At 36.3% G+C, this 71331-nt stretch overlaps 5 protein-coding genes and 1 non-coding gene across 13 annotated transcripts; 4 read left to right on the top strand and 2 right to left on the bottom strand.

Moving 5' to 3' along the window:
- Nucleotides 1–3024: 3024 nt before the first annotated feature.
- LOC114307345 (cytoplasmic tRNA 2-thiolation protein 1) lies at nt 3025–8750 on the top strand. The gene is made up of 10 exons (XM_028252734.2): nt 3025–3454; nt 3565–3679; nt 5010–5152; nt 5438–5557; nt 5961–6073; nt 6151–6243; nt 6351–6391; nt 6776–6842; nt 6938–7049; nt 8376–8750. Exons 1-10 carry the CDS (start codon nt 3350–3352, stop codon nt 8538–8540), a joined length of 1074 nt encoding a protein of 357 aa, XP_028108535.2. The 5' UTR covers nt 3025–3349; the 3' UTR covers nt 8541–8750.
- On the top strand, nt 8540–10643 carry LOC145822255 (T-complex protein 1 subunit beta-like). The gene is made up of 4 exons (XM_082918875.1): nt 8540–8598; nt 8736–8787; nt 9395–9471; nt 10241–10643. Exons 1-4 carry the CDS (start codon nt 8540–8542, stop codon nt 10641–10643), a joined length of 591 nt encoding a protein of 196 aa, XP_082775001.1.
- LOC114307346 (T-complex protein 1 subunit beta) lies at nt 8755–12398 on the top strand. 7 transcript variants are annotated; one of them, XM_082922323.1, is made up of 7 exons: nt 8755–8787; nt 9395–9471; nt 10041–10166; nt 10279–10448; nt 10537–10719; nt 11163–11417; nt 12003–12398. In XM_082922323.1, the coding sequence occupies exons 6-7, from the start codon at nt 11208–11210 to the stop codon at nt 12039–12041; spliced, it is 249 nt and encodes an 82-aa protein (XP_082778449.1). In that variant the 5' UTR covers nt 8755–8787; nt 9395–9471; nt 10041–10166; nt 10279–10448; nt 10537–10719; nt 11163–11207; the 3' UTR covers nt 12042–12398. The 7 variants fall into 7 exon arrangements, with proteins under 7 accessions (XP_082778449.1, XP_082778448.1, XP_082778446.1 ...); XM_082922322.1 differs by having other exon boundaries at nt 10027–10166; XM_082922320.1 differs by having other exon boundaries at nt 10279–10719.
- Nucleotides 12399–25174: 12776 nt separating this feature from the next.
- LOC114307347 (enoyl-CoA hydratase 2, peroxisomal) lies at nt 25175–40938 on the top strand. 2 transcript variants are annotated; one of them, XM_082922317.1, is made up of 13 exons: nt 25175–25653; nt 25759–25849; nt 26821–26843; nt 27183–27288; nt 27692–27762; nt 27974–28046; nt 35187–35226; nt 35686–35758; nt 35832–35982; nt 37307–37377; nt 38353–38526; nt 38643–38739; nt 40666–40938. In XM_082922317.1, exons 2-12 carry the CDS (start codon nt 25790–25792, stop codon nt 38728–38730), a joined length of 930 nt encoding a protein of 309 aa, XP_082778443.1. In that variant the 5' UTR covers nt 25175–25653; nt 25759–25789; the 3' UTR covers nt 38731–38739; nt 40666–40938. The 2 variants fall into 2 exon arrangements, with proteins under 2 accessions (XP_082778443.1, XP_028108538.1); XM_028252737.2 differs by lacking the exon at nt 40666–40938 and having other exon boundaries at nt 38643–38967.
- A 918-nt stretch (nt 40939–41856) lies between these two features.
- Nucleotides 41857–51829, bottom strand: LOC114307349 (uncharacterized). The gene is made up of 12 exons (XM_028252738.2): nt 51378–51829; nt 51030–51249; nt 49606–49806; nt 49389–49459; nt 48537–48699; nt 46783–47376; nt 45732–46112; nt 45556–45631; nt 45422–45485; nt 43410–43545; nt 42275–42388; nt 41857–42137 (listed from the first exon to the last, which is right to left on the bottom strand). Exons 1-12 carry the CDS (start codon nt 51485–51487, stop codon nt 42072–42074), a joined length of 2196 nt encoding a protein of 731 aa, XP_028108539.2. The 5' UTR covers nt 51488–51829; the 3' UTR covers nt 41857–42071.
- Nucleotides 51830–54935: 3106 nt separating this feature from the next.
- Nucleotides 54936–55091, bottom strand: LOC114307384 (5.8S ribosomal RNA). The gene has a single exon (XR_003645077.2). It is a non-coding gene; the product is annotated as a 5.8S ribosomal RNA (ribosomal RNA).
- Between the last annotated feature and the right edge of the window lie 16240 nt (nt 55092–71331).

Genomic DNA, 71331 nt, shown 5'->3' with positions numbered 1-71331 from the left:
CACGGCCTGTGGACGGGCCCGGCTCGGCCTGTTGACAATGTGAATGTTCACATTGACATGTTAACATTCACATTGATAAGAGTATAAAACTAGACAGCAGCCCAGGGCGGGCCCGACTCGGCCCGTTGACAATGTGAATATTCACATTGACATGTTAACATTCACATTAATAGGAGTGTAAAATTGGCCCTCGTCCCGTGGCAGAGCGAAACCCACCCGCGGCCCATGGCGCGGCCCGGGGCGGGCCCGGTTCGGCCCGTTGACAATGTGAATATTCACATTGACATGTTAACATTCACATTGATAAGAGTATAAAATTGGCCCGCAGCCCATGGACGGCCAAAAGCCCGCCCGTTGCCTGAGGCAGGCCCGGCCCGGCCTGTTGACAATGTGAATATTCACATTGACATGTTAACATTCACATTGATAAGAGTGTAAAATTGGCCCGCAGGCCGTGGGCGGCCCGAAGCCCGACCGCAACCCCAGGCTGGTTTGGCCCGACCCGTGACAATGCGAATATTCACATTGACATGTTAACATGCACATTGATAGGAGTGTAAAATTAGCCCGTGCCCCGTGGTTGCCCGAAACCCGTCCACGGCCCGTAGGCGGCCCGGGGCGGCCCCGGCCCGGCCTGTTGACAATGTGAATATTCACATTGACATGTTAACATTCACATTGATAAGAGTGTACAATTGGCCCGTGACCCGTGGGCAGCCCAAAGCCCGACCTCGGGCCAGGGCAGGCTCGGCCCGTTGGCAATATGAATATTCACATTGACATGTTAACATTCACATTGATAGGAGTGTAAAATTGGCCCCCAACCCGTGGGCGGCCCGAAGCCCGATCGCAGCCCGAAGCGGGCTTGGCCCGACCCGTGACAATGTGAATATTCACATTGACATGTTAACATTAACATTGATAGGAGTGTAAAACTTGTCTGCTGCCCGAAGCTCGCCCGCGGCCCAGGGTAGGCCCGGACCCAAACCCGGCCATCCCGGGCCGCCCCACGGGTTTTGGGCCGCCCATGGGATGCGAGTCAATTTTACACTCTTATCAATGTGAATGTTAACATGTCAATGTGAATATTCACATTGTTAACAGGCCGGGCAGGGCCCGCCTCGGGCCGCCCACGGGCCGTGGGCTTATTTTGGGCAGCCACGAGGCACGGGCTAATGTTACACTCTTATCAATGTGAATGTTAACATGTCAATGTGAATATTCACGTTGTCAACGGGCCGGGCCCGCGTCGGCCCGGGGCCGGGCTTCGGGCTGCCCACGGGTCACGGGCTAATTTTACACTCTTATCAATGTTAATGTTAATATGTCAATGTGAATATTTACATTGTCAACGAGTTGGGCCGGGCCCGTCCTGGGCAGCGGGTGGGTTTCGGGCCGCCCACGGGCCACGGGTCAATTTTACACTCCTATCAATGTGAATGTTAATATGTCAATGTGAATATTCATATTGTCAACGGGCCGGACCGGGCTCGCCCCGGGCCGCCCATGGGACGCGAGTCAATTTTACACTCTTATCAATGTGAATGTTAATATGTCAATGTGAATATTCACATTGTCAACAGGCCGGGTCAGGCCCGCCCCAGGTCGCCCACAGGCCGTGGGCTAGTTTCGGGCAGCCACGGGGCGCAGACTAATTTTATACTCTTATCAATGTGAATGTTAACATGTCAATGTGAATATTTGCATTATCAACGGGTTGGGCCGTACCTGCCCAAGGCAGCCCACGAGCCGTAGGCGGGTTTCGGGCCGACCACAGGCTGGGGGCTAATTTTACACTCCTATCAATGTGAATGTTAACATGTCAATGTGAATAGTCACATTGTTAACGGGCCGGGCCGAGACCGCCCCGACCCGGGCCCGGGTTTCGGGCTGCCCACGGGTCATGGGCCAATTTTACACTCTTGTCAATGTTAATGTTAATATTAATATGTCAATGTGAATATTCATATTGTGAACGGGCCGGCCCGGACCCGCCCCGGGCGACGGGCTGGTTTCGGGCCACCCACGGGCCGCAGGCCAATTTTACACTCCTATCAATGTGAATATTAACTTGTCAATGTGAATATTCATATTATCAATGGGCCGAGTCGGGCCTATTTTTTGGGCTTGTGGGCCGGCCCGGCCCGACTCGAATTTTTTCGGGCACCCACAAGGATCGACATGAGCCGGGCCCCTACACATTAACGATATAAACATTTATATTGACGGTGTGAACATTTACATTAAGGGTATTTTGGTAATTATGTCACCCATAGGACTTATTGAAACATAAGAAAATAATGTGAACTAAATGGAACATAAGTAGATGAAAATGGTATTTTGGTCTTCTTATCTCAAATTGGACCTAATGGAATAGTAAAAAAGAATATGAGTTCGATGGAATAAAGCTCTTAGAAAATGGATTTATCAAAAAAGCTCCCATCTCGTTATAAGTGAAAATTATACAAAATATTGTTACATAAAGTCTTAAAATTTTAAAAATAAATTATAAGTAACTCCAATAAGAATAACGCAAAACAGAGCCAGCCACATTCAAATAAGTTTTTAAATCAATTATTTTTTTTTTGTTATTTTGTTTCTTTAATAAATTTCTAATTTTTTTAAAGTTCTTCTAAATTAGAAGACTAAAAATTTGTAAGATCTTTAGTTTAAAAAAAAATAGTCAATCAATTTATTTTTTTATTTTTGTTTCAGTAACAGAATGTAAATTATAAATAAATTTCTTCAGATTTTCTTCAAATACATATTATCCTCTATAATTTAAAAAATTATAAATATCCCTTATAGAATGTTTTATTTTACAAAATTAACAGAAAAAGTAAAATTTCTAACTATTCTCTTTAATGACATTAAAATTATATGAATTGTTAATTGAAATATATTTAGAAAATTATTAAAAATAATTAATTAATTTAATAATTTATTAATAAAAATAATTATTTAGTATGTAATTACAAATTAAAGGATAGAATTACATAATAATTCTGTATGGTAAGCAAACATAAAACGTGTATTTATAGTTCATTTTAACGGGAAAAAAAACAAAAAGAGAGTTGTGCAGGGTTGATATATGCAGTGTGGAGTCGTATCCAGCGAAATTCAAAACAGTTTACAGGCGGAGGAGGCGCGATCAAGAAGAGAGTTGTGGAGGGTTGACATATACAGTGTGGAGTCGTATCCAGCGAAATTCAAAACAGTTTACAGGCGGAGGAGGCGCGATCAAGAAGAGAGTTGTGGAGGGTTTATACAGTGTGGTTTCGTGGTTATTGATTCCTGGTAGTCTCTTTTCTTGAATTGGTGTTTCGATTTAAATAATAAAAAACAAAAAATGGACGAAGCCGAGGTGGTGGTTAAGCCGAAGAAGAACGGTCAACTCTGCTCCCTCTGCAACCAAAGTAAGCCCGCCCTCAAAAGACCCAAAACCCTAGAACAGGTACACTCACTTCTCTTCCTTTCCTCAAAGTTTTACTCTTTAATATATATATATATATATATATGCATATTTGTATCTGTTGTGTAGGGTTAAAATTTGTGTCCTTAAAGATTTGTAGGGAATGTTTCTACACTGTGTTTGAGGATGAGATCCACAGTGTAATTGTGGAAAATCAGCTATTCAAGCCTGGGGAACGCATTGCTATTGGCGCTTCTGGTGGCAAAGGTTGGTTATTGCTTCTTCTTCCGAGTCGTTCCCTCTTTGATCTTTTATTATTCCAATACTTTTTGTTACTGATTCTAGATTTCCAAGTATTTCATGTATTTTTGAATTGCAATTTCTTATATATTTCTGCATCATGTTGACTAGAGAACTTATAGTCTTGTAGATTTGAAAAACTGAACTAGACATAGAAAATGACTAGAAGACTGTGCAATTGAAACTGTCAATACGGAGATCATGGACAATTGATTTTAATTTGTAGTGCAGCTATAATCATAACTGCTAGGCGAAGATAAATATTTGGGGAAAATAGTGGGGGTGTTTGGGAAGAAAAAAAATAGCCAAATTTAGGCTAAAAATCACAAAAAGACAAAATAGGCTAAAATAGCTAATAAGACAAAATATCACATCAAACCCATAATCATTTCACTTTTTCTCTCACAAACATCACATCTAACCACAAAAAAATCCAATCATCTTCCCAAACACAAAAATTTTAGCCTACTTAAAATAGCCAAAAACTAAAATAGTCTACTAAAATAGCCACTTCCCAAACGAGGCCAGTGTTGCTGTGTGGGTTTTTGGGAATCAAAATCGTGTGACAAAGTTGACACCGCCAAAGTTAGTTGTCTACTTAATATAATAGAATAGATATAATTATATAGATGTTTCTAGTTGAGAAAAAAACACTGCAGTTTCGATGTCGATGTAATTGAATAACAAACAGAGAGAAGCAAGTGTAGTTTCATTTGTTTCCTCACCCATTTCATGCATGAGAGATTAAAAAAATTATTTTAAGGGTAAACTACTAATAAGTCCTAATAGTTGGACTTAATTCCCATCAAGTCCTATTGAAAATAAGTTTTGGTAAAATTGTTGCTAAAAATAATTTTTTTGTGACAATTTTTTGTTTATGTCGTTAAAAATTGACAATTAGTGACTTTTTTTTGTCATGATTTTTATAAATTGTCGTTAAAACTTACAATTAGTGACTTTTTTTATGAAATTTTTTTTCCATAGATTAGACAATAAGTCCACTTATTGGGACCTACACGTAAGTACCCCTAAATTTAAATGCTATGTTGCCATCTTTCTGATGTGTGATTTTTGGAGAGAGAGTTTGTAGAAAGAGGTACCTTCCTGTGGGTTCTCACTGCAGGATCTGAGGTTATGCACTATTTTTTTTTTTTTTGGTTTTGTTTTTCGGTGTGTGCATGTGTTAGGTCATGCTGTTGCATTTTTAGTCACATCTCTATCTGACTGATTGCAGGCAAAAGCCATGAACACGATTGTTTCCCCCTCTCATTTCATATTGTTCTTCCCCTCTGTGCAGATTCCACAGTGCTTGCTTATGTGTTGTCAGAGCTGAATCGTCGGCATAATTATGGCGTAGATCTATTTCTCTTGTCAGTTGATGAAGGCATCACAGGGTATAGGGATGATTCACTTGAAACTGTCAAAAGAAATGAAGTCCAGGTGAGCAAATCTCCTGATTTTTTAGTTCAGCACAAGTTGGGTTGTTTTTGCTTATTCTGCTATTGGTTCATTAATTTATTTTCTTGAAGCACAGCATTTTGATTTTTCTTTTTGTCCTGCAATCTTTTCTTTACTGTTGTTGCTGACTCGTTAATTTCTGTTCTTGCTGTTCTAAGCACTTCTATTTTATTTTAGCTAATAAAATGGTTTTTAATCTTTTGCATCTTTTATTCTACGAGTCCTGTGTGCTTATGTGTGTCCTTTTTTCCTTTTTTCCTTTTTCAGTATGGACTACCACTAAAAGTGGTGTCTTACAAGGAACTGTACGGATGGACCATGGACGAAATAGTGAAGATTATTGGGTTAAAGAACAATTGCACATTTTGTGGTGTTTTCCGTCGCCAGGTAGAGCAGTTATGCATTTTCAAATTGATGAACTTAATTTCTCTTTTTTCCTGCCCTTGTTTCTGGATGCAGTAATCTGCACCTGGACTTAAGTGTTAAGGGATTGAAAATGGGTATTTGATCAAGCACTCCCATTTTTTTTATCCTTATTTCTAAATGTTTCATATTCTACCACTTCAAGCATTTAGGTGTTATCAGCAGTGAATCCAACTCAGGCTTCTTAAAAAAAAAAAAAATTAGCTTGCTTGATTTTTCAGTTTGCTATTTTCTTCATCTGATTTTTGTTGCAAGTGGACACTTCTTCTACCCCCGACCACATCTGGTGGCAACTTTCTCACCTTGATTTTTTGTAATGAAAAATGCATTGAGTTTGATTGTAATGATGGAATGCTTTCTCTGCAAGGCCCTTGATCGTGGTGCCGCATTGCTGAAAGTAGACAAGCTAGCTACTGGGCATAATGCAGATGATATTGCTGAAACAGTTCTTTTAAACATATTACGAGGTGATATTGCTAGGTAATATCTCATCTAAGGTTTCTTTTTCTTTAAGTTTTGTTTATTTGGTGAGCTGAGATTATGCTGTTCTGTTGTAGGTTGAGTCGATGCACATCTATAACCACTGGAGAAGATGGACCAATTCCAAGATGCAAGCCATTTAAGTATACCTATGAAAAGGAGATTGTTATATATCCTTTCCATTGGGTTGATGATTTGTGCCTAAAGTTGGCATTTTTATATTAATCTGATTTTTTATTGATTCCTTTTAGTTGCCAAACCTTAACCAGCTGTTCACGTATGCATATTTTAAGAGGCTGGACTACTTCTCCACTGAATGTAATTTTCAACCCCTTCTCATTTTTATTTTCTAGGAGGCCACATTTACTCACAGTTTCCTTCCCAAGCTCTCCCCAGGAAATGGAATTATCACGTCTAACACTACATGCTATATTTCTCTTTTCAAGTGTTGCTGTACATATTTTCCTTCATATGCCTTCTTCTGTGACTCCTCATACTGGCATTTGAGATATTTTATTTATTTTGGATGGTGATTTTTCCTTTATAATTTTCTTTGTTTTCCGTAATTGGTTCTTTGATGGGATGATGATTTTTTTTTTTGCTTCAATATTTTGTCATTATGTACCATGGCTGTACATTTTTTAATAATGTCCCTTGTTTGTATTGCTATATTTAAAATTTTGTCTGCTGCTGAAATTACAGGCATTTATTCCCCAAATGCTTATCGTGGCTTTGCACGTGAGTTCATCAAAGATTTAGAAAGGATCAGGTTATTATTTTGTAATTTTTTCAGCAGCCTGCTAAGATAAAAATATTGTTCTACTTTTATTTTTGGTTTAACATCTTGATGGTCCATTACTGCAGACCTAGAGCCATACTTGACATCATTAAATCAGGTGAGGATTTCAGGATCTCCACGTCTACAAAAATGCCAGAGCAGGGAATCTGTGAACGCTGTGGTTATATTTCTAGCCAGGCAAGTTTGTTTTGACTTGAACCTAGAACAGTCACGGATTTTGGTGAATAGATGGTTATTGTAGAATTCAACCAGCTCACAGGCTTATTATATACAATAATGAAACTGCATTTCAAACTTACACTTGATGGTTGGGCGATATTTGGTGGGACCTTATACTATTCAAGACCAAAATAATAACAATAATAATATGACTGATACCTTTATAGTTGTATCCATTTTTGACAAATATTTTCACTTTCTTTCGTAGCAAATAATAAAGTTTGAACCTTTTAACTTCCTGGTTTTGGGGAGGAAATGTATTAGTAATACTATATATTCATGACAAAGAAATGTTTGCTTGAAGATTTGCTTCTCTTTTTTATTTTTTATTTTTTACCAAATACCCTTCAATTTAATTGTCCAACTTGAGGTACCTTTTTTTCTTCAGTTCAGTGAGATTTAGAATGGATACTGTAGGTTGTACCCTTCACTTTATATTTGGGCATGTTTTCCCCATTTCATACTTTTCTTTTCTATTGACAAACTTCATGATTATTGAGTAATTCCCTTGAGACTGATTTATTGAGCAATTAGGATGGTTGAATGCTTTTGATATATAGCATTTCTTTATCCTATTTATGATTGCACTGGAAAGATTCTCCTTGTTCATAGTAGAGTATTCAGCCTTGATGAAATGAATCAATTGATGTCATTATGGTCAAGTGGAATCTGCTTTGCCAACATTATGGACATCCATTTAAATATTTTCAGGGCTCTTTCGTATGCCTAATTGTGCTAGAAAACCAGCAAGCTTGGTTCATCTCAGAAACATGTATGGTCCCCAGTGGCTTCCATGCTCGTAATTTTCTTTGTTGTGGAATAGCTCATGTTTAAAAGAGGATGTGGCAGTCTTATGATGTAGAGACTTGTCAGGAGATGAAGCCTATGGCTGATCATCCTTGCCTGTGACCTATTTATTCAGAGGCAATAATAATTGATGTCATTGTTATCATTGCAATTTTACTTACCTTGATATTTGATAAGATGGGATATTAAGATATGAGTGATAATCAGGCCTGAAAATGATTCAGAGCTTTTGATCCTCTCATTGTATTTATACTTGCTTGACTGCTGGTAAGTTAGAATTGTTTCTCATGAATTTATGTTTTACAAATGTTTTGCTTTCGTCAATTATTTTGATGGGAATGAAAGATTAGTTTGGACATCCATGGACTCTAGACACTCTGTAAAGGGCAATCTGAGTTGAGTTAGCGATGCATTTACCTGTATGCATGTCGACTGGATCATCAGAATACCCATTTTATATGTTGTTTTGTTGTGCAGAAATGGTGTAAAGCTTGTGTCTTGCTCGAGGGATTGAATCGTGGTTTGCCGAAGCTGGGCATTGGCCGAAGTAGAGGTCTCAACAATGATCGTAAAAAGGATATGAAACAAAGTAACGGAACTGAAAATATTGGGAGCAAACAATGTGGAACATTAGACTTCTGATGGATGTTGTTATGGATGACTTCTGCTTGGTGAACTTTAAGATGGTGGAGTACTCTCTGTACTTTGTAATTGTAGGCTCTTATGGTCCGAATCACAAATACATTAATTGGGTGTGAAAACTGAAAAGTGTAACTGTTTAATGTGCCTAGTTATCACTTGAAACATGTATTCTTCTATATTAATAACAAATTTCAGTTTCAATTTTTGTTCTATTAACCTGGCTGTGGATGCTGTTATGAGGCTACAGGTGAGTAATTCATACACATTTAGTTGTTTTAGTTGGAGGATGTAAGTTGCATTGTATGACAATGTTGGATAGTTTCTGTCCTAGTTTGTAACCTGTAATTGATCATTAATTAAAAAAATCCATTCATTGCATTGTTTATTTTTGTTGACAAGCCTCATGAAGAGGATCTAAATCCGAAGTATGACCCATGGCTCCACTTCCCAACTTTCACCAATAGAAGATTCTGGCTCTGCCTATGGTTGGCTTTCAAATCTTTTTATTTCTTACTGCATATGCCCATATGGTTAGGGCTTTATGTGGAATTTGTGTCCCTCATTTGCAGATGCACTGAACTCCTTAGTCTTAATTTCTTTGAAAGAGCAATTTGTGTCCCTCTTCTCCTTTTCTTGATGTTTTGTGTGTCCTTCATGTATTTCAAAAAGGATCTCATTTGTATCAAGCGATGTGTAGTTTGTTTCTCTACTATTCTTCTTTCTTTTTCACTTTGATTAGTAATTTACAATCTCCTTTGTACATTCAGACAGCTTCTGTTGTTGTACACTGCTGGTCATACGAAATATTATTTTATCCTTTGTTGTTGTGCTGATCATTTTCATGGAAATGGCAGGGCAGCACAAACTTGGAGGCCATTAAGATTATTAAGAATCCTGGAGGATCACTAAAGGATTCATTTTTAGATGAGGGGTGGGTATCTTAACTTGTGAAATTCATTTGATGTGATTTAGCTAGCATTGCTTTCATACCTAATATAGAGGGGGCCTTGCTTTTACCAACTTTTGGCTGATGAGTTCCTTCCTGTATGTTTATGCTTTCTTTGACATTTCTCAAACTCTGAGTCCTTGTATCATTCTTTTGACATGTCTACAACTACATAGACAGCTTTGCCCAAATCTCTTTTGGTTTCTGAGAAAAGCTAGTGATTATTTTGAATGTTAAAATTTGCATATTTTGAGGTTTCGGCACATAGAAACGTCTGCTCAACTCAGTCTCACTTTGGTTTTGTTGAGTTGGTTATCTTCTGCTGCGGCTACTAGTTAGTATGACTTTTATACCTCAAAAAGAAAATAAAAAAATCCAGATAGTATAATTTTCATCTAGAAAAATGTGAATATTAAGCATGCTCCCATTCCGAGGGCAGAAGGCTGAAACCCTGTGTGTATGTGCGCGTGTGTGTGTGGTGTCATGCACCAAAAATGAGTTTTATTTCAACATGACTGACAGGGTTCTGTGTTTGTGGAGGAATTGCCAAGTAGGTCCAGTATCCTCTCAAGCTTTGTGCCACCAAGTTCACTTTTTGTGAATACACAAGGGAAAAAAACAATTCCAGAGTTCAAATTACATTTGCCTTTCCTTCTCTTTTTGTTAGCAACCAAAAGAAGGTTCAGTTATCCTTTACTTCATCTTATTTTCTTCTATATGATATTTTGAGCTTGTTCTGCTTAATGTTTTCTAGTGTAATTGGTATTTTGTTCTCTGGCAAATTCATTCTAGACAAGAGAATAGGTATTGGACCGAAACACATTGAAAATGCGAAGATCTTGGTGGCAAATACTGCAATGGACGCAGATAAAGTAAAAATTTATGGTGCCTGTGTTCGCGTTGATTCAATGTCTAGGGTTGCTGAGATTGAAGGGGCTGAGAAGGAACAGATGAGGGAGAAGGTGCAAAAGATTATAGCTCTTGGGATAAACTGCTTTGTTAACCGACAGTTAATCTACAATTTTCTAGAGGAACTCTTTGCCGATGCAGGAATACTTGCAATTGAACATGCTGATTTCGATGGGATTGAGCACCTGGCACTAGTTACTGGTGGTGAGATTGCATCAACCTTTGCAAGCTCATTGAGGAAATTATGATTGGTGAGGACAAATTGATCCACTTTTCTGGCGTGGAAATGGGTCAGGCATGCACAATAGTATTGCGAGGTGCAAGGTAGGTACATTATTTGGCAGCTTTATGTAATTCTCTTTGGTTTTTCTTGTACTGTTGTGATCGTTTCACACTCTTGCCATCTCTTAACTTAAATCATAATATGAGAGAGTGCAATTTTGTGATCCTACTTGTGTTGTTAGTTACTTCGGTTTAAAGATTGAACTTCACAAACATATTTAAATGTTAACCAAACTAATTTCTCAGCTGACTGTCATTTCACTTTAACGATTGGGCATGTGGGAGCACTAGACTTGGGCTAAGATAACATGGGTTTTCTTGACAATGTATCTTTTGTTGCTTTTGGGGAATTTAGAATACCGGTGATTTATCACTGATGTCGGTGTTAGATTTTGATGTTTGTGTTTTTCACTAATTTTGGCTGTAATCACGTCCTTGATGAAGCTGAAAGGTCTCTGCATGATGCCTTGTGTGTGTTGTCTCAGACGGTAAATGACAGCAGGGTTTTGCTTGGTGGTGGATAGCCTGAGATGGTCATGGCAAAGGCAGTAGACGAACTGGCCCGGAAGACTCCTGGGAAGAAATCTCATGCTATGGAAGCTTTCTCACGGGCACTCGTAGCCATTCCAACAATCATTGCTGACAATGCTGGTTTGGACAGTGCTGAGTTGGTTGCCCAGTTCCGAGAAGAGCACCACAAGGAAGGAAGCAATGCAGGGCTTGATGTTATTTCTGGATCTGTAAGTAATACAGTTTAAATTATAGAATAGATGAATGCATTATGCATGTGTAATCTCTCATGCTTTAGCTTCTTGGCTAAGAAGCGCGAACAGTTCTGGAGAGGACTACTTATTCATTATGTCTTAATTAAAAAATCAAATTTATAATGTCGGTCACTTCATTGACACTTTTGAATACGTCTTATATGATAAACAACACTGATTCAGTACTCTAATTTGGTAGCACTAATGTTAGCTCTAATAAGTTGGCAGTGCAAAAAAAACAAAAAAACGAAGGCCAAACTATCACCAAAAATGTTTGATAGCTCTAAACCGAGAGCTCTAAAGGAGCTCTAATGAGTGGGGTCCACCATTGATGTGATGTTTTGATCGCTTTTTTTTTTTTTTTTTTCATTGTCACATAAGTAGAGCTCAATGTAGAGCACTCTATCATCATTCAATTATCACATCAATAGTGAGATTCACGGAATACCATGTCATTAGTGGTCAATTAATGGGTCTGAAACATTTTTCATATGATAAATTCCTTCATATCTTTGACGGGTGGGGGTGTCTGTCTGTTTGAGCTACATTTATCTTTTCCAGGCAGCTGTCATAAATTTCTGGCCATTTGGTGGCATGTGACATCGGGGGGTTAATTATTTTTGGAGGTAGGAGATATGGAGGAACTTGGGATATGCGAAGCATTCAAAGTGAAGCAGGCAGTGTTGTTGTCAGCCACGGACTGCTGAGATGATTCTGAGAGTGGATGACTTCATAACATGTGCCCCTCGGAGGAGAGAAGGTAGAATGTAAAGTCAATACGCACATCAGTAGGCCCCACTTTTTTGTTATTGGTTTTTATTTGGAATAAGACTAATGATGATGTAAAAGGATTTTATTTGATTCGTGGGAGATTTTTTGGATTTTTGTTTTTAATGGTGACAAAAATTAGGAATGCAACAATCTTTTTAATAGTTACGTGCAAAACATTATTGATAACTGTGGAGAATAGGTTTTTTGGGGTAAGAACTGTGAAAAATAGTTTGATAAACACGAGGTTTGGATGGAGGGAGGGATGGGAGAGGGACAATTTTGATGCATAGTATTATTAATAGGTCAGGAGAGAGAAGAGGAGGGGAAGAGTAACAGAGAGAGAGAAGGGGTGAGGATGATAATATTTTTAATAATTTTTTGTTTGTTTTTTGACTTTACATAATGAAAAATGCCTGAGGTCTTGAATTTGCCTTGAATTTTTTTTTTTTCTTTTCTTTTTGCAAGGGTAGTTTATGTATAGGGATGTGCTAAAGAACTAGACATTCTGCAAGTGAGTTAGGTTGAACTGATTGGATGATAAAATTGACTGATCAATTTTTTTAATTTTATTTTATTTTATTTTATCTGTTGGGCTGTGTTAGTTTGGTTTTTTTATTTTTATTTTTATTTTTTTTAAAGGTAGTCATGTGTAAAAGTGTACCAAAAAATTAGACATTCCGCACCAACTTATCGTACAAAATTATATGGAATTAACAAATTTTAACCAGCAGTCTAACTAATCAATCAATTAAGTAGGACTGGTTGAGTGATAAAATTGACTGATCAGTTATTAATTTCATATAATTTTATACGATGAGTTGGTACGGAATGTTTAATTTTTTGGGTATATCCCTACACATAACCATCCTAAATAAAACAAAATAAAACAAAAAAAGTAACCCACAAAACCCCCCCCTCCCAAAAAAAAAAAAAAAAATCGCATTCGAGGCAAATTCGAGGCCTCTAGCACTACTGTTACGTAATATACATATACATTGTAATATACATATATATTATATTATTAGCACACTTATTAACTCTCTAAATTTTATTTTTAATATAAAATTATATCTTATTTTTATCTTTTTGTTTTTAGCTAAAAATATTTAATATAAATTTAACTACAATGTTAAAAGTGTTTATTTTTATCACCTTTTCGTACCCTCTCTAAAGTTGGGTACGGAAGCCATGTACTACTGAACTGACCTGAGGGAAGGTGCCGACAAGAAAGCAGCAAGCCACTGATGAAAGGAAGATCCCGGTGTACCTTCGATAGAAATGAGAAAATTAGATAGTGCTAACAAAGCCATCACCTTTAGAAGAGAGAAGGTAGCAACCGATCCGGGTGAAAGGGCAAAGGATATAGATAGAGTGGAAGCCTTCACTAACCAGAAAGCATCTTTTTGCTTTTCTTTTTTCAAAATAGACCTTACATTAATATGCTCACCGTGCTACTAGCATATTTCTAAGGTGGTGCAGCTGGTACGTTAAGTAAAATCATACAAAAAGAAAAGACGGGATAGGCAGATGCATCGGATGGACGTTAAGGGGTTGATATTAGCTCTCAAGGACCAGAAGTTCTTGTTTCAGAAGGTGAATTCATCAAATTTGATCAACCATTAACGAGTAATCCTAATGTGGACAGATTTGGTTGGGGAGATGCAGAAATAGGTGGTAGACCCTGTAATAGGTATCACGTGGGTGCGCTAGAAGCTTCTATGCTACTGTTAGCAGATTTGGGCCTTTTTGGCGACTAGGTTAAAAGTCGGCTTTTTAATTTTTTTTGAGTCGCATTAGCTCCTTATTTTTTTTACACGTTTTTTTAGGGTAAATTACAAACATATCCCTTGAGATTTACTTAAATTAAAAATTATTCTATGTGGTTTTAGAAATTACATTATGCCTAGAAATTACATTATGTCCCTTAAGGTTTTTGATTTCATAACAAATAGATCATTTTATTAATAAATCATCAAGTTAATTAACAGTTTTTAATAATGTTAAAATTTTATTTCAATTAATGATTCAGATAATTTTATTATTGCATAGGTGAACAGTTAGAAATTTCACGCTTTCAATTAATTATGTTAAATAAAAAATTATGACAGGGAGGTATTTGTAATTTTTCAAACCATAGGGAGCAATTTGTATTTTAAGCAAACCTTAGGGGGTGTATTTGTAATTTATCTTTTTTTTAAAAAATAAAAAATTTAAAAATTAATTTTTAACTTACTTTTCAAAATAGGCCTAATTTGTATATTAACTCGAAACAAACTACCAATTGATTATAAATATTAATTATTATACCCCTATATTATAACTAAATAGTACAATAATGAAGGGAGATTGACCAATAAGTCATGTATTTTGGACTTGTAATCTATATAGTCCTATATTTTTTCTTGTGATTCATTTAGTCCTTTTAGATATGTAATGAATCATTTGCCCACCACATGGGAGTATTATATTTGGAAAAAGTACACTAAAGACTTTTTAATGTTTTTGGAGTGTCACATCATATCCGTCACGTTGGAGTGTTACATGTCACGTTTGAGTGTCACATGTCACGTTTAAGAAAAGTACACTAAAGAGTTTTTAATTTTTTTTACAGTGTTACTTCATACCTGTCGCGTTGTCACGTTTGAGAAAAGTACACTGAGTAGTTTTTGTTACAACCCAAACCCGCCTCTAAGAGTTTAGCATCGTAATCGGCTAATAATCTGTGATTACCAAAGGTCTGCTTAACAATAATAACAATTATACAATAGCAGAAGCCGACAGAAGCTTGTAAATATTAAACCATAATGTCCAAAGAACTGTGAGGACTTAAATGAACAAACAACTTCTATATATACATGTCGATACACACATAAGTCCAAGTCCATATCCAAACACATATATAAATACTTAAGTCCAAAACAAATCTAAGTACAAAATAAAAGACATGTTAGGGAATTAAATCCCAGAGCCAAAACAAATTGTAAAGAACACACTTGACTTCATAACATGTAAAAATGGTGAAATTAGTTCACCCAAAAAGCCTTAACAATAATGGTTCGGAACCTCGCAATGAGGCACAATAGTTGGCTTGACAATACAAGGGTTCGGGTCATCGCCACTAGCTTGATCCGGTGCTCGATCACCTGCATATATATATAGTAAACAGTGAGTTAGAGCCCAGTGAATAACAGTTGTGTAAAGAGGTTAAGAATGATATCCTTACAGTATTTGAAACAATTAATTATTAATAAAACATGTTCAATCAATATCTTTTACTCAATCAATCGTTCAACCGTTCAATTTAATCAATCGTATTCGTACAGGTCATACGTGATACATCCAATAGCAACAATACAATAGGTCTTAAAGACCGAACAATCAATTGATGGCCATTAAACAATAGACAATAGTTTCAATAATTAGAACTGACAGAAATCTCTGTAACAATAGCAATAATAATATCAATAACAATAGCAATATGCTAAGGATATTACGAATATAGTTTAGAAAATAGGATTATCATTCAATCGATAAAAAGTATCATTTCAGAAAACAATATAATTCATCAATCAGAAAATAAATACGATTGAACATATCTTTATAACAGTGTTACTCACATGGGCTCCTGAAAAATGCATGCTAATTGTTCGACGTCCGACTTAAACAAATAAGTCAAGCACAACACGATTACAATTACACTCTTACAATCTATTTAATTCGGTTACTTGTTTGTTTTTCGGTTTCTCTCATTTGATTCTAATTTTTATTCAATTATTCCTATATTTTCTTCTTTCCATTCATCTTAAATATGGATGACTAGTATTAGGAATTAATTAGATTATTAATCTCCAATTAAAATATGTTTAGCTATGTATTACCCAAACTAATTAAATATAAATAATCGAATCATATACAAACCCTTATGACGGTCACTAATTACACAATTAAACTTAAATTAGGATCATATATATTAATTACAATTGTTCAGTCATGTTTAAATTACTGAATCAAAAACTCATAAATTTGTAAATTTTGCAATTTCAACTCCATTTTCAAGCAAATCAAGGCTCAAATAATTAATCTTCACAGTTATTTTCATAATCTTTAAGCCTAACTCAATTTCAATTGAATTTAATTAATTCTCAATTAAGGCTTAATTTGACTATATCTAATTTTACGAACCTAAATCAGATTTTTAATTGAATTCTTGTAACGCCCTCAAAATAACAACATTAAACCCATCCGTATAGAGACATGCATTGATACATAAAAGTCAACATTCATCTATCCATCCGAGTATTTTATTACAAAAGTATTACATGGTTACAACAGAAGCAAATGCCTTACGGGCTTACAGTTTTCCAAGTTAACACTTGGTTACAAAAAAGGGTGCTAACTTAAATACACAATAAGTCCTAGGCTCAAATCTATATGTAATACCATCAAAAAAAAAATAAGGCAACAAAAGTATGTCTGCCTCTAGCCTCCCAAGCTATGTCCTCAGAAGTGGCATGCTACCTGTACCTGAAAATGATGTTCCCATATAGGGTGAGCCACAACCCAGTAGAAATATACTAAACCAACTATGAACAATGCCTAAACGATTAGCAACTGATAGATGGTCAATACTTACACTTCCGTTTTCATCTTATTACAATTCCATGACAGTCGAGTCTATGTTACAATTCACTTTCCATTTCTTATTCAACTTTGAGTTTGAAAACAAGGCTAGTACTCTGGCCAAAACATTTGATGGGATTATAGTTCATCACTAGAACACTTTCAAAATTCAAGGTGGATACACATTATGGTGTTGTATCAATAACACATAAATTGCTTCCATACTGCGCAAATAGTGATGATATACATTTTAGTGCTATATCAACTCAAACAAACTTTTCAATAGACAAGCATATGAGCTATATCACTACCACAACAGATAAGCATATGAGCTATATTAATACTTCAACAAATAAGCATATGAGCTATATTCAATACTACAACAGATAAGCATATGAGCTGTATCAACATTCCAATAGATAAGCATATGAGCTGTATCAACACTTCAATAGATAAGCATATGAGCTGTATCCCTTACTACAATGGGTGAGCATATGAGCTGCATCCCTGGGTCCATCCCCCATCTTCCCTTAACCATTAACCGGTTTAGAGGTACATCCCTCATCTTCCCCTAAACCGTGGAGTACATCCCTCATCTCCTCCCATACACAAGTAATGCATATAAACACAGAATCACATATGCAATCAATCAATACATAAAATTAATGTATTCTATCAACCGTCTATACATAATGCATATAAACACATTGGTCACATGCACAATCCACAGATACATAAAGTTAATGTATTCTATCAACCGTCATACTCTATGACACATCCAATTGATTAGTTTTAGTTTGCCTAATCATCATGCATTGTCTGCAACAATCAACACTACCCTCCACCGGTAGCCCAAAGCAATTATTTCTAAGCAGGAAATAAATGCACTAATAGATAATATATCAACATTCTCAAATCAACTTCTCGTTTTCTTCAATTAATTATATGCATTAATTAATTAAACCAATAAGGGCAAATTACCATGATTCACAAAACAACCCTAAGGTTTTATTTCCATCAATGTCCCAACATTAATCTCACTTCTCTATGCCTAACATACATATATGTTTATATATCTAAAACCCCAACTTTTGTAAAATTACACAAAGGCCCAAACTTTCTCAAAATTTACCCAACAACCCCCAACATATCAAAATGCAAAAATTCAAAGACAAAGCTCATAAGATGGAGTAGGTTATCCCTACCTCGAATGATGGGACACAACGAAAGAGATGAAGAAACGGAAATGCTCCAAATCCCGAAATTTTCAGATTAAAAGGTAGCCCTCGACGATCAACACAACTTTTGTAAAGGCCCAAGGTGAGAAAACAACTCCTACTAGATCAATCCTAAGAGAGAAGTTAGGGTTTTAGTGAGAGGAACTCTCAAAATAGCTTTTTGGAAAAGTAGGAGAGAGAAAGGATGTTGAAAAGTGAACAAAAAAGTCGGATCTCGGCTTTATATAAAAGTCGCCCCACTCGAGCGCCAAACTCCCCGCTCGAGCGTCACTTACAGATCCCCGCTCGAGCGCTCAATTCCCCGCTCGAGCGGAAGATGCACGTTCCCAGAACTTTTACAGACATGGTTCCCGCTCGAACGTCAAACTCCCCGCTCGAGCGTCAGACACAAGCTCCCGCTCGAGCGGCCAATCCCCCGCTCGAGCGTCTACCACTGCAGACGAAATACTGGATGGCTGATTTCCCCGCTCGAGCGCCAACACCTCCGCTCGAGCGGACAAGCAACAACAGAGTCCCGCTCGAGCGTCAAAAACGCTACTCGAGCGGAGAGACAAAAAAAACTGAGTAAAGATTTTACGTTTTAAACACAACCAACTTATTCCCAACTTGCCCAACACAACCCAAAGCTCGAACACAAGGAGTAAGGGATAGAAAGAGGATAAGACAATAGCATCCTTACGAAACCGAATCCGGATTACAGTTAAGCACAAAAAGGAAAACCGGGATCGCTATAATTCTTATAAGGTTCTAAATATCAAATTAAACTCATTCTTTCATGCAAAATAAATCAAACTCTTGAATTCAAATATAATCCCATAACTTTACATTCTTGAGTTCAAATCCTTTATTTAAACTTTAGTTACATGAAATCTCCATTTTCATGAACCCAAGCTTAATTCATGTTTAATCACTTCTCAAACTCCATGAATCATGTTTGAAAATAAGTTTAGAATCACTATTCTCTTGAAAATATGTCATGCATGTAAGGATTATGAGTTAAATTGATCAATTCTTCAATTTTTTAACATGCATGCCCTAAGTTCTCAATTACATGAGCAAATCTCCCATTTAAGGACAAATTCAATTCATTTAAACTTATATCTTGGAAGATTTTGGAATGATTTCTTACCTTAATTGATGCTTCAAGACCAAACTTTCAGTTTTTCATAAGGTTCCTCTTCTTCTTCTAATCTTTGTTGAACTCTCAAATGTTTACTCTCGTTTTCTCTATCTACGTGTATTGCACAAGAAGCCCTACAAGTTCTCTACTTTAGTCCATTGATGAGTGGGATTTATTTATTGTTCATTTCCTTCTTCTTCTTTTTTTGATATATATATATATATATATATATCATCTTATTCTTCAAAGTTAACTTAAGCTAATAAATCACATTAATTAATGTAAATCAAATTCAGTCACTTAAATTAATTCTCATCATCTTATGATATGAATTACACTAAATTAAGATATACTAAGGTGAATTAAACTCTAATTCCTATCCAATGTCCTAATTCTTACTTGTTAAATTTAACGAATCAGACATGTTTAATTTCTATTCTCACTTATTTGTTCAATCAAGCAAGTCAATAAATTTTCAAGACAATCAATAGCACTTAATCATATAAACACTTAATTAACAATAAACATATATTCAATTTAAATTAATTTTAACTAAGGAGGTGGTTATCACATTTTTTTTTTTTTTGAAATGTTACATCATACTTGTCACGTTGCTACATTTGAAAAAAGCACACTAATGAGTTTTATTTTTTTTTTGAGTAAAAGTTTTGGAGTGCCACATCATACCTACCACGTTGTCACATTTACGAAAAGTGCACTAAAGAGTTTTTAATTTTTTTGCAGTTTCACATCGTTAGAGTGTCATATTAATACCTGCAACATTGAAATATCACATCATATCTGTCACATTAATAAAGGGTATAGCTGTTCACCAAAACACTACCAAAATAAAAAAAAAAAGGACCGCATGGAAAGAAACTCTCCACTAATAGGACTTAACAAATCAATAAAAAAAAACTTGGAACTAATTGAATTACGTGTTTGTGAGATAAGATTTATTGATAAATATCCTAATAATGAAATGCTAACAAGTGCCGTGAAATACTTGTTAGCATTAAAAATTTGAGAAAATTATAATTTAATATATTATTTAAAAAATAATTACATATTTATTAAAAAAATTATGGTTGTCATATTAATTAAATTAACTGTATTTAATAGCTTTTATTTTTAATATATTGTTTATAATTTAACAATTTTAAAATTCATTAAATAAAAAAATTATTTATTTATTAAAGCATGACCCTTTTATGGCATTTTATTGTGCTATAAGAACATCTCCATCAACCTACTTAAGAGCATCTCCAACGGTTCACCAAAAATTTCATTAAATTTAAGTAAAAAAAAAGACCAATTCCTCAATTTGATATTAGTCGCTCCAACAGTTTTCATCAAAACACACTGGACGTCTAGGGGGACGACCGGCTGGTCGACCGGAAAAAGGCAAACGAATTTTGTTTTTCCCACACTCAGAAGTTGATGTGAACACCTAGACTGCGATGAGAGGCCGAACAATCGATGCACAAGAAGATCTCGTACGTAACAGAAGCCCATGTTGGATTCTTAACATTGCAATCAAAACACATCTAATTACCCCAACCCTCTAAAAAAAACAAATTCAGAATCTCAATTTAGACTTGGAAATACCAGATCTGAATTAAATCTCGCAATTACAACCAAATTCACCTAAAAAAATAATGGAAGCCCAGAGACACACACAGAGAAAGAGACCTTGTCGTCGGACTTGGCTTTGAGCTTTCTGAAAAAAACGTTCTTGTCGGTGAAGCGCTCAATGGATGCCATGATAGAGAGAGAGAGAGAGAGAGCAACGGGCTTCTAAGGGAAATGTAAAACCCCAAAGTAATAATAATTCCTTTACAAAGAGGACTTGCCTTCGGAGTGTAACACTGAGTCAAGATCTCGCATTTTCACTCATTTGCGTCCAAGTTCTGAACTTTCTCCAAAATCATCACTACTTTGCTTTTCTCCCATTATTAACAACTATCAAAACCAAAGCTCCGAAAACATTTATTTAAAATAATCAAGAAAAGAAACCAATGATTCAAACCTTCAATTCAGATCTATATTGAATAAAAAAAAAAAAGGTTGATTATTTTCAGATTTGTAGTTGAATGCATTAGCAAAACAATCCACTCTTAGTACTTTTTCCTCACATTTTCAAGCTTGGGGGGTCATTCGGGAGGTCGACCTCCGCAAAATCTTCACAAAATTTTGCTTGAGGTGGTCATCTGAAAGGACATCCGGGGGACATACGGGGGGTCATTCAGTGGTGAAAATACAACGGTAATGAACAGTATTTTGCTGAATGGCACACATCCTCAATTTGGTGAAAAATTTGGGCCATTCTCAATTTGATATCGTTTTGGTATAACCGTTGGAGACAAAAAAAGCTTTCCTTTTTCACCAAATTCAAATTTGGTGATGAATTTGATAAACCGTTGGATATGGTCTAAACTATCAATTTCACCAAAATTGCTAGCCAAACTATTCAAAATCTCTCCAACAGACTAGTAAAAAACTAGTCAAAATCGGGAGCTCGTTCGAGAATTAGTAATTTTTTGAATTTTTATTAAAAGACATGTAATGAATAATAACTAACTGCTTCAATTGAGAGCTCGTTTGAGAATAAACTACTTAAAGCACTATTTGGCATAAAATTAAATAGGTGTACTTATTTAGATCACATTACTTATCTATTTTTCTGTACATCTTTTTATAAAAAGTCAGAAAGTATATTAATTTATATCATCCCAAACAACCTCTTAGTAAATTTTTGAATTTTTACTAAAACACATACGTAGAGAGTTTTTGCTAACTATATTGGCTTCGTTTGGGAAGCAGAGTTGGGATTATTTTAGTTACAAAAAGACAATAAGATTTTTAGCCTAATAAGACAAAATATCACATTCAACCCATAATTATTATATTCTTTCTATCATAAAAAAGTAAAAAGTCATTCCCAAATGAGATTTTTTAACTCCAAGCTAAAATAATAAAAAAGTCAAAAAGTCAATACACTTTCCAAAAGAACCCATTGCCTTTTTAGGATTGTTTTGGGTATAAACATATAATTTGACTTTTTTACTTATTATAGAAAGACGTACGGAAAAAATAAAAAGATAATATAATAAACTAATAAATTGAGTTTTTTAGTTTATCTAAATAGACCTTAATGTTGCCAAATAGCACATGAGTCACCATTTTACTTCCTTTTTCTTTCATTTTATCTCACAACTACATTAAATGAATATATTTTTTTAAATATAATTAAACTAAACAAAGTTGTTAGTGTATATTAAAAAAAAAAAAATTGATTAGATATTAGTAATAGAGATGCTTTGAAAATATTGGCTAGCAAGAGCGAAAATTTTACGACAAATTATTAATGAATGATCAAAAAGTTATTACAGATTCATGAAAAAATCATAATTTATAATTGTTAATATTTATAAAATGGATAAGGACACACGTTAAAAATGTAATTAATGAGTTTAAACTACCTCCATTTATATGAAAAATGTAAAATACAAATAAAAATAAATATGATAATTTTTAAAAACTAGATATATTTCAACATGGACAAAAATGCCCTCACTTTTAGAATATTGAAATTCACCTATTTATAAAAATATAAAAAATAAATTAGTATTATCCTCTTGAATAAAAAATAAAAAAAATTAAAACATTATAAATAAAAAATGGATTTATAAATCACATAAAATAATAGTACTTTTTTTTATTTAGAAGCTCATTTAAGGTGAAACAATTTCTTCAAATGAATTAATGAATTTCATTTACAATTAGATATTCATCCATTAATGCTATATTAGAAACCCCCCCTCCCCCCCCTCCCAAAAGAAAAAAACAATTCATTGATGTTATAATATTACAACAAAAAATAAAAATAAAATGTATTTCAATTTATTTCAAATAATAATAAACTAAATAAATAAAAATGTTTTATTTAGAATTGTATAATCATTGTATATGTTACAAATTTATATATATATATATATATATATATATAACTATATAAAATAAAATAATAGAAAGAAAATTAGTGGGTGAAATTGAATAAAATACAAATAGGGTATTTTGGTCTTTATATAATAAAGAAAAATTCTTTAGTAATAAGTGTTGCTATTAACACTTTATCAATTATTTTGGACTCCCAATTTTTTAGCTTTTTTATTTTATTTTTTATTATAATAATAATCTCAAATGAAATTACTAAAATGGATATCCCATCTCATAATTGAGTCTACACACCTATTACATCATGAGTTAAGGTTTATGAAAGCACCCACCTCCATTATTACCCATACATCTTTTTCAAATCTGACCTTTAAAACTTACCTACGCTCAAAATCTGGAAAATTCTTTGGCGGCAATATTTCAGTGGTAATGGTGATAACCATTTAATTGCCTACACTTTTCTAACAATGACAATAAGTGGAAATTTTTTCGGCAACCACAACTTCATAAGACGAGAGTAGTATAACAATAAAAGTTCAGAGAAAGTTCATAACTTTGATGGTGTTCTTGGCTCAAATGAGGTTGACTTTGTAAGGATAAGTTTCTTGAAAAAAATGATAAAAATAATAAAATATGTTCGTCATTTTTTCAGGACTAAATTTTGAAACATCTGACTGAAATTCGGGAACACAAAACCGAACATTGTTTATTTGTTCAGGAAGAGGTAACTGAACATTTTTTATTTGTTCAGGAACAGATAACTGAACATTATTAATGAACATTTTTCAAACTTTAAAATCACAAAACTCAAGTAAGATAATGAACAAGAATTGAAATTGTCAGAGAATTCAAAGAAATCCACCTAGAGATTACAAATCTAAACTCGTGGAGATCACATAACCTACAAAAAGAGAATTTTGAATCAATAACAAAAAAAATCTTACATTTAGCTTCTCAGGTCATGAACAAGTATATGGAGATAAATTAGTATTCACCTTCATGGGTTTTGTTAAGATTTTTGAGAGAGAGACTTTTTGAGGTGTGGACGTGTATATTCAATTGAATGGGTAAAATATTTTTACAATGATAATTTTGACATTATTTGAGAAAATGAATCTTTTTTCTAAAGCTTTAAAATTTATAAGTAAGGATTCAAAAAAAATAAAAGATCCAAAATAATTAATAGAGTGCTACACTCTTAATAATTGCTTTAACAACCTTTATTACTTTCTATACAAATAGAAATAATTACACTTATTTAATACATTTCTTAAAGAGTAGTGCTATTTACACCTACCTTTTTATTTAGGACCCCTATCTTTCATATTTTTTTAAATTTCAATTTTATCCAAACATGAAATTCCAAATTTACCCTCATTCCTTCCAACCCTAATTTTCAAACCCTAGATCACCACTGATTGCAACATTCTTCCTTCGGCTACCTTCAACCCCTCTGATGAACCACCGCTGTCGCTATTCCTCTACCGTCGCCATTGTTACCTTTCTAATCGGTATCAACCATAACCACCAATACCAAAAAAAAAAAAAAAAAATAGAAAGAAGAGAAACAGCGCCGTCACTACCTTTTTGGGAAAAAAATTCAACTTTACTGCAATTCAATCTTTTCCACAAATTGGGTTTTGAAGAAAATCACCACAAGGGTTTTGAAGAAAACCACCACAATGTTTTGCCTCAGCCTCTAATTGATGATGCCAAAGAGAATAATGTGGCGGTGGACGGTGGTGGAGATCAGATTGTTGGGAAGAAGAAGAAGACGAATGAGGAAGAGAAAGAAGACGGAGGGAGGGAGGGAGAGAGGGAGGGCGCGGGGCTCGCCGGAGTAACAGTGCCAGAGGTAGAAGGGAGAAGAAGAGTTGGGGTTTAAAGAAGGGAATATATTTGGTATTAAGGTGGGTGGTCAAAGAGAAAATAATAGGATTTTAATTATGTAAGTAGGGTCCAAAGAAGTAGGGGTCGAATGTAAATAAGCAGGGACATTTAGCAACTTTCTTTTTAAATGGTCTCAGTTAATTAATATATTAATTAGTGTATTAATATTAATTATAATAATATTATTAATTTTATTCATTAAATAAATTATAAATATTAATTTTTTTCAAAATTATGTTATATTATCAATTAATACACTAATTAATACAAATAACATTATTTATTATTAAAAACTTGTAAAATTTATCGCTTATTTATAAATTTTATAAAAAAATTATACTGAATTAAAAAAATTTTAACATTTTTTTGGATACACTAGTCGGTGAACTACTAATTTTTTTAAAAAATGAATAATTTATTAGACTTTTTTATCCCAACCAAACGTAGCGTAATTCTCTGTGTGTAGGGTGGGGCCCGCTAGGCGGCGGAGCGGATAGAGCTGGTGATGATTATAAAAACACCTCGATGATGGGAGTTGAACACAAATTTCTGGGATTTCGAAACGATCCGATTGGCGACGAAGAACCATCATCGATATTCTTCTTCTTATTATTAGGTACGTATAATCATCATATCATATTCTCTTACTAGGATTTTACGGTTGCAATAATCAATCTATTCTCAAATTTCAATACTATCAATTGCTTGTTATTCTTCCCAGAACTCGAGAAAAGGATTTCTGTAATCTATCAATGGCCGACTCTTCTTCATTGATTGATCCTGAGCTTGTAATTTCTCACAAGTTCCCTGAGGTATTCACTTGAATTTTGAAATTTGGGATCATATAGTGCGGTACAGTTAAAATTATGTATTCATGTATGAAATCGATCAAAATGAACTTCATATTACCGAATCTAGATCTAAACAACAACGAAAATCAGTTCAATTCAACTTCTAAGTCAATACAATTGAGTTCATTAGAGACACTAAATATATATAGAAATTCGATCAATCATAATTTGGATCTTTTCCTTGTATATGTTTTGATATAATTTGGGTTTCAAAATTGTAGACAGAGAACAAGGAGAGATGACTCTTCATCTTGGTAATCTGGTTCCAATAGAGAGTGAGAGAGTGATTGTTATCTTTACAAACAAATTCACACACACACACATATTTACATATAAAGACAAAACTTGGAATGGGAATACTCCAAGTGTGTTCATATGGTAAAAAACTGTAAGGATTGAAATGTTGACGGAATATAGTATAGATGTGGTTCACACCAAATTAGGGTGTTCACATTATATAATATAGTATAGATGTCTGGAATCTTGTCTCTGCACATTTTTTTTGGAGTTTTGAAAAGAGTGATTTATTTCATAATTGTACCTCATTGAATATGGGCAAATTATGGTATGGCCTCCAGATCTTTGTAAGGAATGAAGGTTTTGTGCATAATGCATATTTAAAATAAAAAAAAATAAAATTATGCTCTTTGTTAATAGACTGTTTGTGAAACAAACTCTGGTAATCTGTCATTTCTTGGTTTTACATGCTTATAAGGTTGACTATGTATTGCACCATTTCTGTGGTTTTGTGCATAATGCAAATTAAAAATAAAAAATAAAAAAATGAAAGCACTGTGCTCTATGTCAATAGACCTGCTTGTGAAACACACATTGGTTATCTGTGTCCTTCCTTGGTTATGTATTGCACATTTTCTGAGACTGGTTGTAATTTATTTCCTTCTATGGTGCTGGATATTTGGGATGGATCGCAGACGACGTACACTTATACTGAAAGGTAAGAGCCCTAAACATATTGGCCTTTTGCAATATATATTCCTGCATTGAACTACTTATAAAAACACAATTGTATTCTCTTCCGTTTATTATAGTTGTTATTTGTTAGTATTTAGTAGTACTTGGTTTTTTTGTTGGTAAAAAGCCAGTTTTTTGGCTTTTTGGCTTTTTTGGGTCACACAATTTCTTTACTTTTTTTACACAAAAAAGCCAAAAAGTCACAAAAAAGTCAAAAAGCCAGCTTTTTACCAACCTCCAAAACACCACATAGTTATCATTATATTTATTAGTTTATCTTTTGCTCCAGGCAAGTAAAATGATGTTTCTGTTTTATTAATAGAGATGCAGCACTCTATGCTCTTGGTGTTGGAGCATGTGGAAGGGATGCCTTGGATAAATATGAGCTCAAATATGTTTACCATGAAGATGGCCAGCAATCCATCCAGGTACTAGAAAATGGAAGTATTTCAGTTTACATGTACCGTATTTTTTAAAGACAAATATAATATTTATTATTTGAGCTACTTTGTCTTTCTCTTTTCTGCTTTTTTCAGCATTCTCAAAATTTAAATAGAATCCGCTCAAGTCAGCTCCATGGCTTGGACATTTTTAGTAATCTAGTTTATCCCAAATGTTTGTGATTCACTTTCTTTTTGGTAATGCCTGTGGATTTTATGTAAACTTCTTAAGTTGTTTTCCTTTTGATGGTCTGCATATTCTTATGGCTTGCCATGCTACTTGAATCTGGAACAGGGTAATGCCGTTGTGAATCTTGTTTTGATGGAATTGACTGCAATAGTGAAAACTCTCTCTCTCTCTCTCTCTCATGTCAAAATTTGCACTTTGTAGGTCCTGCCAACTTTTGGTGTTTTATTTGCTGTTGGATTTCTTTCACATCTTTCTCATGTACCAGGGTTGCAGTAAGTGTTTAATATTTATGAATCTGAAAATTGAGAGAAATTTTCTTTTTCACCTTTTTATACATGAAAGCTAGCTTCTAGACCTTTTTATACGCTATATGCTTTAAGTAGCAAATGCTGGGTCTTAGATTATGCTCTCCATGTCTTTATGCTATATGTTTGCCTTGTCAAATTGAACACTAATTGAAATTCTGTTTGTTACTGTCTCCAGACACGACCCGCGTCTTTTATTACATGGACAGCAATACATAGAAATCTACAAGCCATTTCCTTCTAGTGGTTGTGTAAGGATCTTGACCAGAAGCTCCAGTTTGTAGTCTGATGAATGCCTGAAATCCTTCTAGTTTTTGCATATTCTGTGGTTTTGTGCTAATGTCAATGAGTCTAATTGGAAAGGGCTATAATGTTGGTCTACCAACGTTAGAAATTGTTGAAAGCTTTGATCTGATTTATCAAGGAGAGAATCTGGTTGTAAAATAAATTGATAGAGAGAGAATAAAATTGTATGTATTATTGATTGATATGTTTATATACCTGTCTATTACAAATGGTTCCTTATATAGATGTAGGTGTAGTGGAGTAGGTGGTGGTAGGTGAGGAGTAGGTGAGTGTAGTATGTGAGTGTGTGGTAGGTGATGGTAAGTGTGTGGTAGGTGATGGTAAATTTTAACAGCCCCCGCAAACTCAAGGGGATAGGAACTAACCAACTTGAGTTTGGAGAGAGTAACAAAACAAGAAAATACATAAAAATAAAAGAGGATAGGTGACACTGTATGGTCGTGTCAGACCATTGGTGAAGACACTGGATGGTGGTGTCATAACGTTGTAGAGGACACGGTATGGGGGTGTCATAACGTTGTAGAGGACATTGTATGGGGGTGTCATAACGTTGTAGAGGACACTGTATGGTGGTGTCAGACCGATGTAGAAGACAGTTTATGGGGTCATGTCGGACCGTTGTAGCAGACACTGTGTGGTCGTGTCAGACCGATGTAGAAGACAGTTTATGGGGTCATGTCGGACCGATGTAGAAGACAGTTTACGGGGTCATGTCGGACCGTTGTAACAGACACTGTTGTGACAGTTGTTGTGACAGTTTACGGAGTCTTGCTGGACCCTTGTAGAAACTAACCGGAATCAATGTCGGGACAGTTTACAGAGTCTTGTCGGACCCTTGTAGAAACTAACCGGATTCAATGTCGGGACAGTTTACAGAGTTTTGTCGGACCCATGAAGGAGCTAACCGGAATCAATGTCGGGACAGTTTACAGAGTCTTGTCGGACCCTTAAAAAGTCGCACTCTCAAAAGGTGTGCCCAATCCATAAAAAGGCGTGCCATCAAAAGGCGCGCCCACTTCATCAAAAGACGTGCCCGACAGAAAGCGTCGAGCCATCAAAAGGGGCGCCTGACACGCGGCGATGCACGTGATTGACAGAGCGCGTGTCTGCCTCGTCGTCTCTGTCTTTATAAACCAAAGCGAAGTCTGAGGTTTGGAAGCATAACAAACCAGTTGAAACCTCTTCGTTCTCTGTAACATTCTGTAACCAACCCTTCTCTGAAACACTCAGCAACCCAAAAACATGGCTTCTTCTTCCCGTTTAGCTACCCAGAACATAGCCTCTTCTTCCCGTGGTCTGCTCACTCTCTTTCCCGACCTCAACGAGTCAACAAGAGAGATAACTGGTGCGGTGGCCTGTGAACCTCAACCAAACACCTCTGGTTTTGCTCCGTTGAACTTTCCGATGCGGTCGGTGGAGCAAAAAATGGCAGTGCAAACGGATATTGAAGCTAATCAGTATACATTGAAGTCCTGTGTTGAAACTATGACTGCGGTCACAAACTTGTCGCACCGGCTACAGAGCAGGACAAATGAGGTGCAACAGTTAAACTCCCAACTGGCTCTGCTCCAGCGCATGTATAAGGATGCGCGAGCAGAGATAAGTGTGCTAAAGGCAGAAAACAAGGAGCTGAAGCGGAAGGCCTCCGTGATGTTCCGATTTGGAGGTCCACCGTATGCTGTAGTGGAAGAGCAGGGAGGAGGCAACTTGCTTGGTGGTCTAGGAAGCATGGAGGCTGGGCAGTCACGGGACAACCAAGAGAAAAGCAAGAAGAAGAGACCCACAGCAGAGTAGAGAAGAAAAAATCCCACTGTGGGTGCGGTTGTGTTGTTTTTGTTTGTTTGTTTTTTTTTTTTTTTTTTTTTTTTGTAAAATTGTGATCGGGGTTGATCCCTAAGATGAATAAAATATGAGTTGTTGTGCAAATTTGTAAATTGTTTTGGGTTTTTTTTTTTTTTTTTTTCGTTTTTTTGGATGATTGTGGTGTAAAATTGTGAATGTTTTTTTTTTTTTTTTTTTTTTTTGGGTCTTGTTTTGGTAATGGAAAAAGAAAGATAAAAGAAAATAAAGAAAGCGGAGATTTGAGGGAGTCGGTGAGTGGGGTGCAAAAAGGAAAGATTGGTTTTAAAAAAGAAAAAAATGAGGCATGGTAGGTATGGAAAAGATGTTGTTTTGGGTGGGGGAGATGATAGCCGCCAATGGAACTGCCATTTGATTTTATTATGAAATGGTAACGCTTCTCACACACTGGATTACCACTCCAACCGACGACTCGGCACTGATCGCAGTATACGGATCGAGATCTGGCCACGTCCTCCTCCACGACGTCGAGGCACACCACCGCCGGCGAAGTCTGGTCGGCTAGATCACCGACTCGGAACAGGATCTGCCACGTCAGCAGGTGGGAAAGAGAGAGGACGGTGGCTGAAGGGTAGCGTGTTTGGTCAGGAACGCCCTCACGCTGGTCCTGAAAGGTCCAACGTCGTCGTAGACAGCGTCGCCGGAGGAGGGGAAAGTGAGGAAGTCGTTGATATCGGCCGTGACTCGCCTCTTCATCCGCTTCAAAGGCCGTCCATTCAAGACCATGCTGTTTCTTCAGATCTAGGCGCGTGTTGGGTCAGATCTGGGCTGATCGAAGCTTTTCTCTTGTCGCCTTTGTCTCAGTGCTCGAGCACTGAGTTGACTCACACGTTCTGATCTTCGATTGTGCTCGGACGAATTCGTATCAGCTTTTGCGGATGGTTTGAGGAATTCTTGAGGTTTTGGTGCTGTTGAATCATGGGTAGTAGTGAGATAGATAAACCTGCAAAGGTGCCAAAGGAGGCGAAGGAGTCTAAGACGCCTACTACGCAAGAACAGTCTTCATCTACACCCACTGGCACAGCTGCTCCAGACTGGTCTGGTTTTCAGGCATATTCTCCTATGCCTCCACACGGGTTCTTGGCATCAATCCCTCAAGCCTTTTGCTATTCCTTCCCCTAATGGCATTGCTGAGGCTTCTGGGAACACGCCTGGTAAAACCTCAGGAGGATCTGCTAATGGAGTCTATTCCAAAAAGTGATGACAGTGGGAGTGAAGGTTCAAGTGAAGAAGAGTGAAGGTATGTGTAGAAAATTCTAGTGGACTAGGTTGAGGTCCGGCGGGCGGCTAAGGTGAGGTTGCCGCCCGCCGGGGAAGCGAAAATACTAGGTTCTAAATCTGCTCTGATACCATGTAAAATAAATTGATAGAGAGAGAATAAAATTGTATGTATTATTGATTGATATGTTTATATACCTGTCTATTACAAATGGTTCCTTATATAGATGTAGGTGTAGTGGAGTAGGTGGTGGTAGGTGAGGAGTAGGTGAGTGTAGTAGGTGAGTGTGTGGTAGGTGATGGCAAGTGTGTGGTAGGTGATGGTAAATTTTAACACTGGTGTACCTTCCTTTTATGCCCCTTGTCAGCATTGACTATTTCTTTATAGCAAGATGCCTCAGCTACTACACCTAACCATTTGAATATAAAGAATGAAATTAATTTAGAGGTTACAAAAGCAACATCCATATAAGACACATTGGAAGTAATGTTGAGTGTTTTTTTTTTTTTTTTTTTTTTTTGGGGGGGGGGGGGTCTTAATTTCTCTCAGCCAACTGTATATGTGCTGAATTGATTGTTATTTATTTTTCATTTTTTGTGACTTAATTACCTATATCTTAATTTGTTAGAATTTACCATAACCCACTCCACCTACCACCTCCACTAACACTCACTCCACCTACCACCTCCACTACCCCTTCACCTACTACCTTCTTCTCTTCTATATATGAATCATTGTAAACAGAATACAATACATATCTATCAATAATACAATCAATATCTATACAATTCTCTATTTCTCTTTATACATTAAATTTTTCTACATGGTATCAGAGCAGGTTTAGAACCTAGTATTTTCGCTTCCCCGGCGGGCGGCAACCTCACCTTAGCCGCCCGCCGGACCTCAACCTAGTCCGCCGGACCTCAACCTATTCCGCTGTCATCTCTATCAATACATATAGCTTCCAGTTCGCCGCCACCAGAGGCGACTTCTCTACATACAAAGATCAACCACCTTCTCAACCTTTTAGTTCTACTACTGTGACCCTCTCTATGATGGTTTTGGTGTCTCTGCAATGTGGGCTGTTCTTACTATTGTTGTTGTCTTTGACTTCTCTGTGGGTGCAACACTTGGAAGGGGTGTAAATAGGGGTTTTGCAACACTGCTTGCTGGTACTCTTGGCGTTGGAGCTCATCGAATTGCTAGTTTTTCTGGAGAAATATGTGAGCCCATACTACTTGGGCTTTTTCGTCTTCATACTAGCTGTAGTAGTGACATTCATAAGATTTTTTCCAGGAATGAAAGCAAGATACGATTATGGGCTGCTGATATTTATATTAACATTCTGTTTAATATCAGTATCTGGTTATAGAGATGATGAGGTGTTAGAGATGGCCCACAGGAGGCTATCCACCATACTCATCGGTGGTGCCAGCGCTGTGATTGTGTGTGTATGCATTTGTCCATATGTGGTGCTGGTGTTGTCAAGGGCTTCCAGCCATCTATCTATCAGGCAAATAATGGTGGGGCCAATTTTGTGGCACATGGTTAGAACCTTTTCAGAGGACTACAATGATTTGAATGTTGAGCCTTCGTTTGGAGAGACCAATCTCGACTTTGAAGGCAGAGAGAGGAGCACTAAGGAAAGCACACCCATTCTTCTTTTATTTATTTAATCACACTCACCAAGTTTGTTTCACTCTCATTATCACATCCATACACACCGGTATCATGTTGTCTTCAACTTTCTTTTATTTATCATTTTAAAATACACCATTATCATGTTGTTCCCCACCTTCTTTACTTTATATATATATATATATATATATATATCTCTTTTTATTATATTCTATTACTCAAACTCTCCTCCATTTGATTTTAAAATCACTTATTTTTTATTTATTTTTTTCAAATCACTTTTCCTCCTTTTTACATACCCCCACTTTATTTTTGAAACAATCACCCTGATATTTTTCATATAATCCATCTATACATATTTTTTTTATCTATTTTCTTTCTCCCTTGTTTTCTTTCATTTTATTTTTATTTTTTCAACACAACACTCCCAAAAAAAAAACAAAAAAAACATTTTACAAACTTGTCATTTCTTCATGCCGGAGATCAACCCCGATCAGCATTTTACACCAAAAAAAAAAAAAAAAAAAAAAAAAACACACACAAAACAACCACATCCACAGGCGGGATTTTGCTTCTCTACTCTGCTGCGGGTCGCTTTTTCTTGCCTCCGTCCTGGGCGGCCCTTGCTGGTGCTGCCTCTGTGTTTCCCGCACCCACTCCACTGGGCACGATCACTACTCCCTGCTCCTCCACTGCAGCATATGGCGGACCTCCAAATCGGAACATAACGGTGGCCTTCCGCTTCAGTTCCTTATTTTCCGCCTTTAGCACACTTATCTCTGCTCGCGCATCCTTATACATGCGTTGGAGCAGAGCCAGTTGGGCGTTTAACTGCTGCACCTCATTTGTCCTACTCTGCAGCCGGTGCGACAAGTTTGTGACCGCAGTCATGGTTTCCACACATGACTTCAAAGTATACTGATTCGCCTCAATATCTGATTGCGCTGCCATTCTTTGCTCCACAGACCGCATAGGAAAGGTCAACGGAGCAAACTCAGGGGCGTTTGGTTGAGGTTCAAGGGCAACCGCACCGGTTATCTCTCTTGTGGACTCGTTGAGGTCGGGAAAGAGAGTAAGCAGACCACGGGAAGAAGAGGCCATGTTTTGGGTAGCTGGACGGGAAGAAGAGGCCATGTTTTTGGGTTGCTAAGTGTTTCAGAGAAGCAGCGATTACCGATTGGTACTGTCAGACAGGGTTGGTTACAGAGTGTTTCAAGATTTGCAGCTCTTCGAGACAAGCTCTCTGAGAATGCAGAGGTTTCAACTGGTTTGTTATGCTTCCAAGCCTCAGCCTCCGCTTCGGTTTATAAAGACCCTGACGAAGAGGCCGACACGCGTTCTGTCGGTCACGTGCATCGCCGCGTGTCTGGCGCGCCTTTTGATGGCTCGCCGCTCGATGATTTCTGTCGGGCACATCTTTTGATAAAGTGGGCGCGCCTTTTGAGGGCGCGACTTTTGCGGGCTCGATATATATATCTACATGTATATCTTTTGGGCAGCCTATATACACACTCATACAGTCTTCTACAGCGGTCCGACATGACCCCATAAACTGTCTTCTATATGGGTCCGACAAGACTCTGTAAACTGTCCCGACATTGATTCCGGTTAGCTCCTTTATGGGTCCGACAAGACTCTGTAAACTGTCCCGACATTAATTCCGGTTAGCTCCTTCATGGGTCCGACAAGACTCTGTAAACTGTCCCGACATTGATTCCGGTTAGCTCCTGTATGGGTCCGACAAGACTCTGTAAACTGTCCCGACATTGATTCCGGTTAGTTTCTACAAGGGTCCAGCAAGACTCCGTAAACTGTCACAACAACTGTCACAACATTGTCTGCTACAACGGTCCGACATGACCCCATAAACTGTCTTCTACATCGGTCTGACACCGCCATCCAGTGTCCTCTACACCGTTATGACAACCCCATACAGTGTCCTCTACAACGTTATGACACCCCCATACAGTGTCCTCTACAACGTTATGACACCACCATCCAGTGTCTTCACCAATGGTCTGACACGACCATACAGTGTCACCTATCCTTTTTTATTTTTATGTATTTTCTTGTTTTGTTCCTCTCTTCAAACTCAAGTTGGTTAGTTTCTATCCTCCTTGAGTTTGCGGGGGGCTGTTAGAATTTACCATAACCCACTCCACCTACCACCTCCACTAACACTCACTCCACCTACCACCTCCACTACCCCTTCACCTACTACCTTCTTCTCTTCTATATATGAATCATTGTAAACAGAATACAATACATATCTATCAATAATACAATCAATATCTATACAATTCTCTATTTCTCTTTATACATTAAATTTTTCTACATAATTTTATTTGCTTCAATTGTGTTGGTGCAGATGCAAAATAAAGCAAGCATCTCCGGATTGCATGATAAAGGTTCGTTTAGAAGGTGAAATAGCAATATTTAACAATAAATATAATTCTTCATATCTTTTTACTGGAAGTTTCCAACCAAAAATAAGTAATTGGAAAAAAAAAAAAAAGGAAGGGAAAATAAAAATATGGCACCGTGCGTCATCCATGATGAGTTTCACAGCAGCAAAGAATGGTGGTTTTCTTTTGTTACACGCTTTCAAGCCATATTACCTTCTACAATTTGTGACGAAGATCTTGAATGAAGCAATTTGGAAATCCATGTTTTCAAAAAGTAGGATTTCCGCAATGCATCAATTTCAAAGTTTACCTCTTTTATGCTCAAATTTTAGGAAGTTAGTAATAAAGTATGATTTCATGCTTCTTGATATCTTTGAAGATAGAAGATCATGTTATTAGTAATGATGTAGGTTTTATATCATCATTATTATTTCTTTTCTTTTTTGCCCCCTCCTTGTGCAGGTAAAGCAGCAATTCTTGAGGTAGAAGTCATAAGTTATGAGAAAGAGTCCAGTGAACCAATCTGCTTGAACAGGTAAATTTTTGTTTTTGTAGTAGATGTAAAGATGTTTATTTGTAATTAACACGACAAGGACAATGCAATGCAGAATGACTGTCTATCTGAGGGGTGCTGGTGGCTTTTCAAAATCATCTCACCCATACTCCTATAGCAAGAATTCAGCAAGCCAGAATTTAGCTGCTAAAATTCCAAATAGGCAACCATTTGCAGTTTATGAGGAATGCACTCAACCATCTCAGGCATGTAGCATTTACGTTGTGCTGAAAATGATATTTGAAAATTACATTCTCTGTACTACATGTGCTTTATTGTAAATTGTAATTTTACACAAAGTCGTATGCACTAGATAGGTACCACACACATGAACGTGTTGCAAGTGCATGTATATGATTTTATCCCTTGGGATAAGCGAGGAGGAGGAAGAGAGAGATGGGAATGTGAGTTAGTTGTAAGGAGTTCTCATATATTCAAAATCGCTTGAAAGTGTTTCAAATATATATATATATTAAGGTCATTCGTGGAATGGCAAAGGAAGGATTGATCCAATATCCATCCCTCAAAAGTAGATGGGTGTTTTGCTTTCTATTATAGTATAGAAGATCATGACACTTGGATATGAGAGAGGGACAGAGATGAGGGGGAGGAGTGGGTGGACAGGCGGATGAGATTCATGATTGAGGCGGAAGGGGATGGTTGTCTGGATGCTCATTGAATTTCCTCTCTCAAGACAAGGCACGCTTAGACCAGTCTTAAAGAAAGAGGGGCCTTGACCAAGACCTATGATACCTCAATGGTTGTATCATACCTACCCCTGAGCCATTCTCACAAAATCGAAAAGAACACATCATATCTACCAATTTTCCACATATGATGTGCCTCTAATTTGAGTAGTCAAGGGGTTGAGCCACTTGTCCCTAGCTGAGATGGCCTTCCCTGGCTCACCACCCTATGTAAGGAGGTCTCCTATGCATGCAAAGAACACCTTACACTCTCCACGGTACACACAACTCCTAACTGCCACCCTTTCTCTCTCATCAGGCTGCCTTGGCTCTCTCCTCACCCACCTACATTGGTCTCCAACCATTTGCTGACCATCTTCCTAAAGGGTACCCCTCTACCAACTCTTCACCTTCCATTCAGAGTTGCATAACTGGGTTGGGGTCACCCCCCCTCACTCCTGCGGCCCAACCTGATTGGGTTTTACGCCCACTCCCCAAACCTGCTCCATTAGGGTCAGAGGGGAGTTTAGAAACCTGGCTTAACAAATCGAAGAGCTATATTAGCATTTTTAAAATTGCAGCACATTTTTTGAGGTCAAACAATTAAGGGATAATATTGGAAAAGTAATTATGGGAGTTCGGAGGTTTAGTGTGATTGCCTCAATAATCAATTGCATGTATGCCAAAATGAGCTTTTTCAAAGAGTCATTTTGAGATGGAAGGTGTGCTCTGTGTAATTCTGTTTGGTATATTAGTCTTTGAAGGATTCTGAACCTCTCTCTCTCTCTCTGTGCATTGTTGTTTGTGTTAGACAAGATTCTCAACCTTCATTGCTGTTATGCAGGCATTGCTGTATAGGCTATCCGGTGACTATAATCCATTGCATTCAGATCCTAAGGTTGCAGAAATTGCAGGGTTAGTGCACCAAATAATTCAAAACTGCATTCTCTTGCCATGTTTTTATTATTATTATTATTTTTTTTGTTTACGCTCTATTAGACGTGCTGCTATTGACTCCTGGGACTATGCTTCATTTCCCATTGGCAAGTTTATGCATTTTCAGCCAACATAATAAATAATCAATGATTATTGATGCATTCTTGGCTGTTTTAACTTCTTTAGAGCTTATTCACCCCAAGAAAACTTCTGTAGGGCTAAGCATCTAAACTGCGTATGCTTTGTACAATGGGATGGTTGGAGCTCACATTCAACTATTGCCCATGACTGGAAAATAAAACAAAGAGAGAAGGAATAAAAATTACATTGGCAAGGGAAAATAGGTTTTGGATTGTGTAGTGTGGGTCATTTCCTTTAGCAACGGTGGTTACATCTCTTTTCCTTTGAAGACATTTAATCAGATTACCTTCTCTCACACTGTTGCTCCATGTAACAACAGTTAACTGGAGTCCCTTTTCATTTGCTACATTATAGACTGCCGACTTCTAGAAAACAGTTGAATAGACAAAAGGTACATGCAGAGAGTATATTGTTTGCAAAAAGTGAAGTGCAAACTGCTTTTTTTTCATTTTATTTTTTTCCCCCTGTATATTTTGAGTTCCTGGGAGTACGAAATTGCATTTCATAAATCTGTTTTTTTTTTTCCCTTGCATTTTCAAGGAATTAATACATATTGCACACTAATGTCATCTATAGAATTTCATGAGATGGCTTTTTTTTTCTTTTTTTCTTTTTAAATTGTGAAACTACTACTGATAGTTTTGGCTATATTGTCTGTGATGGATAATAAGAGGGGAATCAGGGATGGATGTATTCCTTTTAAATGGTTCGGTTATTTAAAATAGTATGTATATATATATATTTGTTTTTATTATATTGGTCATGCATCTGCCCTCATAGTTTGCTCTATTTTGTTTTATCATTTTTCCAAAGATTTTCTCGCCCGATACAGCATGGGTTGTGCACAATGGGCTTTGCGGTCAGGGCTATCATCAAGTGTATCTGCGGGGGAGACCCAAACATGATCAAAAACATCTCGGGACGATTTCTTTTACATGTCTACCCTGGTGAAACCTTGATCATGGAGATGTGGCTTGAAGGCTTGAGGTAGATCTTTCTTTTTCTTTTTTATTTTTTCTGGGGTCAATTTTTCTCTTCCTGAGTTGTGGTTTTTTGTTCGTGTTCATGTGAAGAGAACTTTAATAAAACTAAAAACTGCGCAGGGTTGTATATCAGGTAAAGGTGAAAGAACGGAACAAGGCAGTGCTTTCTGGCGTCATTGATCTCACTCATTTGACTTCGTCTCTGTAAATTCTCACGGTGCGTATCATCCAAAATATAAAAAGTTTATGTACTATATGAATAACTGTTTTTAGGGTTGTGGTTTGGTTTGTTGAGAGAATCATCCCCAATATGTTTCAATAAATTATAGTGGTGTATCTACTTTGTGATATCTGTTTGGCTTATTCATGGATGAATTTAATCCCAGTGCACATTTTGTAATTTTTGATTTAATTTGAAAAGAAAATGCCGGTGAATTGGTGTTTACCTTTTTGGGTGATTTATTCTCGTCTTTAATAATTTTTTTTTAACAATTTCAAAAAGTTTAGTGTCAGTTTGATTTAATTTTTCAAAATTTATTTTTAAATGAGTTCTCGTTTAGTTTTTATGGTTTTTTTAATATTTCAATCAAATTTTTTTTTTTTGTTCTTTTTAGATGCATTTAATCATGATAAAATAATTTGATTAAAATATTTTAATATTCAAAAAAGACATTTAAGCCAAAAATTGTGAATTTTTTATTTTTAAACAAAAACATAATTTTTAAAATTCATATATACAAAACAAACTGAAAATTAAAAAAATCCACACAATTTGTTTACTTTTTTGGGTACGAAATATTTTTTTAACAATTTCAAAAAATTTAGTGTCAGTTTGATTTGATTTTTCAAATTTTTTTTAAATGAGTTATTGTTTATTTTTTATGATTTTTAAAAATATTTTAATCAATTTTTTTTTGTTCTTTTTAGATGCACTTAATCATGATAAAATAATTTGATTAAAATGTTTTAATATTCAAAATTTCAAAAAAAAAATTCAAAAAAGACAAATTTAAGCCAAAAATCGTTAATTTTTTATTTTTTATTTTTTATTTTTCAAAAAAAAAAAACATTATTTTTAAAATTCATATATACAAAACAAACTGAAAAGTAAAAAAATTCACATAATTTTTTTCAAAAAGTTACTAAAGACAAAATCCCAAACAGCATAAGCCACGTGAAAGCGATTCTTAACAACGCAAAAGACCATTTTTCCCTATAAAGATAAATAATTTAATTTCACATATAATTGTTATTATCATTTCCTACTTCTAAAAACAAAATAAGGTCAGTTAGGAAGCACATGATAAAACAAGATAGTTTTGCTTATAAAATTAAAATTATGAGGGTCAACTTAAAAACTAGGAGTTTTTTTTTTTTTTTTTTTTTAAATATTATAAAAAAACAAACTATTTAGCGAATTGACCCACTTTTCAAACTATTTGGAAAAGTAACTCAGTTTTGAAATCACATCTTGAACATGTACTTTCAAATTGAAATCACATCTTGAAAATGCACTTTCAAATTGAAATCGCATATTCAACATGCAATTTTAACTTGAAGTTGCATGTTGAAAATGCAATTTCAAGTCTACATGGACAGATTTAAAGTATAAGTTTAAAGTCTACATGGACAATGGCTTGCTGATGTGGCTTGAAATTGCATATTGAAAATTCAATTTCAAGTAATGAAATTGCATGTTCAAAATGCAATTTCAACTACAAATCTCTCAATTCGAAATCGCTTCAAATGATACACCTCTGATCTCTATCACGAGAGAGAGCTACCCCCACCTCTGATCTCTATCACGAGAGAGAGCTACCCCCCTTCACTTCAATGCCCGACTCCCTCAACTCCTCCACTTCACTCGGACGCTGTATTCTGTCTTTCCTTGGACTCCAACGCCCGACTTCCGACTCTGTCTATATTTCCATAATTATGATGGAAAAGTAAAAAAAAAACATATTTAATATGAAATTTTGATTCCAACCCTAATTAAGTTGGGATGGTTTGATTGAAGGCATAAAAAATTGAAAACTAGATTAGTTGGTTGATTTAGTTTTGAGTTTAACACTAACTGAATCAATTGAATCCATGTTCAGTCTTATGTACTACCTACCTCCATACTATACTTTATTGTAAGCAGGGCTTTGTACTAGCTGCAACCTATTTTCGGGCGACTTTGGATTATGATTCAAGCAATACAGTGGATTAGTTCGATCCGTACTTGCAGTTACTTGAAATCGCATCTTCAACATGCAACTTTCAATGAATTCGCATATTCAACATGCAACTTCAAATGATATAGCATCTTCATCATGCAACTTTCAATGAAATAACATCTTCAACATGTAACTTCAATTGCCCCGTGCGATTTTGTAGATCTTAAGTACGATTTGAATACACTTGAATTTCACCAGTTCTGTCCTGTCCTGTCGATTGTAAGTATGATTCACTCACTTTAAATTGCATGTTGAAAATGCAACTTCAGTTGAAATTGCATGTTCAACATGCAACTTTAATTCAAATCGCATCCTCAACATGCAACTTCAATTGATGTCCTATTCCCACCATGCAATTTCATTTGAAATCGCATGTTCAACATGCAACTTCAAATGAAATTACATGTTCAACACGCAACTTCAATTGTGCTACCCACTTGAAATTGCATGTTCAAAGTGCTCCTTCAATTCGAATCGCATGTTCAAAATGCAACTTCTCTTGAAATTGCATCTTAAACATGCAATTTCACCAACCATCACCTCTGTTGAGTATGATACAGTAAACGTTTGCAGTACTATTTCTTCAGTTTAGTAAAATTTTTTTAAAAAAATCTTGTATGTACAAACTTGAACTGAAATTGTAGTTGAAATTGCAATTTTAACATGCAATTTCAAACCACATCAGCAAGCCATTGTCCATGTAGACTTCAAACTTATACTTCAAATCTGTCCATGTAGACTTGAAATTGCATTTTCAACATGCAACTTCAAGTTAAAATTGCATGTTGAATATGCAATTTTAATTTGAAAATGCATTTTCAAGATGCGATTTCAATTTGAAAGTACATGTTCAAGATGCGATTTCAAAACTGGGTTACTTTCCCAAATGGTTTGAAAAGTGGGTCAATTCGTTAAATAATTTGTTTTTTTAGAATATTAAAAAAAAAACTCTAAAAACTAGAGCAAAATTAGTGGAACTAAACTAAAGGATAATAATTGAGATGCAAGGTAAATTGGATAATAAAATGTTTTTAGACTTAATCATAAACAAATTAAAATTATGAGGGTCAACTTAAAAACTAGAGCAAAATTAGTGGGATTAAACAAAAGGATAATAATTGAGAAGCAAGGTAAATTGGATAATAAAATGTTCAAAATTATAGACATTTGGCCAGAAATAATATAAAAGACAATAACCAGATTTCAAAAGAACAAAATGGCACCACGATTAAATTATTAAAGAAGTTAAGATAAAAAACTATGAATCTTCTACCAAATTAAATATCAGAAATTGTCACTGAGCAAATTATGATATTTTCATGCAGGTCACCTAATCGATCCAAGATGCACCCAACACTTTAGCCATGAAACCATAGCGATCTGCAGCTTCATCAATCTGCAGTTAAGGAAGGCAATACCGCGGTCAAAACAAAAGAATTATACAAAGCTACTAAAGAATGAATCAACATTATTATCTGTGCCCAAAAAATTATTTAAAAAAAAAAAAAATCAACATCAATATCATGCATATACCATTTTTTGAGTTGGACGTCCAGCACCATGTCCAGCCTTGCATTCAATCCGGCCAATAATTGGGTTTGTCTGTGGGCTGACCTCCAAGCTTGTGCACAGAACATGTTGCATGGTCTGAAAAATGGAACACTTATTAACAAGATTGGCAAAATCAAGTAACATGCAAGCAAAAATGCATATAATTAGGGGCCCGCTGCCTGAGATGTTGAAACATATATTAAACACTAATGACTAAATGGAGCAATTGGAGGGGAAAAAGGGCTAACATTCACCATGTTTGGATTGTTTTGAATAGTTTCAGGGAAACCATATTAAAGGGGTTGAGTGGAGAAATGGCCCAGAGTCTGAGCACTTCTATTCCCTCCTAAATTGGGCCGGAGGGAAAGTGAAACATTTGCACCATGTGTGTAATCATCACTCATTTCATGTAGGATAGATATTTGTGTGCGTGTGCGTGTGAGAGAGAGAGAGAGAGAGAGAGAGAAAGAAGTAAAATAGCGGAATGACATAGTAAAACTATTATTAAAACTGTTGTGTGAATAAAAATGGTCTCATGATTGTACTAGAAAGTTGGAAGCCAGCTTCATTTTCCATAAATGACACCCTCAGGATGGTCATTAACAACTAACTTATCTTCTAAACAAATTGAACTCTAATTATCTTTGATAAGTGCAAATTGAATTCTATATAGAAAAAACTTGTCCTTCGGGAAAAAATCCTATGTAATTATTTGGCTACATTCAAGTGCAATTTTAAAGATTTGTAGTTTTCATATGCACTTCTATCATTTACCACCTAGGCCCAGATTGTTTTCAATGTAAAAAAATTATAAAAAAAAATTGAATAATTTTTTTTTGTTTTCCTACTTTCCTTGTACTACCATTTTCTCTTTTCTTTCCATCCCCATTTATAATTTCATAATCAATTCAATTATAAATCCTCATATACATCTACCCTAGATGTTCCTAAATTCTTAATCACAAAGGTGGAAAAACACAATGATATCTATGAGCAGAACTGCAGTAAAAATAAATAAATAATTGAGCAAGAAACTGCACTACTCAACCTTCAGGTGCAAGGCATATCAGCAAATAACAAAGGGAAGCAAAACATAGTTTAGTAATTAGGAACGCACCGCCAATAACTTTAACGAGTGTAATGGCACAACCCGATCATCATGATCAGCTGTCAGAAGCATGGTAGATGGATACTGAGAAGACTGGTCAGGAGATTGTTCCCACGGTCTCCTAACATTATGTAGTGGCGAGTACCTGAGGAGAACATTTTAACAATGACGAGTTAAAATGAAAAAATAGTTAAGCAACTATGACCCTGCTGAGAGTTCAAGTGAAAAAAAAAGCCAAAAGAAACATGTTCCAGAAACCACCCAGTGCAAAAACAAAACAAAAACTATTTCTTTTCTATGACTCCATTAACTATCATGGGAAAGGAGCGGCTCATAAAAGTGAATAGATAAACACCAAACCAAGAAAGGAAGTTCATCAATAATGATGCCAGAACATGCTTCCTACTTGTCAGATGTTGGAATTTTTATGATGACAAGGTGACATTCCACCGGAAATGCATATAAATCCATATCTCTCTCACCAACTTTGTCTCATTCTAAACCCCTGGTAAAGACAATCCCTCCCCTCTGCCCAGGATAGCTGGTGTTCTTAGCCTCCTCCCTCCGATAGTCACATAATTCTCAACATTTTCCCCAACTTATCATTCCAACTTGGCCAGCCGCATCCATTGATTATAATTGGCAGATCAGACTGACCATTTTTCTGAATGAACTGACTAATCAGAAAGTTGGAAACATTTAAAAACAGGAAATTAAGAGGCAAACAGTAAACAAAGAACTACTCATTTGTGAAGATTAGATTTTAACCAAAAAGCCATTCCCAAACACGACTTTTTTCACCTCATATTTTAGCCAAAAAGCCACTAAAAAGCCACTTTCCAACCCAAAATGAGCTACTCAGGAATGCATTCAACATATTTTCAGGTTGGAACACAGCCTGTAGACAATTTTCTTTGTGTGAAATAGATATCCCCTGACTTCCATAAATCCCTCCCCTCTGCCCAGGATAGCTGGTGTTCTTAGCCTCCTCCCTCCGATAATCACATAATTCTCGACATTTTCCCCAACTTATCATTCCAACTTGGTGAGCTGCATCCATTAATTATAATTGGCAGATCAGACTGACCACTTTTCTGAATGAACTGATTAATCAGAAAGTTGGAAACATTTGAAAACACGAAATTAAGAGGCAAACAGTAAACAAAGAACTACTCATTTGGGAAGATTAGATTTTAACCAAAAAGCCATTCCCAAACACGACTTTTTTCATCTCATATTTTAGCCAAAAAACCACTTTCCAACCAAAAATGAGCTACTCAAGAATACATTCAATATATTTTCAGGATGGAACACAGCCTGTAGACAATTTTCTTTGTGTGAAATAGATATCCCCCGACTTCCATAATTTTGGGACCCCAAAATATTGTTTGACGAATTGCAATACGAAAATCTCTTTCCCGATCTAATAAAATCGTTTCCCCCCCCCCCCCTTTTTTTTTTTCAATTTCTTGCCGTTTTTATCATTTCCAAGTTGTTCTTTCTTTGGAATAAATCCACGTGTCATTCTATAACTATTTTATTTCTTTATTAGAGAGGGAGGGCCCCTTATGGAGCGGGTTTATTTTTTTCTTATAACAGACTAAGAAGACTCTCGAGTCATTGAGCATATTAGAGAAGCATACTAAAAAGTGGATGTTGTTAGTTCTGACATGCGATCGTCCGCATTTTAGAAAATACTCTACTTATACAGTCCACTACATTTTAGTAACTCCAAAATGTAATTTCAAAATTGGATACATGGAATGGAATAATAGTGATTTAAGCAGTGTACAGTAAGACCGTAGTAAAAGAACTACTCAAGATTGCATTAACATATTTACATCAAACAAAAATATACTCCCTTCAAGTCAACTGTGTTTTATAATACTCTATATCACAAAAAAATATATAATTTCCAAGTGGAACATTAATACAGTACAAATCCAATATTAAAGGTTAGAAGCAATGAAATATACAGAAAAGTTGCAAGCAGATAATTCAACGAACATTCAATCACTCACTTGATTTGCCAATGGAACTCTTCCTCCTTCTCTGAGCAGCCATAGTCACTGGTCCATGCATGACCTAGAAAATAAACCTAAATCAGTAAATGACATAAATAATCTACCAATTGAACCACAGATTGCTGGCTGACCTATGGTGAACTTGTGAAATCTGAGCATATCCATAACACCGACGTGAGCAAGAGCACAGCCAAAAAGATCAGGTCTCTGTAACCACAACATATTGCAATTTAGTATGTAGACTGGAAATATTACAATAAATAAATAAACACAAATATGCCATCAAAAAATGAACCGACACCATTACCTGATTAATGCAAGCCCCAACAAGAAGCCCACCGTTGCTTCCACCTTCAATACACAATTTTTTTGATTGGGTATAACCAGAAGAAACAAGGAATTCAGCAGCAGAAATGAAGTCATCAAAGCAGTTCTGTTTTTTTGCAAGGGAACCAGCTTTATGCCATTCTTCTCCATACTCTCCACCACCACGAATGTTTGCTATGCAGAAGATAGCACCTAAATGTCTTGTAAGTACAACACGACTGACACTGAAATATGGTGTCATACTAATATTAAATCCACCGTATCCATATAACAAACAAGGATGTGATCCATCTAGAAGAATATTCTTTCTAGCCACAATGAACATTGGTATCTGAATTCCATCCTTACTAGGCACAAAAACCTGGAAATAAAAATCCAGTCAATAACCAGATACAGCAAGTGATTGCATGCAAAAAATCAAGTGAGTGTGCATTTCTTCCACCCTGGGGGGCAAGACAATTACACCAAGTCCGATATGAAATATACAGGAATTGTTTTTTACTCACCAAGTAACTGGGAAAGAAAATATTTGAGTTAAATGTACAATGGCAGAACTTAAAAGGCATGAGTTCCCAAGGCATTATTTATTTATTTATATATATATATATTTTTTTTTTGGGGGGGGGGGGGGGGGGGGGGGGCGCAAAAAAAATTTAATTAATTAGTTCGACTACTATAGTTGTCTGTATCATTCAATTAAACACGCCAAGGATAACTCCTTACTGAAAAACAATCAGATAATATTTAACATCTACACTTCATTCTACTTTGGGTGTCTCTTTTTCTTCTTTTTTTCAACACACACATTGAGGGGGAGGCACACTGTGCAGCAAGGCAAAATGGTGATAAGGCCTGAGTTAATTAAAACTGGAGCAAAAGGAAACATCTAGACTAGTAGCATGACCACCATGACTGAAAATTAATGCCCACATATGTTCCTATCACCCAAAATGAGACTAAAATTCCAAACTAAAACAAAAGAAAATTTATTAAAAGATAACCAAATGTTCTCCTACAAGTAAAGTGCTGACCTGATTAACATCAAATGCTGTACGATCAAATCCAGGAACAACAATTTCTCGGAATATCTTCATATTTGGAACACCAGTGTCCAATTCGCACTGGTATATAATACCTGGGGTAAGGAAGCTAGTAAACCCAATAAAAATTGTACTGTCTTCACGCCTAGCAGAAATCTCAGAAACTGAGCCAATGTCAATGGGTAAATGGTGTAGAATGGACCCCGTTTTCAAGTCTCTGAGCTGCAGAACATACTTCACATCACTCAAGTAACTCAATAGAATTTGATTACCATTAACAGCAACAGCTGATTCAAGCACATCCTTTTCAGCTTCTTGAACGACATCAGTCCAAGCACTTGGTTCCTTGAGATCTACTCGGACTAGCTTATATTTTGGAGCATCCTTATTAGTTCGAAAGGTAAAGATGGTATTGTCATTTGCAATGGTGCCATACTCTGCATCAAAATTGTCGATAAGCTTAACAAAGGGAAGTAGGTCCTTTCTTCCCCTGTAACCTTCAAGTCCATTAGCAAGTGCAGACATGTCACAGTAATAAACTTTATTGACCGGTTCACAAGTCTCCGTAGTGTACAGAAGAAGATACTGCACAAAAGTAAATATCGAACCAAAAAATGACTGAATGTTCATTTTAATGCATAGATTCAGTTGAAGAACACATGCATGTTGAGAATTTTCCAAGAGGTTAATGTAATTTTTTTTTTGTCAAAGACATAAATGCAAATCCTGCAACACGAATTTGTGCTGCCTTCTACTTCCCTGGATTTTTATTAATCTTTGTAGTTCTACTTCTCTACTGTTATCTGTAGTCAAAGGTGTGCTCATCTTTTTCCCATTATTTTAATAATTTGAGCAGCCCAAACCAACTAAACTGCACTGAACTGAACTGGTTCAATGCACAACAGTTTGGTTTGGTTGACAAAGCTGCTTGGTCTGTTTTGGTGTAAGCCAATAGAAAACCGAAAGGTTAAGTTTGGTGGCAGATTCTCCCTAAACATTGACTGAACCGAACTGATTATGCCCCTAATTTTGAAGAGTGTGCCTACTTGATCAATGCACTTGAAATAAAAATGTTAAATTGAACAGCCATAATTAAGCTCCATGGAAGAGAAACTACATTTTGAAACTTTAATAGACTCGGTAGGACCCTAATCTAGCAAGTCTCCTGGCCATCCACATGGTTCAAATGATGAAGGTGAGGAGAGACGATAAGATAAAATTTCACTACGCTTACATTGCTTGAGGAAAATAAGAATGGTGTTACCATCAAAGTCTCTTAAACATCTATACAAAGTTGACTTGTACTAAAGAGCAATTTCCAAAATTAGAGCTATGACAATAAATTTCCATATTTTTCCTTCAAAGAATTCACCTGACCTGATATAAATACAAAATCTTGACATACATTAACAACAATAGGGAAAAACAAAAACCAAAAGTCCAAAAGCTAAACAAGAATCTCAATTACTGCAGCTTCTACTAGCTGAAAATAGTTTTTCTGACAATCAAAGAATAGTTCCGATTATGTTTAATCTAGTGATTTTTTGGGGCAGTAGAGTGGGAGTTTTGTTTATGCAAAATGCAAAAATAAATACATACCAGTTAGTTCCAATCTTTGAGATTTTCACATTACTTCAACAAAAGCACCATAAGAAAATGGAAACTAAAACTTGCACCAGAATATCAGAACTACTCCCCACCTAACTGTACAAACTACAATATGTTACAAGTAGAAAGCATTTTACCTTCCCATCATCTGTTACACTAGTGCCAAATGAGTACTTCGGGTTTTCAGAATCTCTCCAACACAAAATATCTTCAGATTGATCGGTACCCAAGAAATGATAGTACACCTCATGATTCAAGTTGACATTTGTCTCAGTTCCAGCATCCAAATTTTCACCCTCCCTGCAAACATCACACTTTCCATCATTGTCTTTGGGTTGTCAAATTCACGATTTACAGATGATTTTTATCCTGTAAACTAAACTATTTTTCTCAGGCAGAATTGCTAAGATTACATGTGAAGATTAAGGGAACCAATTACAAAAGTATTCTAAATAAACCAAAAGAAACTTGACCATAATTCATTCCGTGCATGTAAAACCACATATAATCCAACATCTTCCCCAAACATTCAAAATTTAAAAAACTGCAAGGGATTTATCTACTAAAAAAGCAAAAAACAAATGTCTTAGCTTTGGTCCCCGTCCCAGCATCCGATTTTTCTGTCCTTGCAATACAAAACTATTGCCATCACGGTTATTTTTTCTTTACTTTCCCAAATATCATTCTTTTTCCTTTTTCAAATTTCTTTTTCTCAGGCCAGATTTTCTGCGACTACAGGTGAAAATTTTGCAAATCAATCCATATAGCAGCATCCTAACTAAACCTCATGCGACTCAGACCATATCTCATTGATCACTGTTACAATGACATACACTTCAACAGGCTAAACATCAGGAATTTAAAATTAAAAAATGCTAAAAATGAAAAAAGAAAAAGAAAGGGCCAAACTTATCAAACTTTTTCACACCCTAGTACTAATGTGAGACATCCAAGTGAATATTACTATTCATGTCCATTATTTTACTTACTTGGGAGCTGGGTAGCGGCTATAGAAAAAACCTTTGTTATCATGGGTCCAGCTAACACTTGAAAACTTAACCTGTAACATAATAGACAAAAATGGAGACACGTCTTATGTACATATATATATATATAAACGCAAAAAAGTGCTTACCGTTCAATATATTGATTTCACCATTCATTTTTATGTTGTATTGAAAAGTTGAGGAAATTTGTAATACTCACCCAGGACAAAGTATCAGGCTCGACCTTCTTATCCTCAACCTGCATAACTTTAATAGTGACCCAATCACTTCCACTTGAACTTAGCCCATATCCCAAGTACTTAGCATTTTTGCTAACATCATAAATGTTCAGTGAAACTGTTCCATCCTCACTGAGTCCATTTGGATCAAGCAAAACCTGTGGTTCTCCATCCAAGCTATCCTGAAAGAAAATTCAAGGAAAGACAAGGGAACCAATGAATCTATAACCAAAATTTAACTTATTATGAAACAAAATACCAATATATTGTGCAAATAATTGCAAAAACGTGGCACATATTGCCTTTTTTTTTTCTTTCTTCTAATCTCATGATTATATCATATCGTGTATCATAAGATTTTTAAACATATTTAGAACTATGAAGAAAAATAAGTATAAACATAGAAAACATGCATACCTTGCAAGAGCAAATCACTATGCAATGTAAAATTAATAACATGACAAAAAGTATAGCTCTTAAAAACAAAGTTTTAAAGGGCTTTTGAGGCTTGCCTCTAAGTGAGGATAATGAAAGACACATCAAGGCTTTGATTTTTAGGCAAGATTGGCACAAGTTTGTGCATCACAGTCTGAGAAGTGTGCCGCCTTATGAGCCTTTTGCACATAAGCATATTACAAGTACGCATATGGAGAGCTTGTCTTGAGCTTTTGTTAAACTTATCATATTATTAAAAAATAAATAAATAAATAAAAAGGAAGAAAAAAAAAAAAGCTATTTCATAACTATATTACATTAAAAAAAAAAATGAAGTAAATGATCAACCAAGAAAAAATACAAAGCTAAGGCTCAAGTGAGAAGCTCGATAACTAAAGTTAGAAATGTCAATTTCAGCTTGAATGACAGCAAGCCCCTTTTCCTATAGTAAAATGTTCGACACATTGAGGAGAAACATATTTACACCCTAATATAAAAATTCAAGATGCTTACACCTCAACACCTTGACGATTACGCCTCCTTTCGTGAGGGGTAAAGTACCTCTTGGCACGCATTTGCTCTTAAAAACTTTGCTTAAAAGGAAAAAACATGCATGCATCAAAGCTCAATTCAAGAAACTGAAGAGTGAACATAAAATTTAACAACAGATATAGCACTTTATTGACTAAGATTGAAATAAATACCATGTTTTAGTCCGTAGTGCCAACATCAAATATTCGAAAACTCTATTACAAAGCAGAAGTACAGTCACTAACTAGGGAGTGACCTAACAAATTTTCAAGTTAGTCCCAGCACCAATATAGAATGAAAGCAAACAAGAATTATTTCTATGTATAACCACTAAGCAGACTATAATATGTTTATTGTGATGTGTTCATGCACCATTTAGATTTCAATTTCTAGTTTACAAATTCAAAATATGCATTCTATGAAGTACGATTGTGAAAACCTGCATGTAGAGGACATCCTGAGCTTGAAGACCAGTGTTATGAAAGTAAAAGTATTTGTCCCCTCGTCTGAAAGGCGCATTATAACGAGGATGATCGAAAAGCTCTGTGATCTTCTCGCGAAGCTTTTCTCTCGTATCACACTTCTGAAGCACCGACTCTGTCAATTTCACTTGCTTTTCTACAAAATCTTTAACCTCCTCGGCGTCTGGATCTTCCAGCCTGCACAAAATATACAAAAATTAACATTTCTAGAGGAAATTCTATTCAATAATTGCTAAACAAACGGAGATTAATTCAATGAGATTTGATTTTGACTTTGATTTTGATTTTGATTTTGATTACGATACCATCGATAAGGATCTGAGATGAGAACACCGTGATAGTTGTCGACGATAGACTCGTCTCTGCGAATGTGTGGATATTGCAATGGCTCGTCTAGGGCACAGAGCGAACCCATTCTAGGGTTTGAGGGCAGAGATTTTTGGGGTTGGCTGCTTCGTTTGTAAGCAGGTAAGGTAAGACTTGAGCGGAGACCCAAGTTCGTGAGCCGACGAGTGATTTGGGTATAAATAGATGACTTGGGGGAGAAAAACAGTAGCGCACGCGTAGCGGGCGCTGGAGAGCATGGTTACCTGACAGATAAGTGGCCTTTCAATGGAGAAATTATTCATTGCTCCAGGGCACCACGTCAGATGTGACAGGTGTGTCCCGCACCAATCAAAATTAGCCATCTTAGCATGATGTCAGGGAATCACACCACGTCAACCAAAACGGGTTAACCAAACGGAGACCGCTAGATAAAAATTTAAGTAAAAATTATATTTGATTATAATTTCTCAACAGCACCCAACTGTGGAATACTCTCAAACATCCTCTATTTAGAAAAACATATTTAATATTCTCAATTTGATATCGATTTGATTATATCGTTAGAGTTAGAAAAAAAACTATTTTTCATCAAATTTAAATTTGATGACAAGTTTAATACACGGTTGGAGATGGTCTTACTCTCTTCAAAGTAACATTTTATTTTCCCAATTTCTCCAGTTGCACTATTGTGCTGTCTATGACCACACCATCGGAAACCACCACAACAATGGAGAAGATATGGGCTTAGTTGAAGAGAAACTCCCATTGTGTGTCGTGAGATCTCATAATGGTTCTCACCATCATCCACTACTATGAATTGACAGCCAACACTGTCCATAATAACCACTATAATAACCACTATAATGCACTATTGCATTTTATTTTCTTCTTTTATCTTGATTTTGGCAACAAATATACAAGTATTTGATTTAAAATCTGGATTACATAATACACTGCAAGTGTTTGTAAAAATGTCTGAATAAATATGGTGTTTCATTTTGGTTAACATGTTTTTCGTCCTTTAGGTTGATTCCTTCATATACAAATGTAAATATTTTATGGACTATGTAGGTTGTTGCTTTGGTGCAAGTGGTGGTGTTGATAGTGCAAGTGACACAGATCTAACTGATTCTAAAGGTGGAACGAGTTGTTGACGTTCTTAGCCTCCGTTTGGGAAGTGGGTTGGCTTTTTAGCTTTTTGGCTATTTTAGCCTGGTTTGGGAAGGACTTTTTGGCTTTTTGGCTTTTTTGACTTTTTTTGTAAGAGAGGATTGTAATGATTATGGGTTGGATTTGATGTTTTGTTTTTTGTGGCTAAAATAGCCTATTTTGTTTTTTGTGGCTATTTTAGCCCCTAACCCACCCAAACCTTCTTGCCAAACAACCCCTTAGTTGCTTGTGTTTTGTTTATTTATTTATTTTTTGGAGCATGCAAAATGCGAGAAAGATGGGAAGAGGAAGTAGTGTAGCCAATTATATAAGGTTTAGTTAGTGAGAGAAAGGAATGCTAAAATTAGACCCGTGCTCAATTTTAATAATGTTTTGTCTTTGTAAACCAATTGAACATTTGATTTGATTAATTGGTTGGATGCCTCTTTATGGTGCAATGTTCTACCTTTTTATTTCATATACATCCCTTGTACATATACACATATATATTCAAGATTGATAAATGAATTGTGAATTTTTTTTTTCATTGTAGTGTCAATGTATAAATCTTTATACATCTGCCCACTTTGGCTAATATTTTTTATCTTTAGATTTTCTCTCCCATTAATATATATCAGTATGCACCAAGGCAAAAAATTCAATAAAAAAAAAAACATTTGTTATAGGTCCATGCATTTTGAGAACAAGATCAAAATAATCCAAAAACCCTAGCTTCTTTGATATTTTGTAATAAGGATAACCTTTGAAAAAATGCTTAGAACCAAATTCATACTTGTTCAAGTAAGTAATATTGGGTGGGAAATGGAGAGAGGGGGGGCTTTGTCAAATTTAAATTTGAGAAAAAAACAAATCCCTACGGAGAGCAAAATGTTTTTTTATCATTGTCATACTAGATGCTGTTTTGATATTTAGTTTTGATAAAAATGGACTTGCAAAAACAAGTTGACAAGATGACCTAATAAATTACAATGCTCAATTTTTTTTCACTTAGTCATGCTGAATTGTAATCTTAAGGCACTGTTTGTTTGGGGTTATAGAAAGGGATTGGGATTGATAGTGATGTGGGACCCACTATCTTTGTGTTTGTTTTGGGAGATAGAAAAGGGATTCGTAATTCGGAGCATTGCGCTTCCGATGCCTCTAATCATTGGCTTTACCTGATAGAACTCGCACCCGAGCTCCAGCTATCATGAGAGAAACTTTAGAGGGAACCAGCTACTAGACGGTTCGATTAGTCTTTTGCTCCTATACCCAAGTCAGACGAACGATTTGCACGTCAGTATCGCCGTGGGCCTCCACCAGAGTTTCCTCTAGCTTCGCCCCGCTTAGGCATAGTTCACCATCTTTCGGGTCCTGACAAGCATGCTCACACTCGAACCCTTCTTAGAAGATCAAGGTCGGTCGACGGTGCAACCCACAAGGGGATCCCATCAATCAGCTTCCTTGCACCTTATGAGTTTATTCACCCATTGACTCGTACACATGTCAGACTTCTTGGTTTGGGTTTCAAGTCGGGCCAAATGGAGACCTCGCAAGCCGGTGCCAGGAGCGCGCAGATGCCGAAGCACGCCCGAGGGCGCACGCTGCCAGCTACGATCGAGTCGAAGGCGTCTCATTGGGCTTTTCAACTGCTCGGGCTTTGGCCTCCGCCCCAATTTGCATCGGTCCACGCACTAAGTCGATCGGTAGATCGACTAGTTACCGTTCCACATCCGACCGGGGTGTATCGTCAGCCCCCATCCGCTTTCCTCTCGACAATTTCAAGCACTCTTTGACTCTCTTTTCAAAGTCCTTTTCATTTTTCCCTCGCGGTACGTGTTTGCTATCGGTCTTTCTCCCGTATTTAGCCTTGGATGGAATTTACCGCCCGATTAGGGCTGCATTCCCAAGCAACCTGACTCATAGACAGCGTCTCGTGGTGCGACAGGGCCCGGGCACGACGGGGATCTCACCTTCTCCGACTCCCCTTTCCAGGGGACTTGGGCCCAGTCCGCCGCTAAGGACGCTTCTCCAAACTACAATTCGAACAACGGGGTTGCTCGATTTTTAAGTTGGGCACTTCCCGGTTCGCTCGCCGTTACTAGGGGAATCCTTGTAAGTTTTTTTCTTCCGCTTATTGATATACTTAAACTCAACGGGTAATCCTGCCTGACCTGGGGTCACGATCGGAGCACCTTGGCAGCAGCGCGATAGGGTGACAACAGATCTCCTGCGATGACTCGAACGCACGCAAGACGACGCAACGATTTGTCAACCACCACTCGTCGCGACGCGTCATTTATTGCGGGGGACTCGTTTTTAGGCCGACCCAACATCCGCCAGCAACCCTTCCCTTTAAGGGAAGGGGATACGGGCGACGCAACGTAAAATGCCCAGGCAGACGTGCCCTCAACCTAATGCCTTCGGGCGCAACTTGCATTCAAAGACTCGATGGTTCACGAGATTCTACAATTCAGACCAAGTATCGCATTTCGCTACGTTCTTCATCGATGTGAGAACCGAGATATCCATTACCGAGAGTCGTTTAGTTTTTTCGTGAGATGCAGCATATGAGTGTGCTCTCTTTGTTCGAGTTCCTTGGCGCGATTCACGCCGAGGTTTGTTGTTTTGCTGGGAAATGGCACTCGCCGCTCCTGGCGGGGCCCTGGGCACACTCCCGATGAGGGGCAACAGAAGGGAGCCGACAGCCTGCCTCCTGCTTCCCTGCAGTAATATGACAAGTTTGCTTGTCGTTTTGCTACGCAGGGGCATCGACAATGATCCTTCCACAGGTTCATCTACAGAAACCTTGTTACGACTTTTCCTTTCTCAAAATGATAAGGTTCAGTGGACTTCTTATGACATCACCGGCAGCGAACCACTCACATCGCCGTGATCTGAACACTTCACTGGACCATTCAATCGGTAAGAGCGACGGGCGGTGTGCACAAAGGGCAGGGACGTAGTCAACGCGAGCTGATGACTTGCGCTTACTAGGAATTCCTCGTTGAAGACCAACAATTGCAATGATCTATCCCCATCACGATGAAATTTCAAAGATTACCCGGGCCTGTCGGCTAAGGCTATTGACTCATTGAATACATCAGTGTAGCGTGCGTGCGGCCCAGAACATCTAAGGGCATCACAAACCTGATCATAATCCCCTCTGGATTATGAATCCCCTTAGGGAAGGGATTTGGATGAGCCTCCACCACTTGGTATTAGAAAAATAATCCTTCGAACTATTTTTTATTTTTATTTATTTTTTTATTTTTTACATGTTGGGCATTTTTTTTTTGAACATTAATATTTAATTTTTTGTATTTTTTGTTAAGTAAAAATCATTGTTTTATTTGTTTTATTTTTTTTTGGAAATCTTTTTATTTTTTATTTTTAATTTTTTGCATGTTGGGCATTTTTTTTAACATTAATGTTAATGTTTTTGTATTTTTATTATTTTGTAATTATGTTATATAAAAATAATTTAACAATCCCTTCACCAACAACTATCATCAAAATAAATACAATTTTACTTAATCCCCTCACTATCAATCCCTTCTATTTTACCTCTGAAAACAAACAAACTTTACAAATATTATTGATTATCTTACCTCTTATCAACAAATTGATATTTGTCTAATTCAAAACACACAGGTTGCAGATTTTATTTTGGGTAAATTACACTTACCTCCCTTTGAGATTTCTGACAAATATAAGGACCTACCTCCCTTACTTTAGCTGACAATATCAAGATTCTCCCAATCCATTAATTTTATACAAACGACGTTACTTGATTATACAAAATGAACATATTGCCCTTTCATTTGAACACAAAAAGATGAAAATACCCTTTAATTCCTATATCTCTCATACCCACCTCACCAACACCATGTTCTACCCCACTCTCTCTCTTTCCTCTTGCCTCTTCTCTCCTATCTATAATCTCTTCGGCCACCACCAATACAACTGCCTCTGGCGATCCCAAAGTCCACCGACGATTATTCTCCTTAACCCCCTTCCTTCAATGGCAACCTCTCTTCTCTCTCCTTCTCGTCGCCCTTGCTCGTCTATCGCTATGGCCAGATTTGGAAAAATATAGGCGAGAAGGTGAGAGGGATGAGGGTTATACTTCTTTAACAAATGTTATGCACTATCGACTACAAGAAAGCAAAACTTGAGGCCATGGGTTTATTGTGTAGCCTCATAATCTTCATTAGAAAAGAGATACACCTCTTTTCACGAATTACAAACTTATATCTACTTATGCTGTTAAAGATTGAATCTTGATTTGTGCAATTTCTTTATGACTTTTGGTTAGGGGTGCACATTCAAGCAAGATCAAAGCTTGATCTACTTCTAGGTGTGATAAAATAATAATATTGAAGCTCGATTTTGCAAGAATCGAGGGCTTGGGTGTTTGAATTTGTGGATTGATCACTTCAATAACCATTTTTCTCAACTTTTTTTTTTTTTGTGTGGTTATTTTGTTGTCTTCATTGCTGCTATGCTGGGTTGGTGAGTCTTGGATGACTTCTTGGTTGTTCTGTGTTGGTCATTCTTCTTATTCAGTTCCCTTTTTCTCATCTATTGATTTGCTTAAATTGGGTTTCTATTCTTTGTTGTAAATCCAAACAAGTTTCTATTTGAATTTTAATGTGTGTGTATATATATATATATTTGCACATATATATATATATGTTAAACAAATTGTTCCAATGTTTATATAGTTGTATACATATATCTATCTATATATTTGTATGTATATACTAAGGTCATTCTAGTTGCTTCTGTTTGCTACATATTATAGTTCTCAAATTTTATGAATTGTTACTTCTAGGTAGAGACAAATCATGCTACTATGAAGTTTGCTAGTTCTTATAACTTATAATGGAATATGGAGTCGTCTTGGTTGTATATTTGTATGTATATATTGGAATGGAAAAGTGGGCGTAAAATTAGAGGAGAAAAGGTTGTGTGCCTGCAATTTTTGTATAAATTTAATGTGTGTTTGGAATGGATAATAAGGAGATGAAAGTGGTAAGGATTAGAGAGAGAGAGAGAGAGAGAATATAAGGTGATGGCAGTGATGCTACCAGTGAAGGAGTGGGTGAGAATGAGAGAAGGGAAAGGAAGAAGAGCAATGTTTGTTTGTGATGTTGTGGGTTGTTTGGTTATAAAGAACGAATGGTAATTTTGGTATTCAGTCACCATAATATGCTGATATAAGAAATTTTCGTCACTTGTCTAATAACTAGTTAATAGAAGGGTGGTTTGTATATATTGTCAGCAAAAGTAGGGAAGGTTACTGTAATTATTGAAATCACAAGAGAGGTCCCTGTATTTGTCAGAAACCTCAAGGGAGGTCAGTGTAATTTACCCTTTTATTTTTTGTTGTTGTCGAGCTTGGGCCTGTAACTATCAAGGGATTACAAGGTAAACTTAAGACCAATAAGACCAAATGGAATAACTGAAGTAGGGGTGTCTTCCATCCTGACCCTTTTAGCCCATCAAAACATAAAGCTCAATGTGCTACTTGATTACTGCTGCATTGAACAATGAAAGTTGCACATTAATTTGTGAGGTCCATCTGTGAAGCTCAAATCATTACAAACATCCAACTCTATCATTGTTACATCAACAAAAGATTACTAACATATAAGAAGTTAAAGAAATCAATTTAAAATGTGCCAAAATGTTAAGTAATTTGACAAGCCTCCACATATACATGCTAAAATGTCTATTCATTTATTCAAACAAATAAATAAAATAAGAAATAATTTGCACTTTATATCAAGAAAAATTAACAGAGTATGAGGAAATTGTTAACCAAAATGAAACAACTATCTAATCAGACATTTCTTCAAACATTTGTAGTGTATTGTCTAACCCAAATTTGAAATCAAACAATTATGTTTATTTTGTGCCAACAAAGAAGGGGAAAATGAAATAGTGCAAGCCACATCCACTGAAATACAATTTCGTATGATGGTAGAAATGCTTGTTCTTGGTAGCAATGGATGTGGAAGTTTTGAACTTCAATCATCTATTGTAGGGCATAAACAAAAAACTTTCCCAAATAAGTCGCCTAATGAGGGTGATCACCATGGCAGGACATACCATGGATGGTGCCAAACAGTGATGGGGTGGTTAGGAGATGATGTTACAGAGAAGAGAAGAGTCCTCTCCACGGCAGGATTTGAGTAATGGCAATTATGATCAACGGTGTTAGAAGTGGAGGTGTTGCACTGATAAGGGATGTAAAAATATTGGTCTCATTCACAACCAAAATGAGATAAATTGGTTATATATATCTGTTGTGTGTATATATATATCTGTCCTATGTTTATTTGTTCAGAATTCAATTTTTTTTATTTCAAATTTAAAGCGCCCAGTATTTTGTTATGAATAGTTTTAAAGTTTTTAAACGTCCGTCTCACTATTCCGTTTTCATTGTTTGTGTTAATTGACTGTTGCAGACGTGGATAAGCTACTGAAATGATGCTGAAATGGCTCCTTATAATTGGGGAAGGACAACACTTGTCACATCTAATGTGGTGCCCTTGGAGCAATGAATAATTTCTCAGCCCAACGGCTAATGTATTATGTTTCAACTCATTTTAAAATTATTTTTTAAAAATAAATTTAAAATTTTTGTTTGATTAATCTTACTTGTAATTCATGCTAAATGACTATGTTTTTTGTGTAATAGATATAATATATTTATAAACATATTAATTTATTAGATGTTTAAATTTTTGAAGTTTCATGTAAAGATACTTGTCATTTTAATTTTTTTGCAGTCAAATCTAAATGTGCTAGATCTCAAAATTTTCAGTGCAATTCGATATTTACAATGTCAATAAGCACCAACAACTATTAATGAGCTTGTTTTTTTGGTAGAGAAATCTTTCGAAATCTCAATTGCTTATTTTTTACATTACATGTAACCTTATGTGATTAAGGTGATGACGGTTTATAGGGAGAATAACTATAAGTTGTCACATAAAAAAAAAAAAAAAAAAACCCTAATTTAAAAGATGAGAAATCTTCATTCTCAACTTCAATGTGATCGTATTTGTTAACTAGAGTGTTTAGTTTAGTAATTATATAATATCACTTTGTAGTATAAGATTGCAAATTCAAATTTTATAGAGTGTAATTTGATATCTTTTGTGTTGCCTCTTTCCTTACTAACAATTAATCCCTACAAATATATACCACCTAAAAAAAAAAAAAAAAAAACTAGCTTTTGTGAATTTGTATATACATGGATGGTTTGGTTAAATGCAGTGAAGTTCTTTTTGTAAATGCAACTTATTCCTTTTGTAAATCTAAAGCCAATTTTTATTTCATGTACATTTTATTTCCATTTTGATTTTTTAGATTTGTTACTTTAGTTCTACAAAAAGGGTAAAATTGAAATATTATGGAACCTTTTTTTTTTTTTAACTGAAATATTATAGAGCTTTGATCATTGAATTTGCAAAATGGACGTTCACTTGCTGTATAAAAAAAATAAAAATGGGCAAAGAAAATGAATTAGATGAGTATAACACCTCTTTGGTCCAAAGTAGTGCTAAAATAATGTCTAAGCAAGTAGGTCATTACATATGCCTAATTAAAATTTTGAAATTTTAATTTCTATTATATCTTAATGTAAATTTATTAATAATAACACATATATTAAACCCTAAAATAAAATATTATTTTTTCTCATGGTATGCCCTAATCATATATACGTATTCTTCATTTTCTTTCCCAAGTTTCAATTATTTTCTCTCAGTCTTCTTTTTCATTACAAAACTCCAAACCACTCTACTAAAATTCATCTTTATCATTAATTTTCTTATCCTTGTGAATAAAAAAACAATTTGAACAAAATAAAAAAAAATGGATGAAAATAATAATGAAAATCATTTTTTGAAACAACCTATCAAAGATCAAATCAAAAGATAAACCTTCTATCCTTCTTGACCCACCCATTTCATCTCTTCACTTTACTTTTGATCGGGATTAGATTTTTTGGGGTTATGCAACTTTTCTTATTCTGATTTTTTTGTATTGTTTTTAATGTTTTAGATTCACTCTTTGCTTTATATCTCTCTGTGCTTGCTTTAGATTGATTCATGATTTTGTTTGATAACTCATGTCTCTTTCTTAGCCACTTGATGTATCCTCTCAATTGTATTTGTGTTGGTTCATCAATATACTTGTTTTTGTCAATAATATATATATATATATTTACATAAATATCAAAGTAAAATTCTTGATTTTTGTGTTTTTTTTATACATGAAAATAAATATTCAACCTATTTAATGTCATTGTTGTTTGGAGTTTCAGATCCGAACAAAGTCAATATGTTCGGATCTGAAAGTGTGAACCAAATCATATTGTTCGACATTGTAAGTTCGAACATGATGACTTTGTTCTTTTTGGGTGTATCTTGAAGAATAATTTAGAAAAAAATTATAGGGTGTACCAAAAGTAACATAAAATCCTAAAGAAATATACTAGAGTGGGTCCTATACCCATGTTAGATATTTGGTAGAATATTTGAAAAAACATTTAGGGTTTCTAATATTACTCAATCCTAAAAAATTGAACATGGTATACTGAAAAATTGGGAGTACTTTATAATTTATGAGGCATATACCAGTAAGTCTCATATACAAAGTTCAAAATCCATATAGTCCTAAAATAGAACACTTGCACCAATTAGTCCTACGTATTTTTTAATTGTTACCAAAAAATTCTTTTTTTTTTGTATAACTTTAAAAATGTTGCTACATCCCACCATCACTAGACTTCCGTCAAACGGTTACCGGAGACATTTGTCGGAATATTTAATATCACCAAGAAGTCGCCGGAGTGTTCTGAACGTCATTGGAAGTTACTAGAAGGTCTAGAATGTTCGTTGAACGTCAATAACATTATTGGAGACTCACCGGAATGTCCAGAATATTGCCAAAAAAAATAGAGAAATTATAGTGAAAAAACATAGCAAAATGTACTAAATATTGATAAACTGAAAATAAAAAATAAAAAAAAACATAACAACAATAGGAACAAATATATATATTATTTTTCAATTTTTGTAAGGTTTAAGCAAATAATCTCCAATATTGATTAAATTGAAAAGTAAGTTTTGAAACTGTAAAAAGTTACAGTTTCAAAGCATGATTCTATTAAGTATTTATCCTTATTAATCAAATTGGAAAATGTAATAGCGACTCTGGTTGACCCAACCCTTGTTGTAATTTGGATATGGTTTTCTTGGTTTTGTACTATTGAACATGTCTTGCTTACCTTTTTTTCTCTTAAACTTGGCTATAGGATTGTTGTGGTTGTGCTTGGAACAGGTTGGCTGTTCGGTTTCCCAACTCTTGTTGCCCAGAATTTTACTTCTCCACTCGAGCGGTACTTATTGCGCTTGAGCGGGCTTTGCAAACTCTTAGTACTTTTGTAGGTCTGCAAAACTACTTGGAGAGTGTATTCTATGCTCAAGCGGCGTTTCTTATGCTCGAGCAAGTGTGTGCTCGAGCATCCATTCTTACGCTCGAGCGATGTTTTTCTGTCTACAAAACTATTGAATGTGTGTATTCTACGCTCGAGCGATCATTTGTTGCGCTCGAGCGGAACAACTTATTGTGTTTAACGCTCAAGCATCAACTCTTGTGCTCGAGCAGACTGTGCGTATATCAGTTCGCAACAGCCTCTTTTTACGTCAATTTTTCATCTCTTTTTCTCTTAAAACCCTAGATCGGGACCTTCTCTCTAAAACCTATTTTTTCTCTACATTTTTACCTAGATCTGTTGGTTTCTCTACCCGTGTGCCTTTGATAAAAAGATAGAGTGTCTCTAGAGCTCCGTTGTGATCTGAATAGAAGTTAGTTTCGGCGTCTTTGAAGTTCCTCCATTGTTGCATTGGTCATCTAAGCTTGAGGTAGGGCCTTTCTACACTCTCTATGAGTCCTAACTTGTTTATTCCTTGATGTGTGAGAAACATTAGGAGTTGAGGTGATTTTTAACAAACCTAGCGTGTGGGGTTTAAATTCCAAAGCGGGATTTTCAAATGGATGTCTTAGAAATGGTTGTGACCTTGGGTTATGTTAAAATGGTTGATTTTTGGTGATTGTGATAAATAGAGTTTTGCCCTAAAATGCTTTGAATAATTATTTTGTATAAATAATGGGAATTGTACAAGAAATATGAAATGGCATAGACATTTATATAAATGGCGTAATTAGATACGTGTTATCTCTCATTTACAGAAACTTGAATAATTTATCTGTTGAGAAGATTGTATATCTATTTAGAAATATTTGTTTTGAGCTATCGGTGGATGATAGCTATGATTGTTGTAGAAATTACATAAGGATTAGGTAAATCGAAACTAATTCCTTACTGGTTGTCATTGAATATGATTGTGTTTTAATACATTGTATATGTTGGATATTTGGGAGGAGAAAGGGAATGGACTCCATTAAATTAAGTTGGCCTGTGTGTCCTGGGTGCAAGTCCAGAAAACCGTGCCTATACATGGGTGTCGATCCCGCAAACGAAATTTTCGTAAAATGACAAAGTGAAGTGTTTATGTGTAATGGTTGTGTACTAAGCAAACCACTAATTTGCAATCTCAGTTGGTTCTTCTAGATAACAATGGATATGACTCATGAATTGAGGAGATATGAAATGACATGAAACAAATTGATATAAAATGGATTGGGATATATCACTGGACATAATATGGTTTTGGAAAAAGAGTTGTGAATAATTTTATCCTTGAGCATTGGTTATGTGCATCATGTTTACAACCTTGATAAAGTTCATATATTGTGTTAGATAGTTTCTGGGGGGCTTTGGCTCACCCTTTTGGGAAAAATCATTTTCAGGTGTTGGTGACATGCCTCCGCTAAGACAGTAGCTTGGAGAGACTTGGAGCAAGGGCTCATTTTTTGTTGTATTTAATTTGTATCGCCAAGGACTTTAATTGTATTAAGCTAGACTCATTTTGTTGTAACCAAGGACTGACTTGGAAATTTGTAAGCTCGTAGGGCCTTTATTTCGTTGATCATTTAGTTTGGTACCACATGGTATAGATTCATGGTAGAGCTTATGAATGTGTAATGCATGCACATTTTTTGTAGCTTGACTTTGATTAATGAAAACCTAATACTCTATTTATGTCATTTTGTATTAGTCCTTACTGTTGAATTATTGTATTATTTTTGGGACATTACAACTTGGTATCAGAGCGTACCGGGATTGAATACTTGGGGTACGTGGGAAATGGTTAGTACCACAATGGGTTTATCTCGTTTGACAGAGATGTTTATGTGTTTGCAATGTTATGTGCTAACATGTTTATGTGATTGTATGGATATGAGATTAAATTTCTAGGATGTTGATTGAGCTTACGGATTTCTAGAAGTCTTATTAGAAGAGTACTTGATCACTGCTGCTTCTAACTGGAACTCTGGCAATGCCGTGGGACGGTCATTATCTGGAAATGAAATTCGTATGTGTTTATGTGACTATGTGTTTATGTGGATTGAATTACTGTTGTCCATCGCATTAGGAACTGAGTGAGTTAATCTCTTTTGTTACCTCCATTAGGATGTCAAGACATGGATGTGGTGGTGGTAGGCGAGGTAGGCGTAGGAGGCATGATGTGTCTTTATCGAATAAAATTTCAGTGCAGAAAGAAGGGGTTGGTCAGGCCAATGTGGCCGAACCTGTTGGTTAGCAGGCCATGGGCGCCTTGGCCCGTGAAATGGCCAGAGCATTGCGAGAGTGTATGGACATCCCAGAGCGAAGAATCAAGTTCAGGCCCAAGTAGTTGAGACAGGGTCGTCTTTCTTGAAGCGAGAGTTTTTTTGGTCGAATCCGGATGAGTTTGTGGGTGATTCGAAGGAGCCACTAAAAGCGGATGAGTGGTTAGAGCAAATGGTGAAGACGTTTGAGATGCTCGGCATTGAAGATGGAGGTTTGAGAGTGACCTTGGCGTCCTTCCAACTAAAGAGAGACGTGGGTCAATGGTGAAAGTATGTGCAAAGGCGCATTGGAGGGACCTAGGAGGCATTCGTCGACGACTTCCAAGACAAGTTTCTACCTCCCATAGTTAGGGAGAAGTTGAGGGACCAGTTTTCTAAGTTGGTACAGTTGAACACTCCAGTGGCTGAGTTTGAGGCCACATTCACTAGTCTCTCTAGGTTTGCACCCGAGTTAGTGGCGACAGAGGAGCACCATTGTTTGGAGTTCCAGAAGAGGTTAAGGACCGGGCTAATGTTCAAGGTGGCCGAATTAATGATTAAAGATTATGGACGCCTTATGGAGGCGGCGGCTCATCTTGAGATCGCAATGCAAATGGAGGAGGTGAGGATGAGGGGCTCTAAGAGGAGTCAGGATGACTAGGGGGACAGTAAAGAGGCAGAGGGGTTCTAACCCACAGTCGTCCCAAGAAGCTCAGTTGAGGTCCACTTTTCTAGTACCGAGTTCAGGTTCCGGGAGAGGTGGTCCGGGAGATTTCACTTGTTACAAGTGTGGCCACTTGGGCCACAAGTCTACAGTTTGCCTGCAAAGAGAAAGAGGGCAACGGTCTGCACCGTCTTCGGCTCATTCTCAGAGCCAGAGCCAGAGTCAGGAAAGAGGGAAGTCACTCGCTTGTTATTAGTGTGGACAAGCGGGGCATATGAAGAGATTTTGCCCTCAGTTGGGTAGCACACTTGGTGCATTTGGTTCGAGATAGACACAGAGTCACCAGCCAGCACAGTCAGCACAAGCTTCGAGGGCCAATCAAGGAGCCTCTTCGGCTCAGTCAGTGCATCAGGCCTATACTCCAAGGGAAGAGCAGGTAGATCAAAGGCCAATAGGACGTGTGTATGCTGCTACCGCGCCAGATCTAGTACCAGCACCTTCGGTAATGAGAGGTACCTTATTGTTTTGCAATTCAGTTGTTAATATATTGATTGATACGGGTGCATCCTATTCGTTTATTTTGTCTGGATTTGTATTGGTTTTGGGGTTAAAGTTGGCTCAGTTAGCATCTTCCATATGTGTAGAGTCACCTATTGGTGGTGTGGTTGTTTTAAAGCAGGGGTGTCGGGGTTGTGACATAGAGGTTGCCGATCGTTGACTCCCTTTTATATTTGTGTTGATTAATATGTCTAGCTTTGATGTTATTTTGGGTATGGACTGGTTGTCTTCATGTCGGGCTGTTATAGACTGCTATTGTCAGAGGGTTACTGTATGTACTCTAAACGGTGATTGCTTTTACTTTTTGGGGGACCGGGTGGATAAAGTCTTATCACCGGTATATGATCTGCGTAGGTAGAGTGAACTTAGTTGCCTGCTTGCCAACTTCTTGAGTATTGAGTGTGATGAAGTTCAAGTTGAGTTGCCAAGGGTAGTTTGTGAATACCCGGACATTTTTCTGGAGGATCTTACTAGTTTACCACCTCATCGAGAGATTGAGTTTTTTATTGATTTAGTGTCTGGCACAGCACCATTCTCTATGACACCGTATAGATTTGCACCTGCCTAGTTGTGTGAGTTGAAGATTCAACTTTAGAAATTGTTAGACAGGGGTTTTATTCGCCCTAGTACTTCACTTTGGGGAGCATCGACTCTTTTTGCTAAAAAGAAAGATGGCGCGTTGCGACTTTGTATAGATTACTGGAAGTTAAACTGGGAAACTATTAGGAACAAGTACCCAATGCCTCATATAGATGATTTTTGATCAATTGAAGGGGTCTTGTTGTTTTTCTAAGATAAACCTAAGGTCAGGTTATCACCAGCTAAGAGCAAGAGAGGAGGACATCCCGAAGACGACATTCCGTATGCGATATGGCCATTACGAGTTTCTAGTAATGCCTTTTGGGCTAACCAATGCACCAGTTGTGTTTATGGACTTGATGAACTGCATCTTCCAGGAGTTCGTAGATTGTTTTGTGGTTATTTTTGTGGATGACATTCTAATTTACTCACCCTCTGAGGAGGAACACGATGAACACTTGCGAGTAGTACTTGAGTTACTTAGAGCCCACAAACTGTATGCCAAGTTTAGGAAGTGTGAATTCTAGTTGAGAGAAGTTAAGTTCTTTGACCATGTGGTATCTGGGGAAGAGGTGACTGTAGATTCATCCAAGATAGATGCAGTGCAAGATTGGAAACAACCAAAGAATGCTTTTGAGATCCGTAGTTTCTTGGGGTTGGTTGGGTATTATCGTCGGTTTATGAAGGATTTCTCCAGGTTAGCCTCACCATTAACTAGACTGACAAAGAAGGGAGTTAGGTTTGTATGGAATGAGACTTGTGAGAAGTCTTTCCAGGAACGTAAGGTTAGACTTACCACTGCTCCAGTATTGATTATTCTGGAGAGGGGTTTGGGCTATTCAGCGTATTGTGATGCCTTAAGAGAAGGTTTGGGTTGTGTTTTGATGCAAGAAGGGAATGTAGTAGCCTATGGTTCGCGTCAGTTGAAAACACATGAGAGGAACTACGCTATTCATGACCTAGAGTTAGTGGCGGTGATCTTTGCCTTAAAGATTTGGAGGCATTATCTGTATGGTGAGAAGTTTGAAGTATTTTCTGATCATAAGAGTCTAAAGTATCTGTTTACACAAAGACTTGAATTTAATGCAGAAGAGGTGGATGGAGTTCATAGAAGATTATGACTTTAAGTTACATTATCACCCAGGAAAGGAAAATGTTGTGGTCAATGCCTTGAGTAGGAAATTTTTTAGCAGTGTAGCTTGTATTGCCATATGAGAATAGGAGATGTTGGGTGCTATTGGAGAGTTTGACTTGCATCTTGGTGAGTTTGTTGAGTCTGCTGCTTGGTTTTCGGTAGTTGCATGACCTACACTTGTGAACCGTGTGTTAGAAGCACAAAAGGATGACCTTGAGGAAAAATCCCTCCGGGAGAAGATATCCAGTGGGAAGGTAGAAAGAGGCTTGAATGTATATCCCAACCTGAGTGTGAGATACCGTAACCGTTTGTTCATATAGGAGTCTTGTTGAGAGGAAGTACTCCAAGAGTTTCATCATAGGCACAAAGATGTATCATGGTCTTAGTCGCCAATTTTGGTGGAGAGGTATAAAGAAGAAAATGGCCATGTTTGTGTTAAAATGCCTCACCTGTCAACAAGTAAAGGCCGAGAATTAGAGGCCAGCGGGTTTGTTACAACCCTTGCCTATAGCCGAGTGGAAGTGGAAGCATGTCGCGATGGATTTTGTTGTGGGCCTTCCGAGGACTCAACGGAGTAGTGATGCCATTTGGGTGGTAATTAACCGGTTGACTAAGTCGGCGCACTTTATACCTATATGCGTAAGTGATTCGGTAGATTTCCTTGTCGACCTGTGCATTAAGGACATAGTGAGGTTGTATGGGGTCCCAGTGACAATTCAGATAGAGATCCGCGTTTTACGGCTCGGTTATGGCAAAGCCTGCAGAGTGCCTTGGGCACGAGATTGACCTTTAGCACTGCAGACCATCCTCAGACTGACGGGCAGTCCGAGCGTGCCATTCATGTCATGACCCGAATCCGCCCCTATAGATTAAGGTCATAGCCGGCCATTAATTATGAGCTTACCTATGGCCTCAAACAGAAATCAATTAAAAATTAATAATATGGGGCCAGATGCGGAAGCAAATTTAAGAATTTTGTCCAATAAGCTGTGTTTACATGGCATATCAAAACATTTCCCATATACTTATTAATAACTCACACCACATATTAGTAGTTAACATCTTGTACACCCAGGATCATTCAAACACATAGTTAGCTATACCAAAAGCTTATATACATAAATAGTCTATCATGACCAATGGAAATAACAAAAGAAAATACAAAAGATCATAAACAGAGCCTCTTGCATGAGGCACCTAGGCTGACTTCACAAAACTCGGGTTCTTTTCCCAAACTCTACTAAGGCTGGGGTTGAATGTCCCTTTGCTTAACTACATACATATAAATAACAGTGAGCTAACACCCAGTGAATAATACCAAAGTAAAGGGGTTATATGAATAAGATTCATATTAAGTACATAGAACCTAAAAATTTCATATACAAAGGGCCTTAAGCCCATTCTGTGCTTTTGTTGTACATGTCAAACGGCCTCGAGCCCATTTCAGATCCTTAGCAAACATACCAGACGACCTTGGGCCCATTGTATAACTTGTCAGATTTATCAAACGGCCTTGGGCACAATTCAAACACTTCAAACGTATCAAACGGCCTCAAGCCCATTATTTTCATATTCATATTTATGCGCATTTCATATTCATGATCATGATCACATGTCTTTGGTCCATTCCATTCATGTTCAAACGGCCTCTGGCCCATTAAGATATTCAAACGGCCTTTGGCCCATCATCATATTCAAATGTATCAAACAGACTCAGGTCCAATTCGTACAAATCAAATGTATCAAACGGCCTCAGGTCCAATTCATACATATCAAATGTATCAAACGGTCTCAGGTCCAATTCATACATATCAAATGGCCTTAGGCCCAAATCATGTTCTTCGTAGAGTCTTATACAAAAATTAAGCGTATAGAATACTCATTCATAATTCAAATCAACAAATCCATGAAGCTTATACAGAAGTAGCATTTGGAAGATAACATACTTGATTATATCTTACTAAAATATTACTCACAGTGTTCGGAGTGTTGATTTGTCTTCGTGGATGCTTCTACACAATTCATAAACATACACAAATCGGATCACAATGTACAGTGTATGCCTAAGAGTGTTCAAATCATGAACTTGCGTGGCTTATCCACACTTCAAATACTACTTAGAAATTCTTTCAAAAACATAGATTACAAGGTTCATGCTCAAAGGATGAAATTCAATATTCAAACCAAATGAATCTTTCCTATCTTTCCTAATCATTTACTTATGTTGTTTCTTAGCTTATTGGTCCTCAATAAGTCATAATTCATGCTTAAGAATACCCGAAAAGAGATGGGAATGAAGATATGCGCTTAAAACATCTTTTGAAAACATACTGAAAATAAGTTATTGGCTAGAGCCAACTTTTGGTCGCTAGAGCCAGCTGAAGGCAAAAACTGAGCTCGCTCGAGCCACCATTTGGTCACTCGAGCTAGCTTTTGCATAGTGCAAAATATTGGGAACTCGCAATGTTGGCTCGAGCCACCACTTGGTCGCTTGAGCCAGCTGCGAATTTTCTGGGTTTCAAAATAGAAAATCTGAGTTCCAAAAATATATTTTAACATGTAAAAGCTTTCATGGTCATTTTAAACTTATGAAAACACTTTGATAATCATAAAAACATTTTAGAAAACTCAAATACAAGATCATCCATAAATCATTTGCCCAAAGCCTCATGAATTCAACAAAATTGAACTCAAATCTTCATGCATGGGAGGATTAATTTCAAAACTCTTTTCATGACTTTCCAAACATAAAATTAAGCTTCAAAGACTTATAAAACAATTATGCATGTGCAATATAACTTCTAATTTCATCATGAATCATAGATTTCAAACCCAAAATGATAAAATTCTACATATTCATCTGCTAAATTCAACATGGATGACAAGGATTAAGCTCAAGAGTATAAAACTCTTCCAATTCATGAATTCATGCATTTCAAACCTTCAAGACTTAGAAAGTATGAATGCATGTAAGTGACAGCTCCCAATTCAACATGATTATCAAAGTTTATGCCCAAAACTCGAAGAATCAAAGCAAATACTTGCATGCATATGCAATTTCATCTCAATTCCTACAATGTTTGTTCAATTCACACATTTAATCTCATTATCTTCTTAAATCCACAATTTAAGTGACTTAACTCCCAAATTGAGGGTCAAACTCTTACCTACTATCTTCAATGAGGCTAGGTTTAGCAATTTCTTGAGCCTAGCTTCCAAATTCTTCAATCCTCCAAGCTAATTCCTCAAGATTGAGCGTCTCTCTCTCTAAGATAAAGACTTCTCTCTCTACATACAGCTTAATCTCAGCAAAATGGTGAAGATGAGCTCAAAATTAAGAGCCTAGGCACTAACTCAACATATATATAGTAGGTGATTAGCTTAAGCTAATTAAGCATGATTAAGACTAATCAACCTTACGTAATTTAATTCAATTTAATCTAATTAATTTGATCCGAATCAATTTTTAATTAAATTTCACCATAGGCTCTAAAAATTACGCTGAACACAATAAATTAATCAATTTTGGTTTCTGACGCCTCTACAGCCCTCAATTCCGGATTATAGTAGAAATTGTAATAGATATGACTACAATCAATAGATAGGCATTCAAAAATCACATAAAACACATAATTAACATCAAATTTCATATCGAGCACATTAACACTTAATGAGCTAACAGTATAATACGGAACGGGTTGTCACAACTCAGATTCTTGAGGATATGCTTCGGGGTTGTGTCCTTGACTTCAAAGATTCATGGGAGAGACACTTGCCCTTAGTGGAGTTTGCCTATAACAATAGCTTTCAGTCGAGTATCGGTATGGCATCGTTTAAGGCCTTGTATGACCGATCGTGTAGATCTCCTGTGTGTTAGGCCAAGGTGGGTGATGCACCTATGTTGGGTCTAGAGATGGTCCGAGAAATGACGGAGAAAGTTACACTTATCCGTAAAAGGTTGGCTACGGCCCAGAGTTGCTAGAAAAATTATGCCGACCGTAGGAGAAGACTCTTATCTTTTGAGGTGGCAGATCATGTGTTCTTGAAGATATCCCCTAGGAGAGGTTTGATGAGATTTGGAAAGAATGGGAAG

Source organism: Camellia sinensis, chromosome 3, assembly GCF_055761805.1.
Source record: "Camellia sinensis isolate YWXY chromosome 3, ASM5576180v1, whole genome shotgun sequence".
NCBI lineage: Eukaryota > Viridiplantae > Streptophyta > Magnoliopsida > Ericales > Theaceae > Camellia > Camellia sinensis.
Note: the sequence above shows the minus strand (reverse complement) of the source record. Positions and strands in the feature narration are given on the sequence as shown.

Excerpts from the sequence above, each read along its gene's own strand:
- LOC114307349 (XM_028252738.2), bottom strand. The coding sequence starts at position 51,487 with ATGGGTTCGCTCTGTGCCCTAGACGAGCCATTGCAATATCCACACATT. Across the intron at positions 49,807-51,029 it reads AGGATGTCCTCTACATGCAG|GATAGCTTGGATGGAGAACC; the intron begins GTTTTCACAATC and ends ATTTTCTTTCAG. Across the intron at positions 45,632-45,731 it reads TTGGGGCTTGCATTAATCAG|AGACCTGATCTTTTTGGCTG; the intron begins GTAATGGTGTCG and ends TTGTGGTTACAG.
- LOC145822255 (XM_082918875.1), top strand. The coding sequence starts at position 8,540 with ATGGATGTTGTTATGGATGACTTCTGCTTGGTGAACTTTAAGATGGTG. Across the intron at positions 8,599-8,735 it reads AAGATGGTGGAGTACTCTCT|TTTCAATTTTTGTTCTATTA; the intron begins GTACTTTGTAAT and ends AACAAATTTCAG. Across the intron at positions 9,472-10,240 it reads GATTCATTTTTAGATGAGGG|TGTAATTGGTATTTTGTTCT; the intron begins GTGGGTATCTTA and ends AATGTTTTCTAG.
- LOC114307345 (XM_028252734.2), top strand. The coding sequence starts at position 3,350 with ATGGACGAAGCCGAGGTGGTGGTTAAGCCGAAGAAGAACGGTCAACTC. Across the intron at positions 6,074-6,150 it reads TTACGAGGTGATATTGCTAG|GTTGAGTCGATGCACATCTA; the intron begins GTAATATCTCAT and ends GTTCTGTTGTAG. Across the intron at positions 6,244-6,350 it reads TATGAAAAGGAGATTGTTAT|GTATGCATATTTTAAGAGGC; the intron begins ATATCCTTTCCA and ends CCAGCTGTTCAC.
- LOC114307346 (XM_082922323.1), top strand. The coding sequence starts at position 11,208 with ATGGTCATGGCAAAGGCAGTAGACGAACTGGCCCGGAAGACTCCTGGG. Across the intron at positions 11,418-12,002 it reads TTGATGTTATTTCTGGATCT|GCAGCTGTCATAAATTTCTG; the intron begins GTAAGTAATACA and ends TATCTTTTCCAG.
- LOC114307347 (XM_082922317.1), top strand. The coding sequence starts at position 25,790 with ATGGCCGACTCTTCTTCATTGATTGATCCTGAGCTTGTAATTTCTCAC. Across the intron at positions 25,850-26,820 it reads TTTCTCACAAGTTCCCTGAG|ACGACGTACACTTATACTGA; the intron begins GTATTCACTTGA and ends GATGGATCGCAG. Across the intron at positions 35,759-35,831 it reads GAACCAATCTGCTTGAACAG|AATGACTGTCTATCTGAGGG; the intron begins GTAAATTTTTGT and ends AATGCAATGCAG.